Here is a 72,089-nt window from a genome sequence, read left to right on the forward strand (position 1 = left end):
AGATTGTTAAGAAGGAAAATCATTTTGCAACAAAAGGTGATATTAAAAGAGCACCCCTTCTTAAACAATCTTTCTACCTTTTCCTATCAAGGGAAACATCCCTTAGCACTGCCACAATTCCTACATTTGAGACCTTACCCCCAAAGGTCCAAGAACTCTTACATGAATTTGGTGATATATTTCCTAAAGAGATACCCCCTGGGCTACCTCCTTTAAGGGGAATAGAACACCAAATAGATTTAGTCCCAGGAGCAAGCCTTCCTAATAGGCCAGCCTATAGGACTAATCCTCAGGAGACTAAGGAGATAGAGTCTCAGGTAAAAGAATTGTTGAAGAAGGGCTGGGTCCAAGAGAGCCTAAGCCCATGTGCTGTGCCAGTGTTGTTGGTGCCCAAAAAGGATGGTACGTGGAGAATGTGTACAGATTGCAGGGCCATCAACAACATCACTATAAAGTATAGGCACCCCATTTCTAGACTTGATGATTTGCTTGATGAGTTGCATGGTGCCAATATCTTTTCAAAAATTGATCTTAAAAATGGGTATCACCAAATCAGGATGAAAAAGGGTGATGAGTGGAAAACCGCTTTCAAGACCAAGTTTGGTTTGTATGAATGGCTAGTGATGCCTTTTGGGCTCACTAATGCACCAAGCACCTTTATGAGGCTTATGCATCATGTCTTAAGGGATTTCATAGGTAGATTTGTTGTTGTTTATTTTGATGATATTTTAGTGTACAGTAGGAGCCTAGATGATCACTTAGGACATCTCAGGCAAGTTCTTTCAGTCCTTAGGAAAAACACCCTCTATGCAAATATAGAGAAGTGTACTTTTTGTGTAGATAATATAGTTTTCTTAGGGTTTGTAGTTGGTAGAAATGGGGTCCAAGTGGACCCTGAGAAAATCAAGGCCTTCCAAGAATGGCCCACCCCAAAAAGTGTGGGAGATATTAGGAGCTTCCATGGGTTGGCAAGCTTCTATAGAAGGTTCGTTCCTAATATCTCTACAATTTCATCACCTCTCAATGAGCTAGTGAAGAAGAATGTGGCATTTACCTGGGGTGAAAAACAAGAGCAAGCCTTTGCTTTGCTCAAAGAAAAGCTTACTAAGGCACCTGTTCTAGCTCTTCCTGACTTTTCTAAAACTTTTGAGCTAGAATGTGATGCTTCTGGAGTGGGAGTTGGAGCTGTTTTGTTGCAAGGTGGGCACCCTATTGCTTATTTTAGTGAAAAACTTCATGGTGCGACCCTTAACTACCCCACCTATGATAAAGAGCTTTATGCCTTAATAAGAGCACTCAGAACTTGGGAACATTACCTTGTTTCCAAGGAATTTGTCATTCATAGTGATCATCAATCACTTAAGTTCATTAGAGTGCAAAGCAAGTTAAACAAAAGGCATGCAAAATGGGTAGAGTACCTAGAGCAATTTCCATATGTTATCAAATACAAAAAGGGAAAAACAAATGTGGTAGCTGATGCCCTCTCTAGGAGACACACATTGTTTTGCTCACTAGGAGCTCAAATTTTAGGATTTGATAACATTAGGGATTTGTATGCTTTAGATGAACATTTCTCTCCCATTTACAAGAGTTGTGGGAAAAAGGCCCAAGATGGATACTATTTGGCTGAGGGGTATTTGTTCAAAGAGGGAAAGCTTTGCATACCCCAAGGAACCATCAGGAAATTACTTGTGAAGGAGAGCCATGAGGGTGGGCTCATGGGCCACTTTGGGATAGACAAGACCCTTGTCTTACTCAAAGAAAAGTTCTATTGGCCCCATATGAAGAAAGATGTCCATAAGCATTGCACTAGGTGTGTGGCTTGTTTACAAGCCAAGTCTAGGGTGATGCCTCATGGGCTATACACACCTTTACCCATTCCATCTGCACCTTGGGTAGACATTAGTATGGACTTTGTCCTTGGGCTCCCTAGAACCCAAAGAGGTGTAGACTCTATCTTTGTAGTGGTGGATAGGTTTAGCAAGATGGCACACTTTATACCATGCCACAAGGTGGATGATGCTTCCCATATCTCAAAACTCTTTTTTAGGGAAGTTGTGAGACTCCATGGTTTGCCTAGGACCATTGTGTCAGATAGAGATGCTAAGTTCCTTAGCCACTTCTGGAAAACATTATGGGCTAAGCTAGGAACTAAGCTTCTTTTCTCTACCACTTGTCATCCACAAACTGATGGGCAAACAGAGGTAGTGAATAGGTCTTTATCCACTCTTTTAAGGGCTCTTCTAAAAGGCAACCATAAGTCTTGGGATGAGTATCTTCCTCATGTAGAATTTGCCTACAATAGGGGGGTTCATAGAACCACCAAGCAATCCCCTTTTGAGGTTGTGTATGGGTTCAATCCCTTAACACCCTTAGACCTCATTCCCCTCCCACTTGACACTTCTTTTATACATAAAGAAGGGGAATCTAGGTCAGAGTTTGTAAAGAAGTTGCATGAGAGGGTTAAGACCCAAATAGAGAACCAAACAAAGGTGTATTCAACTAAGGGCAATAGAGGAAGAAAGGAGCTAGTTCTTAATGAGGGGGATTGGGTTTGGCTCCATCTTAGGAAGGAAAGATTCCCTACTAAAAGGAAATCCAAGCTTAGCCCAAGAGGGGATGGACCTTTTCAGGTCTTGGAGAGGATCAATAATAATGCCTATAGGTTGGACCTCCCAAGAGAGTATGGAGTCAGCACCACTTTTAATATTTCTGATTTAATTCCTTTTGCAGGTGGAGCTGATATAGAGGAGGAGGAACCAACAGATTTGAGGTCAAATCCTCTTCAAGGGGAAGGGGATGATGCAATCCTCCCTAGGAAAGGACTAGTTACTAGAGCCATGAGCAAGAGGCTTCAAGAGGATTGGGCTAGAGTTGATAAAGAAGGCCTTAGGGTTCTCATGAACCTTAGGGTAGATTTTTGAGCCCATGGGCCAAGGTTGGGTCCACTCTTCTTTGTAAATAGTAGAATAGGTTGTTTTCTTCTTTTGGGCCTTGTATTTTGGCCATTCTAGTAGTATAGGGTTTTAGCCTTGTATTTCAGGGCATTTTGAGTAGTCTTTGTAGTAGGATTTTTTTTGTATTTTCATGTTTTTTTGTCATGGGGGTGAGCTTAGCTATTATAGGGGTGTGTAGCTAAGCTCTAGCTTCTCAAGAAAGCTTCTCAAGGAGGTGAGCTTAGTTTTTAGATGGGTGTGTGTAGCTAAGCTCTAGCTTCTCAAGGAAGCTTCTCAAGGAGGTGAGCTTAGTTTTTAGATGGGTGTGTGTAGCTAAACTCTAGCTTCTCAAGGAAGTTTTCTCAAAGAAACTTCTCAAGGAAGTTTTCTTAAGAAAGCTTCTCAAGGAAGTTTTCTTAAGAAAGCTTCTCAAGGAAGCTACCTAGTCTATAAATAGAAGCATGTGTAACACTTGTTGTAACTTTGAAGTTCCACTTCTTTCCTTCTTTTATTCCTTCAATTTCGTGCTCCCCCCTTCTCCCTTTCTTTTCCTCCATTAAAGCATCCTCTTCAAGCTTCTTATCCAAGGCAATTCTTGGTGGTGAAGCTCCTTCTTCCTTGGCTTATTCCCTAGTGGATGATGCCTCCCCTATCCTCTTCTCCTTTGCCTTCCGCTGCATCTCCATGGTGAAAAATCACCATTGAAGGACCTCATTGAAGCTCAAAGATCCAGCCTCCATAGAAGCTCCACAAGCAAGCTTCCATCATTAACACTACCATGTACATGGGATTGCCATTTATAATGTAAGTGACAATTACCTGGACACCCCACATGCGTCTTGTTTTCTTCTTTTTTACATCTTGTTTCGTTCTTGTTTGTGTCTTTGTTTCTTCTTGTTTTGGTTCTTGTCACGTTTTTGTTCATGTTCTTGTTTCTTGTTTCTTTCAGACTTTGTGTCAAAAAAAATCTGTTTGAATTCTGTTTCAAGTTTTAAAAAAAAAGTTGCAGAAATTTTGGAAAAAAAAGAAAAGAAGAAAGAAAGTTGGTGTTTGATCTTCGAACACGAAATTAAGACAGTTAGAGGCTTTTTTTAGGAAAATTGTGGGTCCAGATCCCCTTCGGGAATTTGCCCAGGGATTCTCCTTTGAATTCTGAGCATTTGAAGTTTACTGGTCATATCTGTTATCTTATCTGTCATCTTATTTGTTATCATATCTGTTATCCAAATTAAATCTAATTTGTTATCCAAATCCAATCTAATCTGTTATCCAAATCAAATCTAATATATTATCCAAATCAAATCTAATCTTTTATCCAAATCAAATCCAATCTGCTATCGAAATCAATTCCAAGTTGTTATCCCAAATCAAATCTGTTACTCAGTCTGTGATAATTATATTGTCTTTCCTTTTATTTTATATTACCTTGTGTGTCTAATTTGGTCCATCCAAGAACTTAAGAGGAAACACGAGTGGTAAAAGGCAAGAGGGAATACATTACACAAAATCCTATTGAGAGAATCAAACACGAGTGAACTACCATCAAAGAGAGAAACACATGAGTAGAGTGTGGTGAGGTCCTCAATCTCTTTTTTTTAAATTACTGCAAAATTCTTTGTTCCTTAATCATGGCAGGAGCTGGTGACAATGGTGGTGTATATCATCAACTAGACAGATCTCAACGCTTATTACTGGACGCGATGACTACACAAATGCAACATTTGTTGAAACGTAACAATTAAGAGCTCTACAGGCGAATAGAAGGACTAGAGCACCAAATGAATCCAAATGCTGGGAGACCTTATGGTGGCAACAGAAAGGTCAATGATGGATCGAACCGAATAGAGGGGCAAGACAAAATTGAGGGAGTAAAACTCAATGTATCTTCTTTTAAAGGCAGGAGTGACCCAGACGCCTACCTTACCTGGGAGATGAAGATTCAACATGCATTCTCCTACAATGATTATCCGGAAGAGCAGAAGGTGAAGTTAGCAGCAACTACATTCTCAGACTATGCCCTTGTTTGGTGGAAGAAAAATCAAAGAGAGATGAAGAGAGAAGAAGGGCGGGAGATAGATACATGGACTGAGATGAGAAGGGTTATGCGAAAGAGGTATGTTCCAACTAGCTACAGTAGAACCATGCGACAGAAACTCCAGAGGTTATCCCAGGGAAGTTTGATTGTTGAGGACAAGGAGATGGAGATGGCACTAGTGAGGGCCAACATTGAAAAGGACACCAAAGCAGTGCATGATGGCTTCACCAACAAGATTTCTTTCCAGCACCATGACCATAAAATTATTCTTAAACCTCTATCCCTTAGAGAAGTGTGTGATGACCAAATCAGAAGGAGAGAAAAGAGAGAACAAGAGAGAGACAATAGTGAGACACCACAAAGGAATAGAAAAAGGAAGAGTGATACACTTGAGAGATGTAGTGATACACAAGAGAGAGAGTGTGATAATTCTAATCAGTTAACTATTTATGTTTCTCCTAGTGTTCAACCCTTATTGCAGGAATTTAAAAATGTCTTTCCTAAGGAGATTCCTGATGGTCTGCCACCTTCAAGAGGCATAGAACATCAAGTTGATCTCCTTCCTAGAGCTTCATTGCCTAACAGGCCAACTTACAACAACAAGCCCCAAGAGACTCGGCATAAGGATGCACAGGCCAAAGTTGAGTATATGAAAAAATTGTATGACCAAGTGAAGGTGCAAATTGCAAAGAAGAATGAAAGCTATGCCAAGCAAGCCCACAAGAAAAGGAAGGAAGTGTTACTTGAACCCGATGATGATCCTGGACATTTGAGGAAAAATGTTTTCCAAGAAGGAGGGAATGATGAGAAACATGAAACTGGCCAAATACAGGCTAAAGGCCCAAGTGGAGAAGGACGAAGGCCCAAGTGGAGAAGGACAAAGCCCCCAAGTGGAGAAGGATGAAGGCCCAGAGGCAGAGACACTATCAAGACTATTAATTGTTGCTGAAGGCCCAAACTAATTTGAAGGCCCAAGTTAAATACGTCTTTTAGTTATAATTTTTATTTATTGTAATTTTGGCCCAAACTGTTTAGAAGGCTCATGTCTATTTTTATCTTTTTGTTCAGATACACTATAAGTATTGGTTTTTGTTTTCAATAAGAAACTTTTGGCATTTGATAAAATTTGGTGAGAGTTTCTCTCTGAGTTCCTTGTTGAACCAATCTCAGACTTATCAAGGTAATCCTTGTGGCGTCTACCCTGACTTATCTTCCTTCACTGGAAGTGGCGTCATCCAAATCTCCGTAGCCTGTATCAAGTGATCCGCTCCTAGTCAGGTTCACATCAGACTTGATGCCAAGAAACCATGTGGAGGTATAGGAGAATATGCCTACAAAATAAGGGAGTTGGGTAAACCAAAATCCAATCTTGACAATAACGAAAATGATAAGCCATTAATGCCAACAAAGACTGTTTCAATAAAAACCTAAAAGCCAGGCCACTCAAGATTAATTGTTCCAGTGCTGGTGGTCAAAGACTACTCCTGGGAAAGAAAAAACAAATGCTTTTGGCATCACACAAAAACTACCGACCATTAACCATCAATACAGATAGAAGTAAAGAAAAACAGTTAGACCTGTGACGAAGGTGGCGGCGGCAACGTCTTTGACTCCTTCTCTTTTGGAGTTTTATCCATCTCACTATTGCCCATACTTTTATATCAGCATCTTAAAAATATAAATTAAACCATCCTGCACCAAACATAACAAATCTACTTTAGCCAAAACAATAGGAGGATCATGACTACTCAAGATAGAAGCAGGTTTCTCATACTGCAGAAATAAATATTCCAAAAAACCATCAATTTGCATAATCTTACCATATAAATCAAAGGGAATCCCCAAAAATTAAAGGTTAACAAAAATATCAATTTGCATAATCTTACCATATAAATCAAAGGGAAACCCAAAAATTAAAGGTTAACAAAATTACCTCGTGTTCTTCTCCTCACTGGCATCTACTTTAGCCAAAACAATAAGAAGATCATGACTACTCAAGATAGAAGCAACTCTCTCATATTGCAGAAACAAATATTCCAAAAAACCATCAATTTGCATAATCTTACCATATAAATCAAAAGGAAACCCCAAAAATTAAAGGTGAACAAAATTACCTCTGGAGCAAGGTTCTTATAGACATAGTGGCTAGTCGTTCTTCCACACCTCATAGATCTGTGAACATGGAGTTCCATTAATGGAACAAAATAAAAACAAAGGGAAAATGAAATGAAATTCAGAACATGCAAATATCAACTCATTAAAACACATGATTACATTTTTTTATCAGTTCATTATAGTGCCAGAGTCAGCAACAAAGCAAGCACAAACATGCATAAAACAAAGCACAAAGAAAGAAACTTGCCTATTGGATTTTTTTCGTGGACCACATTGCAAGCGGGAAAATCAGAAAGAAAACAAAAACAAAGCGGGGAAAATCAGTTAGGAAGGAAAAACACTGAGAAATGAAAAACAAACATTCATGGGAACATAAAAAACACCAAACAAATAACCATGACATACCACGAAAACATCAATAACAGGAAGCAAAAGTCAAAACTTCTCCACTCAACAAAAAATGGACAACAGGGACCAAAAACACAGAAAAATGAAAAGTTAACATGCATGAGAACGAAAAGAAAACATGCATGAGATGAAAAGAAAAGCAAAACCTCGTTTGTCGTTGAAAAAATGCACAACAACAAAACCAAAGTGGAGCACGACGGGAACTTGGCTGAAGAACGAACGAAAGTGAAGATGGAAGAGATGAACGATGATACAACCTAGAATGGTGGAGTCAAGGGAAGGAAAAAGAAAACGAAGGATTAAGGTAAATAAAATCCAGAAAGGGAAACAAAACACAAATTTGAGAGCGGAAGAGAAGATTGAGGAAGAGAAAGAGAAGATTGAAGAAGAGAGAGTAATGTGGAAAAAATTGAGGAAGAGAAAGAGGAATGGAGAGAGAAGACAAGCGATTATGAAGCGAAATTAAATGGGAAATTAAAATCCACCAATTAGGGAGCAACACGTGGTAATGACAACAAAAAAAATGGTGCAAAAAAGGGGAGGGGCAAAATGACCAAAAAAATCAAAGAAAGTGGCACGTGTCAAAATTCTAGATAGGGGCACAACAGACATTTTCAAGTACTTCTCTTTTATTAGATACTATATAGATAGATATACTAATGGTTTATTTTTGTTTCTTTATACTAAATAGAGAGATAAATATATCACATACTTTCATCATAAAAATAGGAAAATATGTTATTGTAAACTACAATTATAAATGATAATAATTATTTTAAAAATTACATTAATAATAATTTTTTTATTGAATTAATAGCGTAAATTTTTTTATGGGTGATATATAACTATTAAACTCATTTTAAATTATTGTGTGGATTTAGCATGATTTTAAAATCAGTAATTAACATAAAAATAAATCATAGTGTGTGATTGATAGGTGAGTTTGGGTTGAACTCAAAACTTAGGTGAAAGTTGCATACTTTTTTGTGACAATACTTCTAATTAGCAACGAGGATTAGGATGCATAAGTTAAACATTTTAGCAGTGTGCGAAAGTTTCAATTTTTTTTTTTTAGTTTTTCTCTCATTTTTTCTTATTTTATCTTTTTTTATGGATAAATAGTTATTTTATCTTCGAATGTGTAGAACGTTAATAAATTTATCCCTAAAAGACGAAAATTCAAATTTTAGTCGTCGAAAGAAAAAAAAAGTACGATAAATTTATTCTTCCGTCCGTTACCGTTGATGAAAGAGCCTACGTAATATATCTAGAGATAAATTTGTCAATGTTCTACACATTCAAGAACGAAAATGATTATTTAGCCGAAATATAATTTAATCTTTATTTTTTTTCATTTTTTAATTGTTACTAGCATAATATTACAATCAAACATAAGCTAAAAAAACATAATAATAAGTATAACATTGATTAATAAGTCTAATTTGTCTGTTTTTCTTAAATTTCTATTGTAACAACAATAGGTAGTCATAAAATCAAGCAGAATCTCAATTTTTTTTTTGTAAGGATTAACTTAATGATTATGTATTTTTGTTTGAATATCCTATTTTGGACAAAATTATCTAACAAATTTTAGAGTAATAGATAAATTATATTTATTAATCAATATTATGTTTATCATTATGTTTGTTCTAACTTATATTTGTTTTTCTATTTTTTTGAAGTGTTTATGATCATGCTACACTAGTAAGAGTTAAGACAGAAAGAAAAATATGAAGATTAAATTATATTTTAGATAAATGGTCATTTTCGTCTTTAGATGTCAATCATGATAAATTCATCCATTAATGATCACATAGACTCTAATTAAACGGACGAAAGTTAACGGATCTTTAGATTTTTCATCACATTTTTTTATTTTCAAGAATTAAAATTTGAAATTTTATTTTTCGGATATAAATTTATCAACGTTTTACATATTTAGATATGAAAATAATTATTTTTGCTCCTTTTTTTTCTCCTCTTTGGCCACATCTCCTTTCCCTCTTGCCTCTTCTTTTTTGCTGGAAGACACATAAATAAATTTGCAAGAAGAAGAAGCAATATCTATTTTTTTTTTTATATAAGTTAATGAATAAATCCGATTGGCGAGCATGACCACGAGCGGCGGCGACACCAGTATGAAGAACCCGAACACGTGGAACAGCGACACCAGGTGCGGCTCCTCTTCGACGTCATCCACCACACGCCTCAGGTGGTAAACCCCCCAATCAGTGCGATGAAGTTCCGGTGTGTGTGAATCCGCGTTGTGGAGCATGGAAAGGAAGGCCATGGCGGTTGAGTTTCGCAGATCTGCCCTTTTGGTAGAGAACAGGAGAAAGAGGGAAAGGAATAGTAAAAGGTGAAAGGGGTATAATGGGGAAGAAAGAAGAAAAGGTAAAAGGAAAAAAAAAATTATCATCTGTAAGTTTTATCTTTATTAATAAATCCGACTGTTCACTCATGATCCGTTTTATTTTCGCACGCTACTAAAACTGTTTTCCTTTGGCACCTAAGACTCGGTTCATAACACGAGTTATTTTTTAGTGTTAGTGGTTTAGTTCATTCCTTTTCATACAGTACTCAGAATTTATCTACTGGTAGAGTTATAAAGAATGCAAGGTTTATATTCCCATTATATAATAATGAATTACTACCAATTTTTAAAATAATCATTTTAAACATGTGCATTTAATATAATTTTCAGTTAGTTAATAATGTAAAAATATTTATACTGATTATATAGAGCATGTATGTATATGTTTGTACATATAACACATTATTAGTAGTCCATAAATTTTAATAGCATTTGTTATTATCCAAATATTTAGTGGGATTATATGCTTCTACGTCTTTGATTCCAACCAGAAATAAAATAAATTTAAAAAAATGAAATGAAATCAATTTTTTACATGAGTTAAAATTAATTTCTTAATTTTCATAAACTATCTCAACTTTATTATAAGAATTCATAAATTAATAAATTTCTACATTTTGATTTTAAAATATTAATAAAAATTATAATATTGAAATATTTTTATGAATTAAAAATTAATTTAAATTAAATCTAAATATATATCGTAACTTTTATTATATTAGAGCTTTCCTGATCATTAAATCACTAATATAACAAAAATAAAAAATACAATATGATACAATTCAGAATCTGAACCTGGTTCTCATCAACCAGATAAAGATATTTTCAACGTAGTACGAGTCTTATTATTAGTACTGATAATGATATTAGCCTTGGCATGCCCACTTTTGTATTTTGTTGCAGGACCAGCTATCTATGCATTAAATGGGAAAAGTGGAAAAGCCTTAACGTGTCCAAGATTCATAAGACCTTAGTTGATCTTGTCAAAGGCAAATTTTTATCGATACATTTGTGTTACTCCTGCAACATCTAGTGAAATTTTATATGGTGCCTTGACATGCCATTTGTCACATTTTCTTCACCTCATTAACTGTTTAATTTGCATCGGGATTTCTGAAAGAAACAAATAATATATCAATTGCTAGATGGAAAAAACTGCACTAGACATATTAACCATTACAAATGTCCCTCTTCTACACGATTTATTAACTACTGAGCACAAATAGCAAAACATTTGTGAACGATTACTTTTTGTTACATCATAGTGCCATATTAAAAAATATAACCATTATCCTTCCACTACAATAAGACCTTAATATCATTGCGGGCATGTGGTCTGCACCTGAACATATTTTACGCATTTATTGAAACCACCAGTTTCGTGTGTTACACATTTGAAGGAATGATAACTCTGAACGTACATAATACGATACTACGTGGATGGGATTAATTATTCTTCATGATAAATTAAGATTTGTTATATGAATATATATATTTGAAGCCATTATTTTACCGGATTGTACTTGAGTTGATTATCTTGTTAAAAAAATAGCACAAATATTGTTCTGAACTTATAGCAATGATAAAAACATAAGAAAAGACAGAAAAATATGTAATAACAAAAAGAAAAGATGGAAGAAAACTAAAAATGGTAGAAGATGCCACACTCAATAGAGATTGATTAGTCTAATGAGGATTCACTGCAAAGGTATGAGAATCTTTTGTCAAGATCAATTTTAGTTTGGGAGAATGAGAGTCCAACTAGTAACTTTAAACCTCAAAGGGATTTACAACAAGTTGACCCACTTATTCCGTTCTTTTTAACTATTGTAGCCAAAAGGTTGGAAGGTTTGATGAAGAAAGCTTAAAAAAGAGACTCTTTTTCGATTATTTGGTAGGAACACAAAAAGTGGAGGCTAATTTGTTACAATTTGCGGATGCTATATTTTTTTTGGAGAGCCCACAATGAACAATGGTTGTTGTCATCAAGGCAATCATGGGATGCTTTGACTTGGCTTCAGAACTTGAAGTAAATTTTAGTAAAAGTAGTTTTTGGAGGTATGGGGATGGAGGGAGGTGAGATTGAGATGTTGGCCAATGAAAATTGTCATATTTTCCTATATTTTGGTGTCATTTTGGAGCTATTATTTGATATCTCTTATGCTTTTGAACTTTGTTTAATTTATATTCATTTGAGTAAAGTTTTAAGAAAAAAAAAAGTTTAGTTTAACTAGGATTTTCTAGTTTATACCTTTTATGTTTGACTTTGGTTTGTTTCCTGTGTTTTGTAGGAGCTTTGTGGAAGAAGAACCAAACAGTGGAGATATCCCAAGAATGATTTTGATGCATCAAGGATCACTTTGGTTGAAGTCTAGAGCTTTGGAGGCTTTGTAGGGGCAAAAGAAATATTTTTTTGAAGTTTTGGAACTTCACGCACCTGTGTAAGAATTTGTGAAAGAAGTCGCACACCTGTGCAATGCTGAATTTGAAGGTGAGAAAATTGCACAGCCGTGCAATGGAGTCGCACACCTGTGCAACGACCTTTGCGTGAATTTTACCTTATTTTTCATTCTATTTTTTTTTGGACTTGGATTCTATTTAGCCTATAGCTTTAAATAAGGATATGTTGCCCTAGTCAAGGGAGTGTCACTTTTATGTTAGAGAGAGAGCAAGAGACATCGAGATGTTCTTGATGATTTTGGATGTGGAGGGATTTGTTCTCCATTGTTTCTTCATCAAGTGCTTCTTCCTCCAAGGCTACTAGCAAAATCTTCTCTTTCATTAGGGTTTAATGTAATTGGTTTTTCTTCCATGTAATCACTACCTTTTTATTCAATAAAGTATTGTTATTGTTTATCTTCTATGCCTAATGTGTGCTTTTGGGTTGATCACCCATTTGTATGATCCTATTTATTCAATTGTAACAGAAAAATTCCTTTGAGTAGTGAATTAGAGAGAACACTTAATATTTTTTATGCTTAGGGATAGAGTAAAAAGGATTGGAAATCTATAAACCTTTTATCTTAATGCAAATCATTTGGCTATGCTAATTCAAGGGATTAATAGTGTAATCAAGGAATTTAAATCTCTCCTCTTAAGGAATTAAGGTTGAGATGTGGGTTCATGATAATATAAGTTTAATTGAATATGAATGTGTAGTAATTGCATGATAGAAAATCCAATGAAGTTAAACCCTGATGATTTCTTTCATTGATTTAATCTCAATTTCATTTGCATACCAAGTGTTTGTTGAAATTCTCAAACCAATATTTCTTTCCTTAATTTAATTTATATATATAAATTATCATTTAGATTTAGTTACTTTAATTCTCCAAAAATCTCATAGTCCTTTTAATTTACTAAAACTTACACATTTATCGCACAAGTCCATGTCAAGATGATAACTTACTTACCATTGTGTTACTTGAGCAATTTGGTACCCTTGCCAAAATTCCAACAAGTTTCTGGTGCAATTGTCGAGGACTTGTGTCTCAGCAATTGGACAAATTTTTAGTATCTTTTTAGTGCTAAATGTATTTCTAGTTGCTATAGTTTGTTATGAGTTTGGGCATGCCAAGTACCATAGGTACAAGGGGCAAAACCAAGCCCGAATATCTTTGTTTCATTTCAAAAATTGAGACAGTTGCTCAACGACTCAGTGGTCTAACCAAGAGAGCAAAACAAACACAAGAGTTGACACTGGAGGAAAATTCTTCAACTCACCCAAGGAGATACCTTCCAAATTATCTTACGAATACGTTCTATTTCAAAAGACGAAGACATGACAAAAGAAGTACCACCTGCAAGGATAGCTCTTGCGGACCATGTCACTAATAATTGTTCGCAAGTATACTCCAACATTGCAACACCAAGGAGAAACAATCACAAATCAAAGGCTAAGTCAGGCCTAATTACTGTCTTTGCCCAACATTCAGTTGCTAGCTTAGCCAATGAAGATCCATACAACCATCTGACCATATTTTATTATCTATGCAGTATAATAGGGGTGACTCAAAATGAAGAGGAAAATCTCTACATGAGGGTTTTTAGTTTTTTTTTTCTCATACGAGATGTCTTGATGTGGCTCGATACTCGTCCATCTTAGATTCGTACCAGTTGGAGTGACATTGAAAGCAAGTTCTTAGACCGTTTCTTCCTAGAAGCAAAAAAGAAGCCAAAATAAGATAGATATATTGAGCTTCATTGTGTGAAACATGGGAAAGGTACAAGCCTCTCTTGATTAATTACCTTGATCATGGTATTGATACGACTAATCAATTATAAATCTTCCTTAGGGGTTTGAGAGGGCAAAAAAAGGTAATGCTTGATGTTGCAGTTGGTGAAGGAATAATAAAAATAAGACATTGGAAGAGGCAATAGATTTTATTGAGAACGTGACAACTAGTGACTTTGGGGCTCAACATCATAGAGTTCCACCTACTCATAGAGGAGTAATGGAGTTGAATTCTCAAGATGATATTTTGGCTTAGGTGAAGGCACTTAAGGTGCAAATGGCTAAACTTCTTCAATAGGTGATCAAAGTTTCCTCTCAATTAAACCACCATGTTATATGTGGGGGTGAACACATTATGTGAAATATCACAAATCACACTAGAAGGGGGAGGGTTGAATAACGTGTTAATCAAAGATATGCATTTTTAAAAAAACAGAATAGCTTTATCACAAGTTTAGAAAGATATATGTACTAAAGTCATCTACTAATAAGAAAATACAAGTTTGATGAAAACAGAGGTTGATGGTCCAATAAGTGGAAAACAATATTTTCAAAAAAGGTTTTTTATAAACACTTGGTGAGAAAATATTGACAGTGTAAGCTAAGAAAATACTTAATAAAACCGCTTAAGAGAAACGTAGAAACACTTGGTTTATATTAGTTCACTCAAACAAAGCTACGTCTAGTTCACCTTTACACAACTGTAAAGGGTTCCACTAATCAAAACTTTAATTTTAAAAATAAGTATTATGTTTTACAACTCCTGGCTATACAAGTATTCTTCTAGCTACTTCTGGCACACCCTTAGACTCCCCCTGAATTTAAGAACACCAAAGTATTGTTTAACACTAAGTCACTTCTGGCTTTCACATACAAAATTTTGAATGAATATAATGATTCAATAACACTCAAAGAGTGAATAAACACTATATAAGCTTGAATACAAATAAATTTTCTTAGCAAAGAATAGACAATATGATCTTAAGTGTATCATCCAATGATTTAGTAGAGTTTCGCTTCAAAGATTTTGCTAATCTCTTCTATATTTTTCCCTGTTATGCTTTTGAGTAGAGACTGTCTTTTATAGACTTAAGAGAAGGATCCATTATAGGATTAGCACTGAATCTTGATATGGTTGTTGTCTCACATGTGGGGGTGAGACAACGTGACACGCTTTGATTTGAGAGGAAAGGAACAAAAGTACAGACAACAACATATGCTCCTCTTTCGCGTCAAAAACGACTTCTAGCGGAATTTTTTGTGAATACCCTCTATTCTCTTCTATAATGTCATTTCCTTAAATTCAAATGTTAGAAATTCAAAATAAAGATAGGTAAAATTGAATTTCGTAAAGAGAGATCATGCACTTCTCTTTGTAGATAACATTGCTTTTCGACTCGATTGGACATCACTTTTAAAAGTATAAAATGAGTATGTAAGTGACTTATAACAAATGGATGTGAGTAATTTTACAGTGCATTGGAAGCTAGATATATCTTAACAAAATGCTTTCCACTTTTAAGCATGGACGTGACTTACTAGAGCTGTAGATATTGATATAATAACGGTTATGCCCTTTTACGAAGTTTGTCATGTGCACACTTAACATCAACTCATTAGATTATCAACAATTTATACTTTTGTAAGCATCAAAATCTAAGGTGTGGTAGGTTGTTAAGTTTAGTGGATCGTCTAGACCTAACACTATGGAGCATTCTTTGCTTAACTCTAGTTCATAGGAGGAAAAGGTGAAGTACATAGGGAATCAAAATAGTTATGGGCAAGGAAGGCAAAATTAGTATGGACAGACTCATAGGCCTTAACAAAATCCCAACCTCTTTGATCACAAGACAAAGTTAGAAGAAACTCTTAAGAAGTTTATGCAAGTCTCTATTTGTAAGTAGAGGATGATTTATGTGTAAAATATGTTAGGCTTGCACAAGGATAAGTGTACCCTACGCAATAGTAATAGTGAACTCAAAATTCTAGATATCGAATCCAAAGGACCAGTTGTATTCCCAATTAGTTTAGCTTATTAAACGAACAATAGAATTGATTAAAAAGAGAGTTTAAATATTTTTTGTGGTTTGGGTTTTTATATTAAAGCAATTAAATGAAAATAAAGAGAGGTTTTGAGTTAAGATAAAAGTGACCAGGGGTTATAATTCGCTAGCACCAATTTTCCCCCAATCCTAGTCCTAATGAAATTCCTTCCTCAGTTAATTATCAATTCTCAAAATTAACTAAAGCCTATGATCCAACTTAGAAGATGCTTTTTGCCTTAAATCAATACCCCAATGATCATGGATCAATCAATTTAAGTCAAATGATAAGATTAATTCTAGGAATGATTAATTAATAATTAACTAATCTATCGGAGATTACCCAAATAATTTGATCATGCAATTTAGTGCAAAACATTCTCTACCTAGATCTATCGATTATATGCAGATTATCACTACTATGCAATTGATTGAGTATTAGAATGACCGGTTCCAAATAAACATTAAAGTAAGGAAGATAATTGATTAACATAAAACAATATGAGAAATTCCATTAACAACAATGATAATAAATTTGATAGAAAATTTCAAAATGAGTAATTTCGACAAATAATTCATGTTTACCTTTACACATAATCACGATATTTGGTTAGTTTCTCTAAGCAAGTCATGATAGAAATAGGTCTCTGCGAATAATATTTGGTTCACCATGAATGAAAATCTTGTGTGCTTAGGAAAAAAATTCTCGGAAGGGGATGAGTAGAATTGTAACTTCACTTAGCATTAATATGAAGAGAAGGATAACAAATTCTTGTAAACTCAATTATTTATCAAATCTAAAATAGCAATAATAAATTATAGAAAGGAAATTACTATCGAAAAAGAAAAATAAATGATATTTGAATATTTTGGGTAAAAATAGAATTTTTTTTAATAATGTCTACAAGAAAGAATATTTATATAAGCGGATGAAATAATATCATTTTCTTTACGATAAAAACTATTAAAAGAGAATAAAATATGTTATAAAAAATAACACTTAGAAATTATTTTTTTCCTGAGTCTTAAATATTATTATCTAACTCGATCTAAATAGATATAATTAATTTGATATTAAGATATAAGACTGATTCTTTTTTCAGAAATAAGTTTAAATGAACTCATCCATAATATAATTTAAAATCATAAAAATATATATTACAAATTTTAAAATAAAAACAAAAAATTTAAGGTGGGAAAAGGTAGCTCAATAATAAAAGTTATCTTCGGCAAAAACTAACTCAAAATATAAAAAAAAAAGAAATGAAATATGAAAAGTTAGAAGATAGATATTTGAAAAAAAATATTACTTCAACTAATATTTCAAAAAAAATTAAAAATTACTAACAAAATTCATTACCAAACAGTAAAATAACAGTTCCAACTTATAAAAGAATTAAATATTAATTCAAATAACTTATCAAATATAAGTATATAACCCAATTATGTTTGAGCCAGGTTAATTATTATAGGCGACAACGTTGATATCAATACAAATATTATTTATGTGTCTTCAATCATACGTTTATATTAATAAGTTTTTTTTATTCATGTTTATATTAATAAGTATTAAGCCTACCCTCAAAATTTTGTAAAATAATTGATTAAATATTGTGTTTTAATAATAATAATTTGATAAAGCTTTAATTATAAGTAACAAAACAAAAATGTGATTGCTGATTGCATTTTTTTTATGAATTGATGGTTTCATTTTTAATTGCCTTGAATATGTTTTTGTGACTAAAAATTTAGTATTTTTTTTTATTTTTGATCCATATAAATTTATTTTTCTAATTTTAATTCTTATAAATTTTCGTTGTTTTTTCAATTTTTATCCTTGTAAGATATTTTGTATATTTTTTTAGTCATGTAAATATGTGTTTTTTAACTTTGAAAAACTATAAATAAAAAATATAATTTTTAAGGAACTAAAATTAAAAAATATAAACTCAAAGAAGGACTAAAAATGAATAAAGAAAACTTACTGGAACCAAAGTTAAAAAAATGAAGAGAAAAATTAAAAAAAATAAACTTAGAGAGAACATAATGAAAAAAAAAATACTTAATGAAACTAAAAACATATTTAAATATTTTTTATCTACTAAATTATATTATATACGTATTAATCTTTTACAAAAAGTATATTAAAAGCGACAAATGTGTATATAATGATTTTTAACTGGTCAATTTCATTCCTTAAAAGAAAAAAAAAACTGTTAATTTCATAACTAGGTATGTAATGAATGTTTAAATATGTTTTTTATTCATGTAAATAGCATTTTTTTATTTTCATCATCGTAAGTTTTTATTTATTTATTTATAGTAAATTTTTTTGTTTATTTTTAATTTCTATAAGTTCACACTTTTTTTAATTTTTTCCTCCAAATTCATGCTATTTCAATTTTGATCCCAATAAATACAAACTTACCAAAATGAGAAATAAAAAAAAAATTAAATCTTAAATGAACTAAAAATGAAAAAAAAAAACACTTACAAAAACCAAAATTAAAAAACATTTACTTAAAAGAACTAAAAATAAAAAAAGAAAAAGCTTACAAAACCAAAATTGAGAAAATGTGAATATACATAAAGTAAAAGCACATTTAAGCCAACAATGAATGGAAAAAATCACTTGTAAGAATGCTTAAATGATGCTTTATATATAAATTTAATTTATTAATCTTTAATCAACAATTATTATTATGTTTTATTCCAAAGCTTTGTACGTTAATAAGCCGTGATAACTTCACGTTATCATTTTCCATGAGCAAATAGAATTCTCCACATGATCCTTATCATTAAATGGAAGAAGAATCTCGAACTTTGATAGGTTTATTATCGTAAGAATCTGGATTTTGTATCCGATACCTCAAAGAGAACACGGATTATAAAATACGTAGCTTCAATACAAAAATTGTGAGCTTTTTTTGGTTCCTTCTACTTTGATTCCTTTGAACTTTTCTCTTTTTCTACAACTACCCACAATAACTTCTTTTCCAATTTTCTTCCTCATATTAATTTCTTTTATTGGGTATTTATTATTCTCTATACTCAAAACTATCACCGTCAACGGGACCAGTATTTTTCATTTTATCTTTACTTTTTGCTCTCAACCGTCCCTCGTTATTTCGTTTTCTTCATCCATCCATTATCTTTTCCCCAAATTTCATGCTTCTTGTATCTCTTTCCCCCTTTTCACTTTAGATGTCCCCTTTGAATAAGGAAAGAAACAAGGCTTTTCCTCTTCTTTATGGTTCTAGTCATTATCAATTGTGATATATCCCATTCATTTCCCGAGTTCATGATCAATAATGTCAAACGTGGGTACTCTTTTGATATGAAACATATACTCAAATTCAATGTTATTTTATGATTCGAAAATTTATTTATTTTTAGTCTTTTGTTTCCGACGATGAGAAACATGAGAAAAGGGAAAGTTAAATACCCAATTAAAAATTAAAAAGTCATGAGTATGATATGTTACTACAAGCACACACTAGACACTTAATTATGATGATGTAGTGGTTTATTTTCTTTCCTTCATTTATTTAATTTTTTTTCCGCGTCCTTGGTTCTCTGGTGGCGTAGGTTTTACCTATTTATTAATTAGTTTTACTTTTCTAACTTTTGAACGTAAAGGTCGATTTTTTTCCCAATAACTGTGTGTCGGAGAAGGAATGACAGAAAGAGCGGAAAGTGCCCATCATAAGAATGAAGTACACGTGTTACAAATATATTTGAGGTAAATGAGCCTGCAAGAAGAAATGGCTTGAAAGAGAGAAAGGTCGGGTTGGGGTTACCTAAGAATTAAATACAAGTTTTTTCATTAAATATATGCATCTCATAGATTTGAACGTAAGAAAATTTTATACTACTATCTCAATCCTATGTATTATATGGTTGGATTTAATTGGTTGACTTTAATGAATAATTGATTTAATAAAAAAAAATGAAGAATTGATTTTTCCATTTTCTATTAACACTTTCCATTTGTTATTGTTACAACTTACATTTTTAGGGTGATATATAAATACTTTTGTGTATTTTTCTAATCAAAATATTATTTTATTTGGAAGTTAAGGATTAAATTTTTGAATAAATGGGATTCATTAAATAGTTTACTTCTGTCAACAAATCCATTTAATATTCATATATTATCAAGCATTTTATCATTACTTACTCTTTCCGATCCTATATATTGGTCACTTTCAAGCGAATCATCAAGATCAAGGAAGAAAAGTTAAGCCATTAAATATGTGCAAAAATAAAATAAGTTTCCAATTATATCCTAACATAATTACACATCTAATTAATTCCACTAATAACTAATTAAATGCTTAGTCTAAATTATCATCTCACATTCTCTCTCTTCCATGCCATTATTAATATTCACCAATTACTCTACTATCCCCATCAATGGATATGGACGAATAGCAACCTTTAATCTCAATATTTTTCTTCCACCGCCTCAACAAACAACACACATCAGTGATCACTCCACTATCTCCATCAATGAATATGGATCAATAGAAACTTTGAATCTTTCTTATAATGAAATCTTACCCAATGACCATCAAGAATTAACAAGTCAAGGATCCCTATTCTCTGCTATCAATCGCATATTTGAGTTCACCTCCTCCTCTTGTAATTGGTTCAAGTAGAAGGGGAGGACATGTTTAGACTCTAGTAAGTTTTCCACAACCATTCCAAGCAAATCTTCACAACATTGAGACTCTTGTTCAGTGTCCGGGTCCTCAACAACCAATGCCAACAAATCCTCATGGCTTACAATGGGTTCCTTGCCTTTCTCCATGGAGAGAAAAACGTTCCAGTTTCAATTGAGAAAGAAAACAAAAGGCATAGGTAATATGAGAGAGAAGGTAATACAAGAGACGAAAAGAGAATGAAATATTTGAAGAGGTACTCATATTTTTATTAATTGCATGGAGTGAGAAGAGTGGATGGACAGTGAATGAAAAATAGGTTTCCCTAATAATGAAGTGTTGAGAATAGTATAAATGACAAAATTGGAAAATAATTATTAATAGGTTAGTTGGTGACTTATAAATAAGACCAAGTATTCCTTCTAGAATGTGACCAATATATAGGATCGGAGGGAGTATTATTTGTTGGATCGAGTGGCCCCAGAATAATTAAGAAGGGGGAGTTGAATTAATTATGAACGTGTCTTGACTAATTAAAAATTTATCCTTCTTAATATTACTAGATTCAATTAGGCTTTACTACTAAGTTACGAGAAAGTAAAGAATAAAAACAATAACTTAGACAAAAGTAAAGTGAAAATAAAAGTACATAGCGGAAAAGTAAAGAGTGTAGGGAAGAAGAAGACAAACACAAGATTTATACTGGTTTGGCCACAACCCGTGCCTACGTCCAGTCCCCAAGCAACCACCGGTTCTTGAGATTTCCAATAACCTTGAACAACCAAGTGGATGTACCCTCCACTTGAACTGATCCACAAGAGATGTACCTTCTCTTGTTCTCCGTATTACATACCAAGTAGATGTACCCTCTACTTGTACCATAAAGGATGTACCCTCCAATGTGTTAAGACAAAGAATTCTTAGGCGGTTAGTCCCTTGAATCTTTGTAAGGGAAAACAAAAGATATCTCAGACAGTTAGTCCTTTGAAATCTTTTGTAAGAAAAAGAAGATATCTCAGGCGGTTAGTCCTTTGAAATATTTTGTCAAGAGGAAGAAGGAAAGAATCAAAAGAATTCTCAGACGGTTAGTTCTTTGAATTCTATTGGCAAGAGGAAGAAGGGAATGAAGAAGAAGAATAGCACAAGTTTTTGGTCAATGAACTTTTGTTGAAAGAGAAAGTATTGAACAAAAACTTTTTGAAAGATGAAGAGAAATGAATGAAAGAAATCTGAAAGTTTAGAAAGCTTTTTGACAAAGAGAAAAGCAATGGGCAATGGTTAGAGAAAGATTGTGAAAAAATGATTGTTTTGAAGAATATCACACATATAAATTGAACGTGTGTCAAAGTCATGCTTTTAAAGACTATTCATGTCTGGTCAAAGAAACCATTGGAAGAGTTATGACTTTTTGAGAAAACCATGTTAAGAGTTATAACTCTTAACTTTTTCTTCAAAACTGTTCACTGGTAATCGATTACCACAAAGGTGTAATCCATTACACAATGCATTTGATGAGAAGTTGTGACTCTTCACAATTGGATTTGAATTCCAACGTTTAGATTCACTTGTAATCGACTACTAATATAGTGTAATCGATTACACTATTTGAAAATCATTTTGAAATGTTGCAAATCATTTGAAAACATTTTGAAAACCAAACTGGTCACTGGTAATCGATTACTGATAACTTGTAATCAATTACCAGAGAGTAATCACTCTGGTAACTTAAAAAATTTGAGAAAATTCTTTTGTAAAACAAAACTAATGATGCAATCATACCCCACAAGGGCATTGGATAGAAAACTCCAAGTAGATTGGGCCAGAGATGCAAGAGAAGGCCCTAGGGTTCTTATGAGCCTTAGGGTAGATTTCGGGCCCATGGGCTAAGTACGAGCCCACTTATCTTTGTAAATATTAGATTAAGGTTTCATTATTTTTGGGCCTTGTATTTAGGGCTCCATAATGTAGGTAGGGTACCCTAGAAATATAGGATTTTTCAGCCCTTGTATTTTAGGGCACCTAGACTAGTTTTTGTATTAGGGGTAGTTTTGTAATTTCACATGCACAAAGTGGATATTTGATGTGTGTGGTTGGAAATAAATTTAATTGAATTGATAGAAGCCCAATCCAATTAAATTTTAGAGGGGGAGGTGAGCATTTGCTTACTACACCCCATTGCCACATCATATAGTCACACTTTGTGCATGTCCTTCATGCTTTTCATGCCTCATGACACCTAAGCACACTTAGTGGAGAATCTTGGAATTGATCTTGGATTAGTGGGCTGAACCATAACTAAAATTCACTAATCATAATTAGTGAAATTTTGGCTCCACAAATTCAATTTCAAATTCAAGTGAAATTTGAATTTCCCTCCAATTTTGTGTGACACTTAGGCTATAAATAGAGGTCATGCGTGTGCATTTTTTTGAACTTTGATCATTTGAATATTAAACTTCAGATCTCAAAGCTCATTTAGAGCACAAAATTTCGTGCTCTTCTCTCCCTCTCCCTTCATTCATCTCCTTCTTCCTCCAAGCTCTTATCCATGGCCTCCTATGGTGGTGAGCTTCTTTTAGACTCATCTTCTCCTTGAAGTGGCGTCTCCTCTCTCTCTTCCTTCTCCATTCCGCTGCCATTCATCTTCCAAGGAGCAAAGGAATCCATTGATGAAGAAGATCCTAGGCCTACAAGCTCCAATGGAGCTTGCATCATGTGGTATCAGAGCATCTTCATCTAGGTGATGTTCTTTTGCTTCCTCTATCTTTTTGTTCGGTGAATTCTCTTTAATTCCTTGTTCTTCATCTTATTCTCCATGTATATCCTCCATTGTCTTGTGGTTTGGTGCTGTTTAGAGTAGTTTCAAAAAAAAAAAAAACCGATTAAATCTTAGATCTACACTTGTTCTTGCATTTCTATGGTTCAAATTTTGTAGATCTACTCTTGAATCTTGTTTTTGTGTTGATTTTAGGTTCTATAAATTTTCATTCATAATATTCTTGTGCTGAACCTTTAGATCTAAATTTTGTTCCAAAATATTGAGTAGAAAAAAAAAACACAAAAATCTAAGTGTAAATCACTTAATCCATGTTGTCTTAGAGTCATGTTTAGTCATAGTAATTGTCACATTATGTTCTAAGTTTGTGTTGAATTTTTATTTTGTTGATTGAATTCTAGATACATTTGTTCATGTATTCTTGTCATTCTTAGCCTATCTTTTGAATTTTGAGTCTAATTCATGCATGTTATTTAGTTCATAACATGTTCTAAATCAATTCCTAGAAGTAGTCTTGTTCTTGAACTTTTTTTTTGTTTTCTAAGTTTCCTACATGATGCCTATGATGAAGTTGAGTTGTGGTGCTGAGTTGTGGCTGGATTTGTGAATCAAAATACATCTTAAGCTCTCTTGAATTGTTTTATTCAAGATAATTGAGCATAAGCAAACACAATTTGTAACTATCCAAGCCTTAAGCAACATAAACACTACTCTTGATTTCTAGGTTGAAATCGCTGGTGTTGGCAGCCTGAACATACGAACTTGTATAAATTACTGGGAATTGGTCACTACGTTTTTTGAGCTGAAACCTTTACTGAATTTTCTAGACATCTGGACCAAAATTATAAAAAAAGAACCAAGCGATTTGGATTAAAGGCAAAAATAAGAAAAATCGCACACTTTGGCAGAAAAATCAGTGTCCAGGAAAAAAAAAGTGAAAGGAAAGTGTGCTTGTTGTTTTGGCTCAAAATTTGTTCTATAATTGGTGCCTATTTTATACCAATCCTAGTTCTGAAATTTAAATTGAAAATTATTGTGAAAACAAGTGCCAAAACTAGAGGTTTCTTGAGTTTTTTTTTTTTTAGTTCTTCTACTTTACTCTAGAGCCATTCTAGGTTTATCTTTGAGTCCTAGCTTGTTTTTTTTGTGCTTTTCATTGCTTTAATTGTTGAATAATCCTTAAAAATTTGTCTTGTTAAAACTCTATTGGTTTAGCTTTCATTTCATTTTTTTTTTGGTCTTTGGTTATTGCTTGTCTCTTTGTTTCCTTGGTTGTGAGTTGCCATATAGGGAATTGGAAAGGAGGATTGGTGCCATATCTTGAAGAATTTGAGTCAAGAAGCAAAGGGCCAACCACCTTAAGAGCTATTGGACTAAGAAGCACTCCAAATTGAGTGAAACACTAAAGAGAGAATAGAGCATTTGCTTACTACACCCCATTGCCACATCATATAGTTACACTTTGTGCATGTCCTTCATGCTTTTCATGCCTCATGACACCTAAGCACACTTAGTGGAGAATCTTGGAATTGATCTTGGATTAGTGGGCTGAACCATAACTAAAATTCACTAATCATAATTAGTGAAATTTTGGCTCCACAAATTCAATTTCAAATTTAAGTGAAATTTGAATTTCCCTCCAATTTTGTGTGACACTTAGGCTATAAATAGAGGTCATGTTTGTGCATTTTTTTGAACTTTGATCATTTAAATATTAAACTTCAGATCTCAAAGCTCATTTCGAGCACAAAATTTCGTGCTCTTCTCTTCCTCTCCCTTCATTCATCTCCTTCTTCCTCCAAGCTCTTATCCATGACCTCCTATGGTGGTGAGCTTCTTCTGACTCATCTTCTCCTTGAAGTGGCGTCTCCTCTCTCTCTTCCTTCTCCATTCCGCTGCCATTCATCTTCCAAGGAGCAAAGGAATCCATTGATGAAGAAGATCCTAGGCCTACAAGCTCCAAAGGAGCTTGCATCATGTGGTATCAGAGCATCTTCATCTAGGTGATGTTCTTTTGCTTCCTCTATCTTTTTGTTCGGTGAATTCTCTTTAATTCCTTGTTCTTCATCTTATTCTCCATGTATATCCTCCATTGTCTTGTGGTTTGGTGCTGTTTAGAGTAGATTCAAAAAAAAAAAAACCGATTAAATCTTAGATCTACACTTGTTCTTGCATTTCTATGGTTCAAATTTTGTAGATCTACTCTTGAATCTTGTTTTTGTGTTGATTTTAGGTTCTATAAATTTTCATTCATAATATTCTTGTGTTGAACCTTTAGATCTAAATTTTGTTCCAAAATATTGATTAGAAAAAAAAACACAAAAATCTAAGTGTAAATCACTTAATCCATGTTGTCTTAGAGTCATGTTTAGTCATAGTAATTGTCACATTATGTTCTAAGTTTGTGTTGAATTTTTATTTTGTTGATTGAATTCTAGATACATTTGTTCATGTATTCTTGTCATTCTTAGCCTATCTTTTGAATTTTTAGTCTAATTCATGCATGTTATTTAGTTCATAACATGTTCTAAATCAATTCCTAGAAGTAGTCTTGTTCTTGAACTTTTTTTTTGTTTTCTAAGTTTCCTACATGATGCCTATGATGAAGTTGAGTTGTGGTGCTGAGTTGTGGCTGGATTTGTGAATCAAAATACATCTTAAGCTCTCTTGAATTGTTTTATTCAAGATAATTGAGCATAAGCAAACACAAATTGTAACTATCCAAGCCTTAAGCAACATAAACACTACTCTTGATTTCTAGGTTGAAATCGCTGGTGTTGGCAGCCTGAACATACGAACTTGTATAAATTACTGGGAATTGGTCACTACGTTTTTTGAGCTGAAACCTTTACTGAATTTTCTAGAAATCTGGACCAAAATTATAAAAAAGAACCAAGCGATTTGGATTAAAGGAAAAAATAAGAAAAATCGCACACTTTGGCAGAAAAATCAGTGTCCAGGAAAAAAAAAAGTGAAAGGAAAGTGTGCTTGTTGTTTTGGCTCAAAATTTGTTCTATAATTGGTGCCTATTTTATACCAATCCTAGTTCTGAAATTTAAATTGAAAATTATTGTGAAAACAAGTGCCAAAACTAGAGGTTTCTTGAGTTTTTTTTTTTTTTAGTTCTTCTACTTTACTCTAGAGCCATTCTAGGTTTTTTTTTGAGTCCTAGCTTGTTTTTTTTTTGTGCTTTTCATTGCTTTAATTGTTGAATAATCCTTGAAAATTTGTCTTGTTAAAACTCTATTGGTTTAGCTTTCATTTCATTTTTTTTTTGGTCTTTGGTTATTGCTTGTCTCTTTGTTTCCTTGGTTGTGAGTTGCCATATAGGGAATTGGAAAGGAGGATTGGTGCCATATCTTGAAGAATGTAAGTCAAGAAGCAAAGGGCCAACCACCTTAAGAGCTATTGGACTAAGAAGCACTCCAAATTGAGTGAAACACTAAAGAGAGAATAGAGCATTTGATTACTACACCCCATTGCCACATCATATAGTCACACTTTGTGCATGTCCTTCATGCTTTTCATGCCTCATGACACCCAAGCACACTTAGTGGAGAATCTTGGAATTGATCTTGGATAAGTGGGCTGAACCATAACTAAAATTCACTAATCATAATTAGTGAAATTTTGGCTCCAAAGTTTGGCTCCACAAATTCAATTTCAAATTCAAGTGAAATTTGAATTTCCCTCCAATTTTGTGTGACACTTAGGCCATAAATAGAGGTCATGTGTGTGCATTTTTTTGAACTTTGATCATTTGAATATTAAACTTCAGCACTCAAAGCTCATTTAGAGCACAAAATTTCGTGCTCTTCTCTCCCTCTCCCTTCATTCATCTCCTTCTTCCTCCAAGCTCTTATCCATGGCCTCCTATGGTGGTGAGCTTCTTCTAGACTCATCTTCTCCTTGAAGTGGCGTCTCCTCTCTCTCTTCCTTCTCCATTCCGCTGCCATTCAGCTTCCAAGGAGCAAAGGAATCCATTGATGAAGAAGATCCTAGGCCTACAAGCTCCAATGGAGCTTGCATCAACTGTGTTATTTGGTTTTTTGAAAAATTCTTTTAATACTTATCCTCTATGAAGTCTTGACTTGTTGCTTCTTGATTTCTTCTCTTGAAACTTGAATCTTGGATTGGATTCTTGATGCTTGATCTTGAAGTCTTAAATCAATCACTTGGGCTTTTGACATCATCAAAATTGCTTGGTTCATCATCATGAAGCTTGCTTCTACAATCTCCCCCTTTTTTATGATGACAAACCTGAAATCAAGAAACGGATACAAGCTCTATCTTCTAATCGATCACTCACTTAATTCTCCCCCTTTGTTTTTGAGTTTAAGCTTCACTTGAAATTAAGTTATTTAATTATATGAGTTCTTGATTTAATCCCAACTTTCTCTCCCCCTTTGGCATCAACAAAAAGCCAAAGTGCGTATAGAGACATAAAATCATACATTCACTCATAATCATCCAAACAATGAACACAATAATGCATACATAAACTAAGCAAGTATGATAATAATTCATTCATAAACTATAATATAATGTCAGATAATTTAGAGAGTCATCCAAGATAACCAAATTAAAAACAACTAATTTAGAAAGTAACATACTAATAAGTGTTTCAAAACATAGCCAAATACACGGCTAGAAATCAAAATAATAATAATAATAGTAATGTCTAAACTGATGGTGGTGGTGGAGGTAAATCAAAGTAGTCGCGAATAATGGTGACATCTTCTTCAACCTTTGCAATCCTTGAGTTCATCTCCTCGAATCGTGTGTCACTTGATGTTCCAAGAAGTCAAATCTCTCACCAACATAGGTTTGAAGTCCATCAAACCTGTCCAAAATACTCTGAAGGAGAGAAGAATCCCCTTCAACCGGTAAGTGTCCTTCATCATCATTTGGTTGAGCACCCTTTTTTACCCAAGAGCCATCACACTCTTTGCGGTAACCAAAGGAGGCAACCATAGCAGAACCGATCAAGAAAGATCTCTTGATTGGAACATATGGTTCAGAATCAAGAGGGATGTTAAAATATTGAAGGAACAACGTAACTAAGTGAGGATAAGGCAAAGGAGCATTTAATCGCAATGCCTTATGCATGCGATACCGGACTAGATGTGCCCAATCAATTTGTCGGCTGGTATGAAAGGTCCACATGACTATTAGATCTTCTTCAGAAACCTATGCAAGGTTTGAAGATCTAGGGAGTAAGATACAAACAATTGGATAATGGAGGATGCGACTTTCAAGAGCCAATGAACCGGCAAGCAGCCTTCCGGTCATATCCCCTTGGTTGGTGCAAACCAATCGGCGGGCATCATGCACAGAAAAATCAAACTTCTAATCATCATCCAGTGCACCTTCAAATGGTACACCGTCACTAGACAATTGGGTCAAATCATAGAAGAGGAATTGCTCAATGACCATCTTTATCCCATAGACCTCAGAAATCAAGGTACTTTCTTGAATTTCAAGGTTAGAATAAAAGGCTTTTACCAATTCAAAATACACAGGCATTTTTAAGGACATAAAGGGAATGAGATTTGAGTTATGAAATGCTTGAATGCATTTGAAAATCTCATCAGAAAAGAAATCCATATCTATGAACTTAGGGTCAATGATAGAACGAGAGGAGAAGAGGTTTGTGTACCGTGTACGGTGTTCTTCCAATGAGAACAATGAGGGGGATGAAATGGAGAAAGGAATTGGAGTATCCTGAGCCTCGGAGTGTCGTTGGCTTCTACTCGAAGAACCCTTGCACTTCTTCGATGGTTCTGCCATTTGAGAGTCTCATTCGAAATTTCAATCAGTTGAAATGAAAGAGGATGAAAAAAGATGAATTTTGGGCTTTGTGGGACGTGATTTAGATAAGAGATGAGTAAGTTATGGTAGAAAGAAAATTTGGGAATAAGGGTTTCGCGAGAGAGACGAAGTTGCAGTTTCATGAATTCTGAAATTTGAATTTATAAGCAGCAGAGACGTGTTGTAATCAATTACATCTTTTGGTAATCGATTACACTTAGCCTGCCTCGTTGTAATCGATTACACATTGTGGTAATCGATTACCGGGGAGCATTTTAGCAGAACTAAGTGCTAAATGAATTCTTAGGGTGAAAGAATTTGAAAGGGGGTCAAAATACTTTATATCTAAAAACTCTTATATGAAAATAAATATATATAACATAATAGATTTTTGAAAAACTTTATGAATGACTTTTTAAGCAAGTAATTCACATATCATACAAAAAATCATGCAAGAATCATAGACATCATCAAATATTTGTTTTAAAAAAAAATAAACTTCATGCTTTGAGAAAAAAATAACTCAATCAAACATATAAACAAATATTCACAATAACAAACAATCAAGACAAACAAATAAAATTTTGTTAGTCGTCATATATCAAGTTAATTTAGAAGAAAATTTCAACCCACTTAATTTAAACTAGTGGAGAGCCCGTGCGATGCACGCGTCGGTATTTTACTATAAGTGACATAAATACTATTTGTTAAAGTACTGTTTGTATCATTAGACTATAAGTGAATAAATAATATTTGTCAGGGTGCTGTTTGTATAATTTTACTGTAAGTGACATGAATATTATTTGTTAACATGTTGTTTGCATATAACATAAAGATAATTTGTATGAAGAGTTGATTGTGTTGAAAATATTTTAAAATTGATTTAAATTATATAAAATAAACATAGGAAATAAAATAAAAAATATTTTGTTTTTGAGGAAAAAATATTATTTTAGATGTATTTAATTGTGAAGAGGGACTAAATTTTTAAAATAATTTTGTAGTGGGCCTGATAGGTGGTGGTATCACACCCTTCTCAAAGGAACTGTACGTGAGACTCTTGCGTCAACATAAATACTATTAGTCATGGTGCTGTTTGTATATAAGATAAATAGTCAGTGTGCTGTTTGTATATAACATAAAGATAATTTACAAAAAGAGTTGATTGTGTTGGAAATATTTTGAAATTGATTTAAATTATATAAAAGAAATATAGGAAATTAATTTAAAAATATTATGGTTTTGCAGGGAAAATTTTAAAATTAGATGTATTTTATTGTGAAGAGGGACTGAATTTGCATAATTAGTGGGCATAAATACTATTAGTCAGGATCCTGTTTGTATATAACATAAAGATTGTTTGTAAAAAGAGTTGATTGTGTCGGAAACATTTTGAAATTATTTTAAATTATATAAAACAAACATAGGAAATAAATTATAAAATATTGCGGGTTTGTAGGGTATTTTACTGTAAGTGGTACAAATATTAATAGTCAGGGTTCTGTGTTGGTATTAGTCAAGGTGCTGTTTGTATATAATATAAAGATAATTTGTAAAAAGAGTTGATTGTGTTGGAAACATTTTGAAATTGATTTAAATTATATAAAAGAAACATAGGAAATAAATTCAAAAATATTGTATGCAAACGAACACAAAGACCAAAACGAACCACATACAAACGTGTGTAAAAAAGAGCAAAACTGAAACAGTAGTAGGCATCAAAACGAACAGAAAGACATAAACAGTAGCAATGTAAATTAGAATCAGACAAAGCTCATGCATGTTTTCACCACTTTCAGTCCAAAAGAAACCGAAAAAGGTTAACAGACAATGAACACATAACCGCAAAAAAAGAAGCAAATGCAAGACAAACTAAAAGTTCACTTTCGCATGACAATTTTTTTTTCCACATAAATTATATATATTAATGTGGTCTAAGAACACATCATGGTGTGATAGGATTTTTTTTTTCTGATCAAGTAAATCTGAAAACAGATCATGAATATTACATGGTCTATAAAACATAAACACTGGAAGAGGCAGCAAATAAATATGTTGATTTTGTTTCATTAGAGCTTGACAACTTTCCAATGCTTGATTTTGAAAACTTCTTGGACCTCCAACATGAACTTGCACTACTAAAAAAAAGGTCTTCTACATCGGTTCTAATGGCCTTTCTACATCGGTTACGACGCGTGGTGGTAACAAAGTGTCGTTGAATATCGACATTGGTTGGAGAACCGTCTTTGAAAGGCGACCTTTCTACATCGGTTGTGTAGCTTAACCGATGTAGAATGTGAGCTTTCTACATCGGTTCTAAGGTTGAAACCGATGTTGAATGATAGGGTTTCTACATCGGTTATCAGTCAACCGATGTAGAATGGGTAATAATGACAAGGTTTCTACATCGGTTATAAGTTAACCGATGCAGAATTTGAAGGATTTCTACATCGTTTATCACTCAACCGATGTAGAATAATGAACTTTTTATTATTATTTTTGCGAAATTTATAATTTCCCCTTCTATACTATAACTCTTATTCCTCCATAATAATAGTAACAATATTAATTTTAGTTCATACTTTAAATTCTAAGTGCTTCTAGAAAATTATTATAAAAAAACTGCGGATAGTGCACCATACTTGCGGCTTCCACCAGTCAGAAGACCACTTGGCTAAAATATATCTCCTTCAAGAGTGACACTTGTTGTGTGAATCTCCCGATTAAATGCCACCTATTAGACATCCAACAAAAATGCAAGACAATTTGAGCAAGATGATCATGTGCTAGAATAGACAAGTATGATTGTAAGAACCAAAAAATAGATGAAGTATCACATAGTGAAAACAAACAGGACTCAACTACTTAAATAGAGACATTGTGCACCAGAGTTTAAAAGCATTTCTATTTAACATTACGTAAATGTACAGTAAGAAAATTATAGTATGTTAAAAAAAACATTAAGAGCTGAGCATACAGTAGCCAAATACTTATAGAAAAGACCATCAAGCTCCTAAGTTATGAATTATTAGTAAAGAAATGCATATGAAAATCACAATGCAGATCTAAAATACAAAATGTGGATGACATAATATCAGTTGAGGATTTATCCCACATTATAAAATTAATGTTTCATGTAAATAAATAGAAAAAAAAGGGGCATCACTCATTACCTCCTTTGCAGCATCAATAGCTTTGCAGACAAAGGTTGAACCAAATACATATTCCATTGCACTCTAGGAACAAATATAAAATTTAGTTAGAAGAGAGTGTAGTCTAAAGTAAAATGAAACCTAAAATCTGAGAACCAAAATTTCCAGAGAGCTGGTCAAGACAGATAGACAGCAAGATAAAATGCAAATCAAAACTGGAGAAGAATATTAGAATTTTCAATTGGTTTGGAAAATGCTTTCAGTACCCATGCATAAGATACCATTGCATTATTATAAAAATTGAAATTCAAAAAGGCACACCTGCAATTCTTCTTCATAACCAACCAAAGAAAGAGCTATTTCAGCATTCCCCTTGCCCACCTGAAATGAAAGTAACAAAAATCTTAGCTGCTAGTGATAGCAAAAAAATAAGTAGATAAGTATGTAATTTTGCATATTTTAATAAAAAAAATTACTTTTAATTTTTAATAATTTAATTAGTGTCATTAGGACATTTATTAATATTTTTCTGTAAAGAATAATTAAAGTGTTAATTTTAGTCAACAATATGATAAATTTAAATTTATTTCAAATATACTTACAGAACTAAATAACTTAAGTATTTTTTTAGAGAATTTTATATTTAATAACATTCTTTGCAACTTAAGAGATATTCTTTCAACTAATAAGTGTGCTTTATATTGATAACAATCCAATGAATATATCTACTTTAATGATCCACTGTACCTCAACTAAACAGTGACCACCTTCAATCCCAAATCTGAAGAATAATTAATAATAACAATTAAAATTATAATCGTTGAAGTTGTGAATTTACACTTACCTCACACAGGCATATTAGTCATGATTATCTGCTATTAGAATAAGGAGCCTAAATTGACTAAGCACTTCAATGGTAAAATAGAATAGAAAATGAAAAGTTGCAACTGCAAGGAAGAATGCTTAACAGCTTAAGTATCAAAATTTTTTTAAAGAGGTTTTGACTAAGGTATAACGATTGGAGATGCATCACCACTTAAGCAAAGCAAATTTAATTAAAAGCAACTTCTAATATATTGTTGGATATAAAAAAGAAAAAACTTCACCTTTGGAACTCTCTGTGATTTCTTCTAAGACCTTCTCCTCATCAAGCAACAACTTTTGCAATTTTGGGATATTGTCCTTAAGTTTTGGTATCAGAACAGTTGATTCCTCACCCTCTTTTATAAGGGCTTCAATTTTTGATGAATCCTGATATAGAAAGTATAAACAAAAGGATAAGATGTCTCATTAACACATACTTTTACTTTCAGTTGCCATAAACTATGACTTCCCTCTTCCTTTTCTACTTTATCCTCAAGCTTTTTGATCTTCTGATTCACGTGCTTAAAATCCTCTCGATACTTCACATCCTGCCTCTCAAACTCTTTGAACTCTTCCTTGCACTTCCGCATATCATTATCTAACTCCTATTTTATGAAAATGAAAGAAAAAAATAATGACTAGATTACTTCCTCAAAAGCTTATCATTAAGAATAATATGACCAGCAATATAATCATGCAAACTGATTCATTTTGAAAACCCGTGTCATCCAAACCTCTTGTCTTTTCATATAGTTGTTGTGCGTAGTTTCAAGCTCTTTGAGAGTTTGTTTACTATCTTGGATTTTATCCCTGGAATAAGATACCACCATGTTCTTCGTGTGGCAAGAATTCAAATTCACCAAATAAAGAAAAAAAATTACCCATTGAAATCCAAAAAGCAAAATTAATAGTTGGGCGAGTGTCAATTATAGAAAATTAATAGTTGACATCAATGCGTTCATGATGTAAGCTCCATTGGAGCTTGTAGGCTTAAGATCTTCTTCATCAATGGATTCCTTTGCTCCCTGGAAGATGAATGGCAGAAAAATGGAGAAGGAAGAGAGAGAGGAGACGCCACTTCAAGGAGAAGATGAGTCTAGAAGAAGCTCACCACCATAGGAGGTCATGGATAAGAGCTTGGAAGAAGAAGGATATGAATGAAGGGAGAGGGAGAGAAGAGCACGAAATTTTGTACTCTAAAAGAGCTCTGAAATCTGAAGTTAATATTCAAATGATCAAAGTTCAAAAAAATCCACACACATGACTTCTATTTATAGCCTAAGTGTCACACAAAATTGGAGGGAAATTCAAATTTCACTTGAATTTGAAATTGAATTTGTGGAGCCAAAATTTCACTAATTATGATTAGTGAATTTTAGTTATGGTTCAGCCCACTAATCAAAGATCAATTCCAAGATTCTCCACTAAGTGTGCCTAGGTGTCATGAGGCATGCAAAGCATGAAGGACATGCACAAAGTGTGACTATATGATGTGGCAATGGGGTGTAGTAAGCAAATGCTCACCTCCCCCTCTAAAATTTAATTGGATTGGGCTTCTACCAATTCAATTAAATTTATTTCCAACCACACACATCAAATATCCACTTTGTGCATGTGAAATTACAAAACTACCCCTAATACAAAAACTAGTCTAGGTGCCCTAAAATACAAGGGCTGAAAAATCCTATATTTCTAGGGTACCCTACCTACATTATGGAGCCCAAAATACAAGACCCAAAATTAATGAAACCTTATTCTAATATGTACAAAGATAAGTGGGCTCGTACTTAGCCCATGGGCCCGAAATCTACCCTAAGGCTCATGGGAACCCTAGGGCCTTCTCTTGCATTTTTGGCCCAATCTTCTTGGAGTCTTCTATCCAATGCCCTTGGGGGGTAGGATTGCATCATTACCTCACACAGGTTTTACCCATAGTGTCCAGATAAAGTACATTTCCAGCTAAGTCATGCATTAAGAATAAAAAAAACATTACAATTGAAACTAACAATTAGAGAAATCACGAAACGCCCAGAATCAGTCATGGTGCATACAATCTCTTCAAAACCTTAATTTTCTTACAATCTCTTCACATAAAGCTTCCTTTTAATAAAGAAAGCCCTGTGCAAGCCATGATTCATACCTTGCCAAAATTAACAAAAACCTCTATACAAAAATAGAATACCTTCCCACTGAACCACATAAAACCAAAAGTAAAAATGGGAAACAAACTTTATTTCCTTCCCCTAAAAAGAAAGGAACCCAAAAGCAATATTAACAGACAAGAAAAGGATCTTCACCTGTGAAAAGCTTGAAAGCCGTTGGCCTACTCCTCCTCTGCGTAATCCAAAATACATCTTGCTTCTTATTCATATACAAACCCGGATCAACGATGATCGGCCTCGCACACTGATGACTAACTGATGTGCCATCATTTTCTTCTATTTTCTAAACCCTTTTTGCACCATTTTAATTACTGATTGGTCTTAATTGTCAATTAATTAGGTAGTTTTATTATTTGGGCTCATTTAGCTAATTTGATGTTTTAAATCTAATTTCAGGAATTAATGAAACATTGGGCTTAATCCGGATTTTGGTCGTGGACTTGAAGAGGGCAAATAAAGCAGCGCTTACCTTAGTTAATTTCTAATTAGGAAATTTCGCAATTTTATTTTATGTGGTTCAGTGTTTATTTCGTTTTGGGCCAGAGTATTGTAATAGGGCCCAATGACTTTGAGTGACTTTTTTTAAATAGCAGCCTTGGGATTTGTGCAAGGCTCTTATGTTATGCCATTCATTATTCAAAGCTTTGTTTAGGGTTTTACGTTTTTCTGCTTAAATGCTACTGTTCACGTAATGCAATTTTCCATTTCCTGCTTCTAATTACAATTTCGTTCTTGTTTCTTCTTCTACTTTCATTTACGTTTCTGTTTTCATTTTCGTTTCTGTCTCATTTACGTTTCTGTTTATTTACGCTTCTGCTTCATGTTTCATTTACGTTTTTTGTTTGAATCTATGGAAGGCTAAATATTCTGGTGTTGTTTCCTTTTGAGGACGAAGCCCAACTCTCTTTGAGGTTTCGTTTATAATATGGTTCCCTAGCAGTTTTCCCTTCACCAGTTGATGGAAGCTTGCTTGTGGGGCTTCTATGGAGGCTGGATCTTTGAGCTTCAATGGGATCCTTTAATGGTGATTTTCCACCATGGAGATGCAGCAGAAGACAAAGGAAAAGAGGTGAGAGGAGGCGCCATCCATTAAGGAATAAGCCATGGAAGAAGGAGCTTCACCACCAAGATGAGCCTTGGATAAGAAGCTTGGTAGGATGCTTCAATGGAGGAAAAGAAAGAGGGAGAGAAAAAGAGAGGGGGCAGCACGAAATTGAAGGAATAAAAGAGGGAGAGAAGTGGAACTTTGAAGTATGTCTCACAAGACTCTCATTCATCAAAGTTACAACAAGTGTTACACATGCTTCTATTTGTAGACTAGGTAGCTTCCTTGAGAAGCTTTCTTGAGAAAACTTCCTTGAGAAGCTTCTTTGAGAAAACTTCCTTGAGAAGCTAGAGCTTAGCTACACACACCCGTCTCATAACTAAGCTCACCTCCTTGAGAAACTTCCTTAAGAAGATTCCTAAAGAAGCTAGAGCTTAGCTACACATACCTCTCTAATAGCTAAGCTCACCTCCTTGAGATGAGAAGCTAGAGTTTAGCTATACACACCCTATAATAGCTAAGCTCACCCCCATGACAAAAAACATGAAAATACAAGAAAAAAGTCCTTACTACAAAGACTACTCAAAATGCCCCGAAATACAAGGTTAAAACCCTATACTACTAGAATGGCCAAAATACAAGGCCCAGATGAAGGAAAAATCTATTCTAATATTTACAAAGATAAGCAGGCTCATACTTAGCCCATGGGCTCGAAATCTACCCTAAGGCTCATGAGAACCCTAGGGCCTTCCCTTGGATCTCTAGCCCAATCTACTTGGAGTCTTTTACCCAATGCCCTTACGGAGTAGGATTGCATCACCAGTTAACCTAAATTCGTGAACATTAATCAATGCACGCTTCGTGTTCGATTAATTTCCTCTGAGCCTAACTTGCGTTCATGCTTAATGGACGAAGGGCTAACTGGTGTATGTGGTGCCTAATCACGTATTGACAACCCTAAGTTGTTTTTTGCTTAGTAAATTGAAATAGGGTTGGATTAAGTGGTTAACTGTTAGGGACGAATTCTCCATAACCCAGGATAAGAGAATGGCTTCTGAATCAGAGGAAACAACCCATTTTTAATATTACTAGATTCGTATTCCAGTTTACTTGTTCTGTTCCTTAAATCGCAAAACAAACCCCCCAATCGTTACTGTTACTGCAAGTATATTATGAACATTTGGTTTATCATTGCTCGTTGGGAAACGACCTAGGATCACTTCCTAATTACTGCATTTTCATGTTTATTTGATTCGGGTACGGCCTCGATCACTAACCATCACAAAAACCCAATCACATAAATCACCAAAACAAAACCCACACACAAAATCAAAATCAAAATCAAAACAACACCATCATAAAAAAAAAGACTCACTCTTTCCATCCAATGTCACTCGTATGATCAATGAAATTTAGATCCTGCAGCAGGTATGAAAACGTATGCTGTAGATCTTCGTGAGCCCCAAAAGCAATGTCATTCTGCAAACAGATCACTATCAAAACCAGAAAAATAAAAGAGTGAACGACAATGAGAATCTCACAGTTTTTTTATTGATCTAGGGTTGTCCAAGCTTTCGCCCAATTAAAACGTGCCACGTCAGCAACAAAAAGTGGAAACACAATGTTTTCAAAGGCGGTTTTGAAAAAACGATGTACTAAAGCATATTTAAAGTCGTTTTTGAGGAAACCGCTTTTAAAAAGTTACAACTATTTACAAAATGGCCACCACTTTCCTTATTACATCGGTCTTTATATAACCGACGTAAAACCACTGTCGTAAAATGCTTTTTTTCTAGTAGTGTTGAAATTTGCCACTCTTTTTCCAATTTGTAAAACCTATTGTTATAAATGCGTCACCACTACCCTTATGCTCTCCAACATGTGATCTCATAAGATAACATAAGCAATATGCCACATCCTCCTTTTGACTATATTCCAACCAATTTCCATATTTGAATACCAATCCAAATTCAACTTACGAAAAGTATCCCTAAATTTTTTTTGTGGAAAGTTAATCTCTTTTGGTTGACAAGGACCTTTTGCAAATAATATCTCCTAATTTCATGTCTATCACTTGGATGATAATCTGAAATTTTTGGCCTTAAACCAGGATCATTAGGAAGTTTTTCCAAATCAAATTCCAAAATTCTTTTTCCCATAGAAGGATCCAATTCACTACTTTTACATTCATCTAATGCTTGAGAAGAATAAGATTTCTCTAAAGAAGATATGGTTTGGTAATATCACAATAAAAAGCAAAAACAAATAACTTTGAAATAATCTAACTAATACAAAAATACAAACAACACAAATAAATTTTTATATTCCCAAAATAACAAAATATTATGTTAACAAAATCTAAATGTCATGAGAAAATAACCAGTAAGTTCAAATAACTAACCTTCAAAAGATCAAAACAAACTTTTTTTCCTCTAAATTTCTTCTCTTTCACAGATTCAACTTGATTTCAGACTTTAGATTTTTTGAAAAGAAAAAGAAAGTATGAAGCTCAATATATTTGACAATAATAAATGTAATATTCACAAGAAAAAAATCACTTACAACTCCAATGCAACAACTTTTTCTCTCTTCCCGTCTTCCATAAAGTGACTCACACAAAGGTAATATGTATTGGAGAAAGAAAGAAACGAAACTGCCAACTGCGGAAGGTCGAAAGACGAAAGCCGAACGGAAACCTAAGAAAGCGTATACAAGAAGTTTCCCTTATTAAAGTTTTGATTTTTAATATTTTCTTTTACAATAATGTATATTGTGAGAGCTAGAAAGCTGGACCTTGGGCACCGGGCATGTGGCTTATCTTTAAGTATAATATAATATTATATTTGATAGACAATCAATTGGAATTAATATAATATGTAGGGGGCTATGGGCACTTTAATATTTTGTATGTATACTATATAACAAAACTTGGAAAGTTAGTGGGGCATCTGCCTGTACACTCATATGTATACATCCGTCCCTGATGACAAGTGCGTATGCTAGTGTTATGAATATAATTGATCAACAACCTTTGGAGTTGTTTAGATGTATTTGGCGTTGGAAGGGTCCTCAACAGTTGAGGCTATTTCTTTGAAAAATTGCTTGGAATGCCTTGCTAACAAATGCTTTCAGGTACTCTAGACACTTATTTTCATATGCCTCGTGTCAGATACCAAAGTGATGTGGAAAGTATTGATCACATGTTGCGAAAGTACTACTTTGCAAGAGCAGTTGGCAAATCATGATGCCTATGAATGCTCAAGCAAATTTTTTCAATCTTGATATTAATGATTGGCTGCTCCATAATTTGAGTGTAGATGGTATAGTGGATGAATGACCTTGGTCTATTCTCTGTGGTAATCCTGGATAGTTTATGGTATTCTAGGAATATTTTGATTTTCGAAAATGTGAATAACCACTCTGCTGATATTGTTCAATGAATTCTGAGGCAAACTGATGCGATTCGAATGAGTCTTCAATAAACGAATTTTCTTACTTTTAAGTTTACTTCTCGTAGTTCATAGGCAATTTCGTGGATTCACCCCCCAATGATCATTTCAAGTTGCACTATTACAAAATGATGATTCAACATCATCAAATTTACATCGGCTATCAAAAAACTGATGTAATAAAACATGTGGTTGCATTTTTGAAATTTAAATAAACTTTTTGAAGGCATTAACGGTGATTTTTATAAAATCGCAGTAGATGTTAATGTTACAAAGACAGTTTTATAAAAACAGTCTTTGTTCCTAACCTGACTACTACGGTTTTAGCTAGAACCGTCTTTGAAGTCATCATATTTTAATTCAATTTTTCACTTTCTAAGATGACTACTACGACTTCTCTTGAACGTATAGGCATCTTCTGGTGACCTCCGAAGGTTGCCACAAGCTCCGTTGTCACCTCCTTCACTTTGTCGTGACCTCCGAATTATGCCGCAAGCTCCGTTGCCATTCGTCATTGTCATTGTCTATCTTACTCAGTCTCAACAGCCAACTGCCTCTGGCCGTTGTGCAGTAAGAACCAATATTGTCTTCATGCTCCTAAATTTAATTTGTGTTTGTTATTCGTGCTCCCTCATTTTTTATAGCTTTCATTCATACACGCCTGGTGTTTATCATATTATCAATTTGTTGACATTGTGAATTTGTGTTTGTTTAAACCCTAAATTTACTTAGTTTAAGTAGAAATCCCTTTTTTGAATATACTATTGGCATCTTAGCTTTGTACAATGCATGTGATTGAATAAAAACAACATCGAAACCTATTGGAGGAATGAATGTCGTGGATGTCGGCCATGGAATAGAATATTGTAAATTTTATTTATGTGGGGGTGACCTATAAGGGGGAGGTTTAAAACAAGTTTATGCACCTTCTGCTAGGATTGTTCATAGAAAATCCTTGAGGTGCCGAGGCTTAGTGATTTTCCTTTTAGGTCTCTGATTCATATCTAGCACTTGTCTACTTTTTTGCCTTACATTACTTGTGCCCTACTGTGTGCATTGTTGTTGGTTTATTTCTGTCATAACAGTCTCTCAACACCATATCGCTTAGTAACTACTCCAACAAAGTCTGCTGAGGATCATTGTCATTCCTATCTATCAACATCCTCTTCAAGTCTTCCTTATTAGTCACCACAAGCCTAATCCTCACAGTCCCACTTCTAGAATCACCATGATGAAAGCCTAATCCTCACAGTCCCACTTATATGTGATCTTTGATGATTATCTTGCAATCCAACCATGGGTGCCAAATTTCGTCTCCTCATAAGTTAATAGTGACAACACAATGGTATAGATTCTTTTTCCTATTTTGGGAACTTCTGTATGAACAAAATGTCCTATTGGCACTCAAAACAAAGGTGGGCAGACCAATTGAAGTGAGGAGTGAAATGTAAGAGATCAAACTTGTAGACATATAATTCATGTTTTACAAATTAATCAATTCAGTTAACCTAAGTAGACCCTTTTAATTTTTGTTTGCGTATATCAACCTTTTACTGTTCTATATATAGCAAGTAAATATTTTTACTCGTTGCATTAATTAATTGGAGAATCTATGATTGTGCTGATCCAGCTAGCAATTATTTCTTCTAAGAATCTGATGTAATTAAAACTCTAAAAGAAATTAACTCCATATCATGTTAGTAAATGCCACTCTCCAATAAAACTCTAACAGGTTATACATGCCAAATAATAGAAGAAAAATGATTTGACAAAAAAGGATTTTATTTTTCATGAACCAAAGCAGTAGTAGACGACTGCAGTGGTTGGATGACAATTGACAGCTACCTTCGAAACCTTCACCTTCTACTATTATGTTCTATCCATAAAGACACAAGTATACATACACAATAGCTAATACCAGTTTTTTTTGGATAAATTAAATTTTTTGGATGAAAACAATAAGTCTAAACCATATTTCAATAAGTAAATGTAATCATCCAAATATGAAACTTCACGCATATGAGTTTGTCCTGTTAAGATTGTTCAGAGCCAAAGCTATTTTTTATTGAAATGTAATCAAATACATGATCTGGATATAAATTGTAAAAACAGTGAAAAGCATTTTACCCTTGAAATAAAAGATTCCCAAAGATTAAAGCCTCGTGGATTTGCATTGAATAACGGTGGTCTAGTGCCAAAGTCTGAGGATATAAGAGGAAATAGCTATTTAAATAGAAGAAATGATACAAATAAAACAAAAAGAAATATAGCAAGCACGTTAGTTAAAATTTAGAAATTATTTAGTTGCAAGTATAACAACCCTAAGAAAAAAGAAAATCAAGGGTCCATGATTGATATACATAGGTTGAAGATAAAGGGAAGTATTGTCTTTCTCATGCAAAGACCCTACATTTTGTCATTGTAGGCTTCGTAGCTTTGTTTGTAGTAAATAAATTTTGTATACCTCAATGCTCAAACTTAACTGGAACTTAGCCTAAGTGAAAGATTCTTAAACAAAACTTTTAAAATGGTTTGTCAACTTTTAACAAGGTCACAAAAGGGATTATATCAACATGTAATTCAGTATACTTGTTATCCAAAGTGGCCACAAAAGGGATCATTATATGTGATTCAGAGCCAAACCCTAAGTTGTTGTTTAGGAAAATTAGGTTGGTTAATAAAGCTAGTTTGTTAGGGGCAATGCTTACCTATAATTCTCCTTTATTAAATGAAATAGGAAGTGTGGGCTCTCCAACTATTGTCTAACTCAGTACAAAGGATACACCATCTGTGATCAAGTATGCAAAAAGCAATAAGAAGCCAATAGCCACCATCAAATTTCAACAAAAATTTGTTGGAGTTAAGCTGGCACCAGCTGTTAACTTTAACTCATCAAGAGGTCCTTCAACAAGTTATCATTGGGTCTTGAAGCCTCACATAATGGCACCTGGCTCTAATGTTCTTGTTGCTTATGTTCCTACAGAACCGACAACTAGAATTGGCACCAATGTGATGTTATCTAGTGGCTACAAGTTGCTGTCTGGAACCCCAACAAAGCACTTGATCCAAGTTTGATATATGATGCCACCCCACAGGACTATGTTAATCTCTTTGTGCTTTGAACTACAGAAGAAAGCAAATCCTAACCATTACTAGATCAACATCTTACAATTGTGCAAAACAATCATTTGATCTTAATTACCCTTCATTTATAGCTTTAGTAATATGTTGAATTTGAGTTATAGATTAAAAAAAAGTAATTAAGAAGAAATATCTTACTCAAAGGTCATCAAGTCATAAAACTATAAAAAAATTGAATAACTACATGTGTTAGTGTACGTGACTACATACATAGTTAGTATATACATTGTCTTTTTTCTTTCCTCAGTAGTTAGCAACAACACTATTTCTATGAGAACTCTATGATAAAAGAAAATCCTAAATTAATTTGTCTACTTTTGGTCAAAATCAAAGCCATGAAATTTGGTTTCATAGAGATCAAAGTTGTAATGTAGAACACAAGGATCAACCATTATCTAATATTGTTAAGTGTTAACCATATACAAGGTATCATAAAAATTCTGGAATTTCTATTTTATACTGACCATATATAATCTAACGTACAACACAAAATTTGGTTTCATAGAGAATAAAGTTCTAATTTGTATTTTCAAAATCTGTTTGAGCCTGAGGTTATCAAGTTAATATACACTACCAACTCTTCATGGATTTCAATAGTTTGTACTTGGTACTTGCAAGTCATGTGTATTTATAAGTTATATCTTGTGGTACAATTGTACCTTAGATTCTGCAATTATTTTGATAGTAGAGTGAACATTGTTAATTAAATTTTGTTTGTTTGCATTTCAAACTAGTTTGGTTTCTCTTACCTATATACACATGCAATTTGATGTTTGAACCAAGGGGGAATAACAAATTATTAAGATTGGCTTCAAGTTTCAATATTGATAATCCCTGTGCATGTATGCATGACAACCAATATTATTATATCCCTCAGTAACAAATAATAAGCAGGACCATATCTGGCTTGACAACTCAGAACTCTCTCGAAAGTCACTCTCACGAGTTTATTTATATACATGAAATGAAACTGTGAAGTTTAATACAATTAATATATTAACTTGCATTGATAATTGTTGCATCAAGAGGGAAGCAAGGTGAATATTCTCTATCTCACTCTTGCGCGTCCCACCGTGACACCTAGTGCATTCCGTCTATTGCTTCCAACTGCCTCCAACCGTCGTACAGTAAGTACCCATCTCCTCATTTGTTATAGCTTTCATTCTGTCTATAGTTTGCAACATGGTTATGAATTTGTTGGCTGTTTGAAGTTTACCCTTGTTTGTTTCACTTTTTTTTATATGATTACAATTGTTTGCATGGATTTTACAAAAAATTAGGGTGTATACAAAATAGCAATGTAAATTGGTAATGTGTTTGGGTGTCATTCTATTTTGTGTTGTTTCAACTGTTGATTATCATGGTCTATAATAAATTATAAACTAATCAATCATTCATGAATCACGATTTATAAATATATATGATTATGTACAAATTGTCTGAGATGTCAAAATTCAGACTTAAATGGGGCAACTCATGCAAAAATCCATTTATCTCCTTGTAGAAAATGCTTAATAGAAAACTTACAGCCTTGTTTACTAGTAATGGTTCTCATAATGATATATGAGGCATCAAATCAAAAACAAGTTACATATATAATGTCAAGTTCACCCTTGAATAAAACAATTAGATTCTCATATTGGACTTTGTTGGACCATCAATCCACAATCACTTTTATATTTATAGGTTGTTAGTACTGCTCTCTAAATTGTAATTTGATGATATGTTTAAGATCATAGACATGGCTAAATGAGAAGTAAAAATAATGGTTGAATAGCTGAAATAAAATAAAACATTTAGAAACATGCATGGCTTTTCTAGGTTGCTTGAACACGAATAAACAAAACAAAAAGAGAAAGAAAGAGTGGGATTTCTTAACATTAAAATATACACAACAAGCTAACAAGCAAGGTATGTTTTCAACAGGCCTCTAATTTGTTCTTTGAAATCATGATAGCTATGTACTTCCGAGCACGTTTCATGAAACTTACAATTACCAGAAAATAAAAAACCTTAAACTCATCAAATTTCCCACTTGGCAAATTTTTTTACATTATGTCTGTTAACTTCAAATCTCACCATGACAGGTGACTTCTGACATTCCTAGAATAAGTTTCCAAAGTTAGATGGGAGAAGCATAAGTTTCCAAAGTCAAATCTCACCATGACTGGTGACTTCTGAAATTCCTAGAATAAATAAACCACTACGATTTAATATAATCTAAAGGCTTGCAATACTTTCATTAACACTAGAATCTTTCATTCAAAGGCTATTTTACTATTGGATCTGGAGTCCCATGACCTGAGCTATGACTATGCAACATTCTTTTGACCCTAGGTGCGACCCTTGTGGCTGCAAGCACTAAATGGGTCTTTAACTGTCAGGGTGTCTTTTCTTTTCTATTTCTTTTGTGCAAGCAAGAATTCATTTGCAAAAGATTCGAACGCTCTAACTATCAATGGTCTATTTCTTGTGCTCTTCCTCCTTGGAATTGTATCATCTAGCTTTAGGCCCTACTCATCCTTCTCTGCCATTGCCATCATTTCACCATCTTCAAACTTCAGTGGAACCTAAGGTGCATTGAAGTTGATGGAATGTTATGATTCATATTTATCAACTTTTTTACAAGAAATACCCTTATCAAGAGAAACTTTATTGAAATTTTTCCCTTCTTTTTTCAATTCATGTTATGAGCACAAATTAAAAACATGAAAGGTTCAGGAAAATAGCCCTTAGCATTCGAGGTCTAGGTCCCTCCAAAGAAAGGTGAGAAAGGAAAATGAGTTTTATTTTTTGCTGCTTTCCTCACAATATATCATTTCTTTTATAAGCACTACAACTATTGATAGTGATAAGGATTCTAATAAAATTCTAACAAGAATGGCACCACTGGCCTTAGAGGAATAACAAGGAGCAGATTATAACAGAAAGATATAAATGGAAGACATGCACTAATTCTATAGCCACTAAGATATTGCCAACTCAGCACCCTTCTGCTAGGATAGTTCATTCAAAATCCTTGAGATGCTGAGGCTTGGTAATTTTCCTTTTAGGCCTCTAATTCGTATCTAGCTCCTTGTCTGCTTGTTGCCTTATGTCACTAGTGCTCTATTGTGTGTATTGTTGCTGGTTTATTTCAGTCATAAGAATTCCACACTTACTTCAGCCAAAGAGGAAATTAGAGTCACATCCTGCTGATGACTAAGTGGATTACCAGCTTTCTTGTTGGCATTTTATGGAACTCAAGATGACTAAACAGTGAGTCTTTGTCGTTTGATGGGAGGAATTGTGACAACTGAATGACCTGATGTTTCTCTTTGACTGAATTGATTCTCTTTGGTTGATTGCCATGAGGCACATAGGTCTTCTGATTTTCATGGTATTCCATCGTCTTGTTTGCATCATCAGGGTTAGCATTCACTTCTTTTTGTCCAGTAGCATTTCTATTGTGTTTAGCTTTTTGGAAGTCAGCATTACTACTATTCTTTTTGCTATATATCTTAGCAGTTTTTGTCCTACTTGGTGAAATGTCATCAAGCTTACCTTTCCTGTGCTTTGTTTTACTAATATGCCTATTCCCTTTATTACATGCTATATCAACAGCATGTACATCAACTTTACCTACCGAATTGCCAGGTAAAGATTTCAATTCCCTTAAATTACATGACTTCCCTTTGTGCACCAAACTAGTATAAAAAACTACACACTTCATATGGTCTCCATTGTTAGTAGAAGCTCGGTGTTTGAGGTAATGATGGTGATGGTTATCAAGTTGAACATCCTTGTTGGATCCTGTTTCTGCATCTTCCTAATTATTGCCACCAACTTTAATTTATACGACTTCAAGCTTAAGAAAATTTGGTTCAGCTATCACTTTGCTCAAGACATCACTGACAAAATCAAAGTAATGATCACCTTTCACAAATTTTCTTCTTCAAAACTTTTTAACACCAAGGAAAAGAAAGGACACAAAAATTTTGGAGCTCAAAGAGCCTTGATTCTTTAGTTTCTCCGAGTGCCAACCTTTTGCCAGTAAGCGGGGTCAAATAGCTTCCTAGAACATATCATTAGATACTTTTGGCTTTGCACAAATTGTTATCCCCGGGTCAAATGTTTGATTATATCACTAGGTCCAATAGAAGACCAAGATTTGCTAGTTTGTATTGAAAACACTTGGGTTTTCTTCACATGTTCCACAATTGGGCAGGTAACATCTTCTTTCCCCTTACCAATACCTATAGCTTCCACAAGAAAACCAAGTCCTACAGTAGACTTCAAAGAAGTGATATATTCTTGTAAAGAAATTCTCCCCTCTGACTATGACTTGGAAACCTGATTATAAATATGACCAAAGTGAGAACTGAAAGGAATAAGAATCCACTGATAATAAAGCTCTAAATAATACCATCATTTTGATCAACTTTAGCTTAACCTATCCAGTGATGATATGGGGACTTGAGTATTTCTCCTTTGTATGTTTACACAAGCATATTTGTTGAAGATATTGACCATTCAGAGACCAATGAAGAGATTAATGTTAACCATGTTTTTTTTTCAAATAATATCTCATCAATTTGTTGACTAGCACATCCATTTGTGTAGTTTTCTCGGCAATAACTGGTCTTGAGGTATCTATATCCAAGAAACACCAGCAGTGTAAGTTTCACTTATGGCATTTTCTATCTTTCAATTCCAATTAAATGGAAAAATAGTTTGTTTGATAGCTTATCATATTAGTTGAAATGCTTAGTTTGCACGATTTCTTAGCTTCATTGTTTCTATTTTTGAACCAATTGATCTGCATTTGCAGATGTTGTCATTCCCATCAATTGCTTATTTTTATATTGTGTTTGTTTGCACTGCAACACTATGGTACACATAGGGTGGGATTCCTTTTTGCTCCAATTGTGTTGGCATGGCTGTTGTGCATCAGCACACTTGGTTTATATAATATATTCAAATGGAATCCGCATGTATATAAAGTTGTTTTGCTATACTATATGTTCAAGTTCTTGAAGAAGACAAGGATAAGTGGATGCATGTCTTTGGGTGGAATATTGTTGTGCATAACAAGTAAACATAGAAAAATTATACATATGGTTAAATCTTATCTCTTGCATTAAACTCCTGCATAAGGTAACTTGTTAAATCCATACCCGTGCTTTTCTAAAAAAATACATATGATTGTAGTTGCATAAAGTGCAACAATATGGAATGCTTGAATAACTGATTCCAACCATCCAATTACAAAATCTAGTGTATCCATGCTTAAATTATTGATTATTGAACCATATGATGTGGATTTACATCTTGTGTTTGCAGTATTGTTGTTTCTATTGTGTTTTTTAATGTACTTATTATATTTATTAGGCTTATTGTGACTGTTTATGGTTCCAGGAGCATTAGAAGGACCTAAAACAAAAGTCATTTTTCCCTAAGCTGATTGACTATATTACTTCAGGTCCTGTTGTGTCTGGTATAACTTGCTCCTATAGAATTCCAATTTCACCTGCATTTTTGCAATGTACCTGCTGAAATTGTTTTCTAGGTTTCATATGATGTTATATTTGCAAGGCTTGGGAGGGTGTTGGACTAGTGGCATCGACACACAAGCTTATAGGGGCTACAGATCCTCTTTAAGCTGAACCAGGCATAATAAGAGGAGACCTTGCTGTTCAAATAGGAAGGTAAGGCCTTTTTTAATCTTTTGCATTCGACTTTCACTTTTGAGTGCCTTCATTCGGTCAATAATCAAGATAGGCTTCAAAGCATCTGTATCAAGATTTAGGATTGACAAGATTTTATGTTGAACTTGCCAGGAATGTTGTTCATGGCAGTGATAGCCCTAAGAATGGCAAGCGTGAAATAGGTAAGGCCTATTAAGCCATCTAGTTTAACCCAAATACTTGTAATAAAAACATATGTGAATTGTGAAAGAGAATAGAAAAGTTAGCCATTGATTTAAACATTAGAATGGTGCATAAATGCAAAAGTATTATGGATAAACAATAAAGCTTGAATTTTAAATTTTATTCACCAGCTATAATTTCTGCCATGCATTGCTTTGGTGACAAGTTTGAATTTCCAAGAAAAATTTATGGAATAGACCCATCTTAGGGCCTGAACTTTGCAAATATAAAATAATGTTTTATTGCAGTGCTTAATGCTGGTGATTATGGAATGTTTTATGACAATAAGCAATACCTTTTAGAGTAGTGATTGTAGGAGTGATTTTGTGGTATTATGGTAAACTTGAGATTTTTGGTTAAGTCATAAAACTCTAGTAAACTCAAATCATAAGCTTCACTTGCAAACTCTTCAAAATTAATCGTTTAGAAAACATATCTTAGTACCCAAACATAAGTTTACCATATCTTTTTTATTCTTGTTTTTCTTTAATGTATAGGATGTGGCAATTACTTATGGATTCAATGCTATTAGGGATCAACTAGTAGTAGATAATAAAGGCTTAATGAGGTTGGCTGCTTCCTTGACTCTACTTCCTCTGAATGGGCTCAATGATCTTATCAGAAAAGAGTTATAGATCAAAATAACAAAACATATTACTGCTGTTATTGAAGCAACCAAAATTCACATTTATTCATGAAGGAAAAAATAAAGTAGAGTCAAGGAAAACATTTTGAGTTATAGATCAAAGGAAATTTTGAGTTATTTGGTTTAAGAGAATTAAGCAAAATGTCTGGTTCCAACATGTTATTAAACTACTATGAGCTCTAAATTTCCTTTCATTTAATGTTTTATTATCTTTCTTTTTGAAAACTTTCATCAGCAAAATGTTGAAGATTCACTAATATTTCCCTTATTTCTCTTGGGCTTGTTGTATATGCATGATTTCTTTCATGTTAGTATAAGGCGAATAAGCATAATTTTGGTGAGAGAGTTCTAGTTGGATTTTCTTTCTAAAGCAAAGAAAGTTCTAAATTGTAATTTAGTATAGCTACCACAATTTTTTTTAGGTGAAGGGGACTTAGGCAATCATTGATACACTTTCAGCACAACATTGACAACAATAATGCATTGCTCTGTTCAGCTAAAAATTATTTGAAATTTCCTGCTAGGTGTTAGCTAGTATCTTATAAGGACTTTTTGTAGTAGTTAACTAAATCTTCTTTCCTCAAGTAGTCTAAAGTCAATTCATGAGCAAGTACGAAGTTATCACTTATCATTTACTGGATTACAATCATTTCCTTGAATAAGTCATGAGCACTTGTTCCTAATTTTGTTTTCCCCGACTTTTGTCCCTAAATCACACATATTCTGTGCAGGCTTACTTTCTAATTAGTCTGTATTAATGAAATCTATGTATGCATCCAACTTTTGTGTGACTTTGTCTCCTGGCTGCTTTTCATTTTTAGGTCTTGCCTTTGAAATAGGTAATTTTTTAGATACAAACTTTCTATGTTAATTCCTATAATAAAAATAACTAGATTTTGATTGTAATACTATTACCCTTCTATTTGACCAACTAATTCCAACCTGTGTGAAGTCCTATATAGATTGTATTACTCGATCTGAATCTCAATTACCCTATGACACTGTAATGGTCAAAAAGTTGTTATGGAAAATATTTTTATCAAAAAGCTCTTAACTGCAGGCTCATAAGAAAAATAGTCCCTCATAGACTAAATTTGGTGGACTGAAATATAATTATAAAATTTAATCCTAATGTTCAGCAAGGGCCTCATGTATAAACTAGCACAACCCCATTATGTTTACTCTTGTTCTCCTACAACTTTATTTGAAGCATCGCCTTAGTAAAAAAACAGAGAAATGACTCAAACAAGAAAAGTTAATTACTAATTAGGATCCTCCTCTAGTGACTTACATTACAACTTGTTATTGTAGGTTGACAAAAAGCAGTTTGAAAAATTGTTTCCGACATTAAGCCAACAATTTTCTCTAATGTTAAGGTGAATTCTAACTCCTGTGAATTTTTCTACAAATCTGCATGAAATTCATGCAGAAAAATTTCGCACAATTCAAGAATTTATTGTATTGTACAAAAATACAAGGTAGGGTTTCATTAAGAAGATTAAATAACTGAGTAACTAAGCATCATATTGTACTTTTACTTTTTACTTTTTAACATGTATAGGAGGACATGCTTATAGAACATGATGAAATATTCGGTCTTATGATAACACTGATGAAGTTTAAGTAAGTGAATACTTTTTTATTTTTTGTAGTTCGAGTATAAAAAATATGTTTGAAATAAAAAAATTCATATATGTCTAGTAATTTTGTTTTATAAGACTTATAGTTAGGTTCTTTTATCTGTTTCCATCTAGTTTAAAATTATTACATTTTGTATTATCTTTATCATATTTTTGAAGTATTTTTTCACTAGCTATGAATCTTGCAATTTCAAGTGAATTATGACTCACAGTTCAAAAATAAGCCTGGTGGTGACCATGTGAATTTCAAATTGTTATAATAGCCATTTACCATAACTAGGAAATACAAGGTTTTATTCTCACACATGCAACACAGCGTGAAAGAAAAAATAATTTGTGCCTGAAAAATAAGTTATTTGTTTTATCTGCATGTATTGCTTCAAATGGTTATTCTATGCTCTATCTGTGAATAAACTTTGGAAATAATGGATCTGCTGATTGAAATAAGTTTTATACCTCTAATCAAATATAGGTGATAGGGTCAGACTTTGAGAAATAAACCACTATTATCCAATCATAGCTAGTAGGAGTAGCTCTGACTCAGATCGATCCAATTTCCCAATTTAACTCTATCCTAGTGGTACCTCATTATCCTCTGTTGGTAAGTAGCCTTTCTAAACTAAGATTACTTTCCTAACTCTTAAATTAGGTCGAAGTTGGTCCTCAACTCTTAATTGTTGGAACCCATATTTTGAAAAGTTCTGTTAGGTTCTCAGTAGCAGTCAACAACCTTTTCTTCTTTTCACCTTTCTTTTAAATAAAAGTACAAAGAAGCTAATTAGCAAACGAGTAAAGTCAAAAATAATTTTTTGGGTTATATTTTATTATTTAATGTTGTTCTTTGTCATTCTTATAACTGATGAACCATCAACCTTGAAAATGTTTGGGTTATATTTTATTATTTAATGTTGTTCTTTTTCTCTGACTTTCTTATATCCCATGTATTTATTTATGTTTAATTACTAATGTATTTATTTAAGTTTAAAAGTCAAAGATACCTATACCTCACGCTTCTCATACAATCTCCTTTGTAGTTCAATTTGCATCTGTAATGCATCAATTATTTCTGAATTTCTGGATTAAGAGTTAATTCTTGTTAGTGTTGCCTCCCATTACAGAGAGTTCTTTTCAACTATGAGAACTTGATGAAAAAATAAAATGAACGCAACTAGAAAGTGTTCTTAATTGTTTGTGTGGAGGCATATGCTTCTCAAATTCTGGCTGCTACTTCCATGGTTGATGCTGGTAAGATAAATTAATTTTCAAATTACATGTTGGGTAAAAGATAGGCTCTTTGTAGTTCATAATCTAGTTATGAAATTCATGTAAAGCACCACAGAAAGATGTTCCCTCACCATGTAAAGCAAAAAAAATTTAAAAATAAATAAAATTGAAAAATAAATTCTAAAAGAACCATCTTAGGATAGGCACATTCTAATATAGTTCTTAGCTAAGAACCATCTTAGAATGTGCCTATGCTAAGCCTTCTAAGACGATTCTTAGGTAAGAACCGTCTTAGAAGAGACACATTCTAAGACGGTTTTTAACTAATATCTGTCTTAGAAGAGACACATTCTAAGATAGTTTTTAACTAATAACCGTCTTAGAAGAAGCACAATCTAAGACAATTTTTAACTAAGAACCGTCTTAGAAGATATACATTTTTAAGACGATTTTTTCTATAACCGTCATCGTCCTTCAATTACTTTTAATGTCGTTGGCTTCAAAGACGGTTCCACAACTGTCTTTGAATGTACATTAGAACTGTCTTTGAATGTCGCCTTTCTAGTAGTGTTGAATGCTGCTTATGGATTTGTTCAACATGGTAGGAGTGTTATTGTAAGTGGAGTCCTTAGGATCACAAGGGAAGAGCTCTCTTTATTTTTTCTTCCAAGCTTGGCACATATTCTGTTGTTCATGCAGAATTATGGGTTATGTTGGGAAGATTTGAGAAATTTTATTTAGATCAGAAAGCATAAATGATAGAAGGAAAATACATATATCGTGTAAAATTATTAAGTTTATTGGAAATAATAGAATTTTCAATAAAAGGGTTCAAAGCACTCTCAAGATCTCTGAACCCAGAATACAAAGCTCCTTATAAAGGAGACAATAACTAACTATCTAACAAAAAATGGTTATAATAGAAAAACAAAAAATAGTTACAATTACAACACATCCTATGTTAATGAACCATCAGACTGAACGCTTCCTTCTATGTGATTGGACACTCCCTTCTATGTGACTGGATGCTCCATTAGATTATAGAAGATTGGACAACCAATACAGAAGACAAAAGTACTAGACCGGATGACCACGATTGTCTACCTTATGTCTATCATCCATCATCCAACAATCAACTATCTCCACCTTGGTTCAATAATATTTTTGAATTTCAAGTAACCAATTCATTTCCAACAATCTATGTTAAGTTGATCTAGATAGTTCATGAACTTCTTCTTGGAACAAGCTTAGTGAACATATTAGTTGGATTCTTCCTTATATCAACTTTCTAGACTTTGATCCTCTTCTCAGAATGAAAGAAGTAGTATCAAATGTCAATGTGCTTAGTCCTCTCATAATGAACTTGACCATTGGTTAAACAAATTGCTCTCAGATTATCCTAGAGATTGCTAATCAAACCCTTCATCAAATTCCTTCCTTTACTGCTTTTTCCATAGCCATGTACTCTACCTCTATAGTGGATAGAGCTACTATGGGTGTGTTTCCTTGTAATTGACAAGAGAGTTTCCAATCTTAAATTTGTACCTAGACACAAATCTCCTTATATCCAAATCTACAACATAGTCAAAATTTGAGTAACTAGCGAGAGCATAGCGGCTCCATGGTAAACGAGTCCAATGTCAATTGTACCCTTAAGGTACCAGAATATACATTTGATAGGTTGCCAATGTTCCTTCCTAGGATTACCTATATACCTAATCACAACACTAACTACTTGTATTAGGTTCAATCTGGTGCATACAAAGTACACATGAGACTACCTACAATACTTGCATAAGGAACATAAGACATGTATTCTTTCTCTGATTGTGACTGATGTGACTGAGTAGTATAGATTTTGGATAAATGAATGAATGTTGTTAAAAGAGTACATATTGGTTTTACGATTGCCACCTGAAAACAATTTAGAACTTTCTAAATGTATTCCTTCTGACACAGAAAAAGCTTCTTCTGGACTTGATCCCTCTTGATGTCCATGCCTAGATTTTTTTTAGCAACTCTTATGCCCTTCATTTCAAACTCACTACTGGTAGTGACTTCAGTGTCTGAATTGCTAACAAATTTTGAGATGCTATGAGCATGTCGTCCACATAGAGTAATAGATATGTGTGGGAACCATCGTCCACCTTGATATGATAAACACATGAGTCATAAGGACTTCTGATGTACCCATGAGAGACAATGAACTCATCGAATCTTTTGTACCACAACCTTGTTGATTGCTTCAGCCCATAAAGACATCTCTTCAATCTATAGACAAAATTTTCTTTTCCTTCCACCTCTAAACCTTAAGGTTGTTTCATCAAAATGTATTCCTCTAGTCTTCCATGGAGAAAGACAATTTTGACATTGAGTTTCTCGTACTCCATATCCAAAGTTGCCACTAGGGCCAACAAAACATGTATGGAGATGTGTTGAACTACTGGAAAGAATATCTCATTGTAGATCACTCCTTCCTTCTGATTGTAGCCCTTAGCTACTAGATGTGCTTTATAACATATGACTTATTCATTGGACAATCCAAATTTGTTCTTGAAGATTCACTTGCACTGCACTACTTGACTTGTCTACCTTTCGGTAACTCAACTAAATCCTAAGTTTGATTCTATTGAAGAGATTACATCTCTTCATTCATAGCCATTGTCCACTCCTTAGCTTTAGAATAGGAAATTGCTTCCTGATAAGTGGTTGGTTTGAATGAATCAATTTCTCTTGCTACCTATAGCACATAAGTCACTATATCAAAGCCATATCTTTTAGTAGCTTTGATTTGCCTTTGTGACTTTTTGGGTGTTGTGGTTTTGGGCTGCTTCAAATGCTTTTGACTCATCTAGTCAGTCCCCTCAATTGATGTTGAATTCATATGTTGAGGGTACATTTGAAGATCTTGATCAATCTCATCAGGTGCTTCAAACTGCTTTTGATCACTAATGTTTTTTATTGTGGAGCTCTCAAACTCCACCTGCTTGGTGACATCCTCGGCCTTGCCAAAATCTTCATCATATTTAGAATGAAGCATAGAGATTTCATCAAAGACAACATCTCTACTCATAATGACCTTTCTTTCATATGGATACTAGACTTGGAATCCTTTGACTCTGTCTCCATAACCCATTGAGAATCCCTTCTTTGACTTTGGGCTCTATCTTACCTTTACTTACGTGATAGTATGTCAGACATCCAAACACCTTAGCATTGAGTATTTAGTTGGACAGTGAGCAATTCACGAGATACCATGTTGGGTTGATTGCCTCAACCTAGAAACTCCTAGTCAATCCATAATTGGATAGCATGCAACTGGCCCTTTCCAACAAGGTATTGTTCATTCTTTCAACTACTCCATTCTTGTTGTGGAGTATAGCATACAATTCTTGTCTTTCTATGCCTTCATCTCTACAAAATTCATTGAATTCAGTAAAATAGAATTCGAAGCCATTGTGAATCCTAAGACACTTTACTATCTTTTCTATCTGGTTATTCATATGAGTTGTCTAATGCTTGAAAATTTTGAAAGCTTTAGATTTCTACTTCATCATGAATACCCATGTTATCCTAGAGTAATCATTGATGATGGAGAGGAAATACCTTGCCCCTCCCAGTGATGGAACTCCCGAAGGCCCTTAGCAGTTAGAATGGGCATAGTCCAACATTGCCTTTGTGTGCACAATGTTTGGAAACTTCATTTGATGATGTTTCTCATAGACGTAGTGTTCACAAAACTGAAAAGGTTTCACCTTGCGATTTCCATGTAAGCCTCGTTTGCTCAGAATATATAGATGTTCACTCATGTAGCCCAAACACAAATGCCAAAGAGAATTATCAGACAAGCCATTGGGCGCTTGGCTTCTAGATTGTGTAATAGTAGAGATAGAGTCTTTAATAGTGGACCCCTGAAGGATGTATAATTTTCCTTGCTTGGTTCCATGCATTACCATAGACTTCCCTTTCCCTCTGATCTACATAACTCTATCTTCAACCCAGCAAGAGAAACCTTTTGAATCCATGACACCCACAAATACAAGATTTTTCTTAAGCTCTGGAATGTGACAAACTTTAGTCAAGGTTCTAACAACACCATCATGCATTGTGATTTGTACTGAACCTATACCAACAGACTTATAAGGAGTATCGTTATCCATGAGGATGTTACCACCAGACTTCTTCTCATATGCCACAAACCAATATCTGTGTGGAAACATATGATAAGAACAACCTAAGTCCAATACCTATTGCTTAGAATGTTGTTTTTCTTGTTCACCAATATCCAAAACCAAATCGCTTTCCAATGAGGAGTAATTCTAAACAAGAGCAACAACAAAATCTTTCTTTGCTTTCTTTGGATAGTATCACTTCCAATGACGCAGTTCTTTACACTAATTGCATATGTTCTTAAGATCAACTTTGCTTTTCTTCAAATCTCTGCCTTTCTTCTTCTTCAACCAATTAGTAGAACCAATCACCGATATTCTTGTTGTTGAGGCTTCATCACTATTCCTAAAAGTCATTAGTTGAAGCTCTCTAGAATATAGACTAGACTTGACTTCCTCAAGTGTAATGGAGTCCTTGCTAACACTAAGAGAACTCGCAAAATTCTCATAGGAGAGAGGAAGAGAGGCTAACAAAATTATTACTAGATCTTCATCTTCCATCTTGACATCACTGTCACATAACTCCATCATAATAGATTTTAGCTAATCAAGATGTTCCTTCGGTGGAGTACCTTCCCTCATTCGGAGGCCAAACAAATGTTGTTTTAGAAGAAACTTGAAGCAGATTGATTTTTTCATGAAAAGTTTCTCCAATTTGAGCCAAAGCTCAACAAAAGTCAGTTCTTCATAAACTTCATAAAGAATCTCTTCAAATATGTTTTTTCCTCTTGTAACTCAAGCATTTACTTATCAATCTTTGAGAATTGACCGGAGAGAGGAGCCTAATTACCAGTTCTTTCAACAAGGCTCGTATCTTGATGTGCTAAAGGTTGAAGCTGTTTGTCCTTGTGAACTTCTCAATCTTGATTGTGTTGATCATCTTCTTGATAGAATCTTAAAGACGCAACATAAATAGATAACAAACAAAATGATAGATCACTATTGATTTGACCTACCATGAAATAGATGCATAATTGATCTTGAACTAAATCTCTAGATACCAATTTGTTGGGAAGATTCAAGAAATTCTATTTAGATACGAAAGCACATATGATAGAAGGTGGAGAGAGATATTATGCTAAATTGTTAAGTTTATTGCGAATAAAAGAATTTACAATGAAATGGTTCAAAGCACCCTCAAGCTCTCTGAACCTAGAATACAAAGCTCCTTATAAAGGAGACAACAACTAACTGTCTAACAAAAAATGGTTACAATAGAAAAAAATAGTTACAGTTACAACACAACCTATGTTAATAAATTACTAAACTGGACACTCTTTTGTACGTTACTGAATGCTGCACCAGATAATAGAAAATGGGAAGACCAATACAGAAGACAAGAGTACTGGACTAGATGAGCAGTGTCATTCACCCTATCTCTATCATTCATCATCTAACTATCAACATATCCATTTGGGTATATGTATTGCTTGGATCAGGGATACAAAGATTTCATTGTTTAATCTAATTCTTAGAATATCATCAAGTTTCTTTGTGATGATTGTGATAGAAGGCACCCATGCTCGATGTACTGGACTAGACGACCACTATCGTCCACCCTATCTCTATTGTTCATCGTCCAACAATCAACATATTCTTTTGGGTATCCATATTGCTTGGATTTAAGGATACAAAGATTTCATTGTTGAATCTAATTCAAAGAATATCATTAAGTTGCTTCATGATGGTTGTGAAAGAAGGCACCCATGCTCAAGTCTGGTCTAGAATATCTTATGGTTCTTGACTATTGGAGGGAGATTTCTCTGGTTTCATACTTATAAGGAAGCTAACCAGGTTGTGGATGCGTTAGCTAACTATGCTCCGATTGTTGAGGATAGAGTTTATATTATTGAAGTTGTTCCTTCTTTGGTTGATGTAAAATTTATCGTGTCTCCTAAGGCTTTTAGTGGTTTAGGGGCTAACCTTATTTTTTCACCAAAAAAAGAAGCGGAGAGGAAGAGAAAATATTTGAAACCTCAAGTCAAAGCTTACCTTTATGATTTTTACAAAGTGAGTGCCTTCCTCACCCTTCCCAAGCCTTACCTTTGTGGTTTATGTTACTTTACGTTTGTCTTTCCATCCTACCTATTTTGCCAAGGTTAGGGCTTAGAGAGGGTTAGAATGGATGTTTGGTTGTGGGTAATGGAGTAGATCCTAGACCCTAAATTGTGTGTTGTATGATGATTTACATTAGGGAAAATAATTTTCACAACCTTCATTTTGCTTCTTATGTTCAATATTTTTGTTTAGCTGATTTGTTGGATTATTTGAATAAATGCCCCAATTGAGTTTTTGGATTGGATTTTATGAATTGGTGTTTGAATGTATTAGAATTCATGTTCTCTATGAATCTTGTGGTTTGTAATGATTGGAATAGGTTATACATTAATTATATAAGCTTAGAGTGGATCTTGGATTTTTTAGTAACCCTTAAGGGAAAGGATTTGTGCTGAAACTGCAAAAATTGTGATGACATGCACACAAACATTATTTGGCTCACTTTAGCAAAATTTGGAATGTAAGTTGGGTGCAGTTTCGAAAAGGAATTCACTTAAGTGAATTTGGCTCACTTATGGGAAATTTAGAGACAAAGTTATACTTAGGTGTCTTCATAAAAACTATAGTCCTTGTCTCTTGGATTTAGCTAAACAATGGGTTCAGTCTCACCAAAAATAAGGTCTAAAACTCAATATATGGTCATTTTAGTGATTAGAGATCTAGCTATCAAGATTATGCAATTACTTAATGTTCTTTCTATTTTTAGGTATTGTAAATGATCAAACTAGATCTTGAGGTCAACATGGAAGTTGCATATAATTTTATCTTTAAAACAAGAAAAATATCAACTTGATAAGGTTTGTATAACTCTAGAAATCATGTTTACATTTTACAAAGGTCATAGACACATAATAGGAAATGATAGAGATAACACCCAAAAAGATTAATAAATGTTACATCAACCACAATACTAAGTAGATAATTGTTATAATGGGTTAGTGGTATATAATTATGAGGGATTCTTTTGTAGACAACTTAGTTAAATGTGTGTATAAGATGTTTGTAATGAATTATGCTTGAGAATGCTGTTCCCTTGGCTATGAACATGACTACTACTCTGAGATGTATGGTGTGCTTAACATGTGATATTTTCAGATCATATGTGTCATGTGACTTGATACCATTGAGATGGGTGACTTATCCTATGAGAGGCCAAAATGGGCTTAGGTGATATCTCGTCAATGAGGGACCTAGCCTATAAGAAGCGAGAATGGGACTCATGTGTTTGTGAAGAGGAGTCCAAAAGAACATGTGTGTGCATTATGTAAGGCATGGATCATAACATTTGAAAAAGTTGCCATAGTGGAAGCTAGACATGAATCTGGATATTAGAGGTTCGTGATGAGTTCAGTCCAAACATTGGGTTGAACAAAGTCTCATGTGGAAACCCATTAACTCATGTTGATCCCTTGCACCGAAGCGTACTTTAAAAGCTAGAAGAACCTTAACTAGACACTAAAGCACATAGTTCTAGGAAGTGGAGCTTAGATTGAAGGCATTATACATTGATGGCACTTCTTATGACTAAGCATGTGCTCCTTGACTACTTTCTGAGTTTTGATTGGTACAACATGTGCATGGAGTAGAGGTTTAGAAACATGGCAAAACATGTTCATTTTGTTTTGAGATGTTGAATTGCATTGCGTTATAGTTGTGGGAAGCTTGTGTTCCTATTGTTGATTATCATTATGTATGTGAAGATGGTAATTTTGACCTATAATGTGAATTGATGAGATGTCAATGTTGGGTGTGAATTGATATTGTAATCGCCCCTATACATTTTAAAGGAGTTAGTTATGTACTATTAGGAAAATGAGTTTTATGCCAAAACTCCAATCCACTATATGACCTGGGGATCTCTCTTAGTTGGATATCTTCCTGAGTACCTACCCTTATGTTTTACCTTCGAATGATGTGTTTGAGTGATGAAAATTGCTTTCCAAAAGACTTAGTTGACGTTTTTTTTTATCTTCAACATGGTCATGAGTTCTGCTACTCTTCTAAAGTGAGTCTTCTAAGTGTTAGTGTAACTATGCCTTGTCATGGTTACAACCATTTTGAGACTTATTTTCTTTTTTTTGGTTGTCTTGTTATGATAGGACTTGCAATTTGCTACTAGCTCTTTTCTTCAAATTTGATCATGAACTTCGAAAGAGCTAGTCATGACAATATTCTTCACAACTTGTGGTGTGGATGCTTCTTGATTGTGCAGGCACTTTTGTCTTTACTTGTTGTCTTCAACATATCATCCACTATTGATCTTTATGTTATGTGTAGCTTTTGATATCTATTCCTTGACTTAAACTACCTCCAAAATCATGCTTCTAGTCATATTCAATTTCCAATATTTATGCAGTTTGATATAGAACTCACTATTGCCCTTCTGCTTATGGTTTCTTACTTCTAAAGATCGGCAAACTTCAGATTTAAAAAACTTTCACTGTAGGCCCATGCTTTACACTTTCTCCATGCTTCTTGATTAAGCCCTATTTCTTTAAAAGCACTTAAGGCAAACCATTAGTAGTACAAGTCCAAAGGACTTAGAAATTTCTTCTTAAAAGTTTATTGTCATTAAGACATTTAGCTCAGAAAGGGTTCTACTTCAACAATTATCAGTGAGAAAATTATGGTTTTTTGTTGAACCATGTCAATTTTCTACTTAGGACCTTATAAAAGAAAGTGATCTTATCTTCTAGATTTCAAGTGAGCTACAGTTTTAATAGTGACAATTAATTTTTTAAATATTTGCATTGTAGCTTAAGGACCACCATATAAAGAACATTCGATGTATGGAAGAATAAATTTGTTATTATTAATCACATGCCAAAATTTAAATATTCCACTCAAGTTCAAATAATTATCACAACAATGACAATGCATAACTTTATTCAATATCACATGTGGTTGAGTTTAACATGGTTCATAATAGAATATAAAATCACTTAATGGAGCTATGAGTGATGACAATGACCTACTTAAGCACATGGATAATATTTCTTTTGAGTACATGGATTGAATTCGAGATTCAATAAGAGATTAATTTGTTAAAGCTTTAGCATAAAACTTTGTTCTTTAATATGTGGATTGTCTAATTTTGAGTTGGTTAGGGAACAAGATTTAGTTATATTTAGCTTTCAACTTCTCTTTATTTTTTTTATCTTTCACACTTTTAATTTATATTTAATTAATCTATATCAATAAAAAAGTTGATGACAAATATGAAAGAAATAAATATTTAAAAAATATTATTAATATAAATAAATAACTATATATCCTTTTTTTCATAATTTACTATTTAAAGTTGTTTTTCTATCCAAATGAAGTTAATTATGTTAAATTTTTTTAACAAAATTATCCAACCAAAAACTAATTCTATTTATAATCAATTATAACACTAATAAATTATTCAAATAATTAAATTTTGACATTTGCAACTCAATTGTGCCCTAACAAATCTTAAGATCTTGACATTTCTCTCATCGATGTCGTATCAAACTAATCCACACATAGCCTTAAACTACTCACCATTAGAGGAGTCCAAACAATCATTACACACAACACAAACAATTCAAACAAATCCTTACCTAAAATCTCTAGTAAGACATACTCCATTATCCCATACTCTTGAGATTTCAGGTAAGGACGAGGAGCATAAGATTTAGTGTACTTAAGCATGGACAAGTCCATACCCCAGTCTTGATAGGATGAATTACTCTGGTATCACTAATGTAACACCTCAATTTCTAGTCCAAAGATATTGCTTCAAAAATTCTTTTTATTTAATTCATTTTCGAAATACGTAACAATAATTTTAATTTCTACTTCTAATTGGCAAAACATATGTATACTTTGTTTTATAAACGTGTCATTCGGAAAGCTATAGTTCTTTACATCAAATTAAATAAATGTTGATATAAAATAACATAGTCTCTGTACATAAATAATTGTAACATAAGCAGTGTCTCAGGATAATAAATATGGATACAACCCATAAGTGTCTAAAAGTAAGTGAAATAAGTTATAAATAACTCCTACAACAAAATATTTCCACTTAGGAAAGCCATCCCTCAAAATACATCAAAATAAGCAAAAGAAACCTAAGATGAAAGTAGACCGCTACCATACTAGAAATTCTGAACTATATCTAAGACATGTCCTCGGGAAGGTCATCTCACTCCTCCTTGAATGAAGGCTCCAACTACCATAATAGCTCTTTGTACTCTTCAATCTCCACAAACATGAGATCATCATGGTCTTCTTTAACCTGAAAGTTGTTGGTTATAAGGGTGACTCATCTGCTCCTCAAATGCCACAAACAACACATAAAGCATACAACTTACATAACCATGGCGTGTGTTTTTTCTAGGCAAACGACACTCTCAACGCCTTAGAGCGCATAATTATCTTAATATCACTAACTATCACTCTTGACGCAGTCAACTACTACACTTGGCACCATTGATAATCACACTAGACACAATTGTCTATCACACCCGACACATAACAAGGCCCAACAATGCCACCAAGCCTCTCATGTGTTGATGGTCTTACACAACCACATGGATGAAAGTTGAGAGTAATCACCACATACAAGTACAACCTATACCAATCCCCAAGCTCCCAACTCCAAAAAGTATAATCTCAGAGCCCATCAGGAGTAGCAAAGTGAGGCATGTGAGTTCTGAAAAAAGATGATGGTACTCAATAAACCAAGAAGGGGGTGAATTGGTTTTCAAAACAAAAATGAACTTTTTAAATCAAAGTTACAAAAACTTCTTTTGTACGGATTGTATCACAAAACTTTGCATGAGCCGAACTCAATCAATACTTAATCAATCCACCCTTTGTACAAGATCCTTCATTAAAGTTCTTTCTTTCGCAAAAATATATCTTGAACCTTTTTGAAAACTGATTAATACTTGAATGAGAGATAAAGATAAGATCAAGAGAAGAGATACACAACCTTTTTATATCGGTTCACTCACCGAAGAAGCTAATCCAAAACCAGAATTAGATTTTCACTATGCATAAAGAATCCTTACAAGCAATCACAACCAATCTATAATTCCCACCCTGGAAAAAGAGACTTAGGCACCCAACACTAGGGTCCTTTATGAATAAGAGCCTAAGAGAACCCTACTCTTAGCCCAAACTATAAATACCTATTCTAGCATGCCTTAAGCAATTCATGCACAAACAAAAAGATGTGTAAAACCATACACAAAAACCAAGAGTAAAGATAAATACAACCGAAAAAAGAGACTTAGGCACCCAACACTAGGATCCTTTATGAATAAGAGCCTAAGAGAACCCTACTCTTAGCCCAAACTAGAAACACTAATTCTAGGATGCCTTAAGCGATTCATGCACAAACAAAAGGATGTGTAAAAAAATACACAAAAACCAATAGTAAAGATAGATACAACCTGATCAATCCTTTCCACAAAGCCTTGCTAGATTGAAGAGGTGTTCTTCTTGAACTCAAGAAAGTGACATGACTAACTTATCATAAAAGATCTTCACAATCAAAAGATTTTAAGGTGTGAGTTACTTCTTCTAAGCACTTTTCTTCTATTCTTTCTTTAACTAATAACATCACATGATCTTCGCTTATTTAGAGGCTTATTGTGTTATTTTCGAGATTGTTTAAGAGAACACATGCTGGTTATTTATAGAGAAAACAATTATAATCGCCTGTAATCAATTAAATCAACAAAGTAATCGATTAATTCAATGAAATAATCGATTAGATTATCTCTTTAATCGATTAAAGTGATCTTCAAAACACCTGGAAACAACTCAAGAATGATGTAATCGATTATATACTCATCATAATCGATTAAAATGTTCTTGTTCACTTCTGAACTACTTACAGAAAGAGTGGTAATCGATTATATCACAAGATATTCGATTAAAGCAAAGACTCCTAAATAAATCAGTCGTTGTCTAAAAAACAATTGTGTAATCGATTAGGAGAAGGTTGTAATCGATTAAATCGTTATGAGACATAACTTTACAAGCTTCAAACAACTTGTGTAATCGATTACGATACGGTTGTAATCGATTAAAATGGAGAGTTTTGCCTTCTAAAGAAAATTTTCTAACTTGGAAACTTTTCTTCTTACTTATTCATCATAATTCATGATGCACAAAAGATATGGTATGGACTAAGATGCAACATTCAATATAACAACCAATACAAATGCCACTCAAGAGAGTTGGGCATGTAAAAGACAAAACATCTTTAAGCTTTTCTCCAAGCTTCAAGCTTTAGTCTTCATGTTGTTCATGTTGCTCTCTCTATAAGTTCCCTACACTAAGTGAGTGCACCCAATGTCAGGTAGTCACCACTCGCTAATTTCCCTAGGTTCCTCAAACCTTTCTGCCTACTATACCCTTGTGTTCCTTGTAAATCGTCTATTTCTCAACATAAACCTCACCATCTCATGGATGGAACATAACTACATACCTCACCCTCTCATAGATTGATCATAATCACATTCCTCACCATCTCATAGATGAAACATAACCACATACCTCACCATCTCACAGGTGGACCATAATCATATACCTCACCATCTCATAGATGGAATCTAACCATAATTACACCATTTCACAGATGAAACCTAACAACAAAACATGTCATCTCATAGATGGGACAAAACTAACGATTCATTAATCTTTTTTTAATCTTCTTGCATCTTTTTGCTGCATTGTGTGCATAGCCCTTATGCTGCATTCATCACACAAAACGAACATTCATACACACACAGAGAGATGGGGCTCAAGCCTACGTACTACTCTCAGGAAGCCATTCTAGGCCCTTAAGTGATAGGAATCACTTTTCACACAAATCTACCGAAAATTTGACAACATAATGACTATATTTACAACATCCCAAAATTTATAATAAGAAATTTGTCGAGGGTGGGAAATCCCTTGACTTAGACCAAAGCGTGTGTAGGTAAATATCAATATATTGCATAAATATAAATCACACGCCATAGATACAAGTGCAGTAGTTCATACTCTCTAGGCATTCATAAGCAACAATAAAATTTCATCATTCATTCATATCTTAGCAGTCACACTAGCAAGCAATCTAATGGCTGGTATCAAGTTGCTACCCTGTTTCACTCTTGTTTTCAAATTTCTAAGTCTTTCGGAAATCTTTTTTCATAAATTTTATATCCTACCCTATATTTTTAAACCTAACAAACTCATTTTTGAAGTCAAAACTCGAAGAAAAATAGTATATACAGCCATAAAAAACCTTTTTATTTTTGTGACATATTTAATCCCAAAAACTTCCTTTAAACTAGTTTTGTTCATAACTTTTTCTAGAAAATTCTGATTTGGGTGAAATTTAGGCTAACGCTAAGTTTTGACACCTAAGGATCTCATTTTTAACCTTAAGATTTCAAGAAAAACTACATATCACCCAGATCCAGCCCAGGAAGTAGCTATGAGTGTGTAACATCAAAATGATATGCAATGAAGTCTAGCTTTCAAAGATAACAAGATTAGGGTTCAAGAAGTGGAAAGACCCCCGTTACCTTGATGAAGCTTGCACAAAAATGCTTAGATGAACAATGAACTTAGATCTAGATGTCTCAAGCTTCAAAGGATGAAAAAAAAGAAATTTGGAACCAAGAATGAGAGCTTGCATCAAAATGGTGAGGAAACAAGAAGAGAAGGAAGATGAAGAGCCTCTTACCAAAGCTTTGAGGGAAGAAGCTTCAAGAATACTTGTAAGAAGTTTGGAAAAAGAAGAAAAATGGATTCCTCTTCTATTGAAGAACTCGTGCACAACCATGGAGAATGAAGGTTTCAAGTTTGATTTTTGGAGAAATAAGGAGATAAGTGATGCAATCCTACTCCCCAAGGGCATTGGATAGAAGACTCCAAGAAGATTGAGTCAAAGCTGCTGAAGAAGGCCCTAGGGTTCTCATAAGCCTTAGGGTAGATTTTTGGCCCATGGGCTAAGTATGAGCCCAGTTATCTTTGTACATATTAGATTAGGGTTTGATTATTTTTGGGCCTTGTATTTAGGGATCCATAGTGTAAGGAGGGTACCCTAGTAATGTAGGATTTTTCAGCCCTTATATTTTAGGGCATCTAGACTAGTTTTTGTATTGGGGGTAGTTATGTAATTTCACATGCATTAAGTGCACTATTTGATGTGTGTTGGGATAGAAATTTAATTGAATTGGGAGAAGCCCAATCCAATTACATTTTGGACCTTCCTAAGAGGGAGGTGAGCATTTGCTTGCTATACCCCATTGCCACATCATATAGTCACACTTTATGCATGTCCTTCATGCTTTACATGCCTCATGACACCTAAGCACACTTAGTGGAGAATCTTGGACTTGATCTTGGATTGGTGGGCTGAACCATAGCTAAAATTCACTAATCATAATTAGTGAAATTTTGGCTCCACAAATTCAAATTCAAATTCAAGTGAAATTTGAATAGAAATTCAAATTTCCCTCCAATTTTGTGTGAAACTTAGGCTATAAATAGAGGCCTTGTGTGTGCATTTTTTTCAACTTTGATCATTTGAGAATTACACTTCAAAGTTCAGACCTCATTTGAGGCATACAATTTCATGCTCCTTCTCTCCTTCTCCCTCCACTCATCTTTTCCTACCTTCAAGCTCTTATCCATGGCTTCCTATGGTGGTGAGCTTGTTCTTGACTCATCTTCTCCCTGAAGTGGCGTCTCCAATCATCTTTCTTCCTTCTCCATTCCACTGCCATTGATCTTCAAGAGTTAAAGGACTCCATTGATGAAGAAGATCCAAGGCCTACAAGCTCCACATGGAGCTACATCAATAAGGCTTAAGGCTAGTTGACAAGATCAAATTGACAACATGAATGACCATTTGATAGCCATGATGGACGTGCCAAATGCTGCCATATATGGTTATTTTTCCTTTTGAATTTTTAATCAAAAATGGCTAAAGTAGACTTAAGCAAAAATGATAAAAATTGTTTTTGCTAAAACTGGTAAATCCTATCCTAATCTTCTAGATTATTGTGCTAACATTGTGCTACCATTTTAATAGTCTAAAAATAGTACTGGATCTCTCAACAAAGCAATAACACTGTTGACCACACACACATGTAAAATTAGGGTGTTACACCAAACAAATACAAATTTAAATGTTTAAGGCATACTTATAAGATATATCAATATAAGTCAATCAGCCTTATCATATGCATAGTAAGACTTCGAGATAAAGTTTATTCATAAATCATTTTCACATCAAAAAGATGTGTTTTGCATATAGTATAAAATGTATTAGGGAAAAAATAATAAAAACATTTAAACATAAAGTTCCCCATCAGATGATGCATCCAGCTTTTACTTTTCCTCTCCCATTTGCTTGGCATCATTAGACTCTTCATCTAGCATCCTTAGGAACTTATAAACAGAATTGTCAGAGTCTGAAGACAAATTGATGGGACATCTAGGGGGATGGAAATCAAGAAGATTCATAACCAAGGGCTTTCTTGTAGAAGAATTCAATAATCAAACACCACTTCACAACTTCTTTCTTAGCATAAGCACGATCCTAAAGAGCTTGTGCAAAATCTTCCCTCGTCTTTAGTAGCTCAACCTTTACTAATTTGACATACTCCTTTGAGGGTGGAAGATCATAGACTTTAACAACCATATGCATTAGGATCAGTTGTAGTTTCAAAATCAAAATCCACTTCTTCAATGATAAGTTGCATATGATGAGTGAAAATGAATCTGGAGTTAGGCAAAAACACCACAAAAAAGAAGGTGCAATCAGATACAACATAAAACTCCTTGGTCTAGGAGCAGACCATGTTGAAAAGAGTTTCTTTATTGAAGCATGGATGATTCAGAGTTTGATAACAATGCCCTATCTCATGATGAACGCCTTTTGCTGGGGGCTTTTCTTCTGGTTCCAGACCAGAACAATGAGCTTTTAGTCTATAGAACCTCTTTATGGCTTACCAATCAAGACTTTTGTGCTCAATTTTCTGCTTAATAGCCTTAAGCTCATGTTTGAACAACTTTTCAGGATGAGCTTTCACATATCTAGTTGGAGGAGCATCTTCATCATCTTTAATAAGAATCTCCTTTCCCTTGTAGCATTTAGCCTTCTAATACAACATAAAGTTGTCCATTACTATCTGGAATTGGATTTCTGGAGTAGGTAGGCAAGAGAATTGAGACCCAATCATGAAAGGAATATGAGTGTTAAGACTTTCAATCCTTCTCAATAAAGCTTTCCTTGATCTGATTTCTCCTCTATAAGAAGACAACTTCATTTTGAGCTCAAGGCCATAGTCCAATTGTTCCAAGTCTTAGAAACTTGAGTTGGCTTCAAGTTCCTCCAAGTTGATATCCTCAATCTGAAAAGTCTCACCTAAGGTAGTGTGATCCCATGAAAGAATTATATTCATTGTCCACATAATACCCAAGAGTTGTTGAAGATCTAGTGGAGCAAAGAAGGGCATCACAAAAGGTTTTGCTTCTCCAGACTATAACACTAGGAAGGTAGATCTTCCTTTCAGCTAGTTTATGCTACGAAATTAGACTGTTGGGATCAGGAGCAATAGTGTATCTGATAGAGAAGTCTCTAAGCATTGGTTCCTTTTCCCCATATGCACTAAGTGCATCTTCTTCTTCTTCAAGCAAACTTTCCTAGGAAAGCTAGTTGAAGGGATCAATTCCTGGGAATCCTTCTTTCTAGAGCTTGGTGAGATTTAGCTTGGCAAGCTCTAATTGTTGCATATATGGTTGAAGAATATGAGAACCAACTTGACTTTGTTGCAAGTCTGTCATTCCAAAACTTTGTATCCTCTAAACCCATGATACAGTCTTGTGTTGAAACTAGGATGAACAATTATATTGGGTTGTTTCTAAACATGTGGCCTTAAAGGTAAGATCCACTCAATTGGTTGTTATTCATCTAGCCTCATTAGTTTTCTGTTAAGCCTAGTGAAGAGTTCTATCAATATGATAGGCTCTACCATCAACATCATGATTTTCCTTTGTTCTAATCTTTTAGACATAGACTCTGCAACTCCATGTGCTTCCTCCATGTGCCTAGTCTGTCTTCATCCATTGCAACGGATTGTGCAACAATAATGATCTGCTCATTAACTTCAAACACTGGTCTTGGATACACATGATCTACTCTAGGGTATGTTTCCATAATGTCTTCATCTACTTCCTTCAAGGATGCTTCAATGAAAGATTGGAGCATGGTCTCCTCAAGAGCCCTTTTTGCAGGATCCATATCTTCAGGAACAATAACAACTTACGTGTTTACCTGCCTTTGAGCAACATCCATAGATAAGAATTCAGCTACATATTTTGCTGCAAATTGAACCCTTTTTAGTTCATCCATCTCAACCTTCTTGAGTTCTTGTTCAGTATGGGCTTGAATTGATTCAACAATTACAACTTTAGGCACTAGCTCACCATCTATGTACATCATGGTGGCCTTTTTAACACTTTACCTTTGAACTTATTCAATAGATAGTGTCTTTAGAGATTCCATAACAACTTCTTATGGAATTTTTTCAGATATCTTGCCTACCAAGGTAGCAAGTCTGGCATATTTAGCCAATTTCTTCTTATTCTCTTCAGTTGACAGAGCTTTCATAGATGAAAGAAAACTTTCTTCCAACTCTTGAGCTTCCTTTCTTTCCAAAGTTTCATCCAACTTGGCCTTCTTGTATGCTTCAACCAGAGACTTCTTTTTATCCTTAGCAAAGGTTGCAACTTTCTTTTTATTGATGGGAGAGAGAGTAGGTTTAGGTTGGGTATGAGGGGGTGACTAAGGTGGAAGTGCTAAAGAGGGTGATGGTTGAGGTGTAAGGGTTTCAAGAATCCAACCATCAAATTCTTGGTTCTTTGAGGGTGAGGATGGTTGAGGTTTGAGCTCAAGAATGTCATGCAAATTCTTGTTGTTTGGATGGTGAGGATTATGTAGGGTGGGGGTAAGGGTATTTGATCTTGATGGTTGGCCTTTTGGTTGATGGTCGAGATTTAGGTTCAAACTTAGAGTACGAAGCCTTCTTCTTTTGGGTTATTCTAAGGGTCTAAAGGTTTAGGGTCTTAGGAAAGTTGTTTCTTAGGTTTCTTTACTTGGTTAGAAGGCATAGGTATTAATGGTGATGGAGGTGGGTCTTTTCTTATGGTGGGAAGTTTGGGTCTGGGTTAGCTAAGCTTAGTTTTGGGTTAGGTAGAGCCTGCTCCCTATGTGTCTATTGAGGTGCAGCTTTAGATTTAAGATCAACAAGTTGATCCTGAGTGCCCATCGTCTGACCAACCACAGACTGTGGTTTGTCCTTAAGCTCTTTCTTGACTTTCTATTTATATACTTTCGAGCATATTTTGGGAAATTATCAATAATCTCCATCTTCAAAAAGGTAATCCCTTTAATCTATGTTGCCCCTCTAGACGGTGCCATACCAGACACATCAACATCAACATCAACATCCCTCATGATTCAGGTAAAAAGCATACCATAAGGGACATGGTTCTTCTTCACTTTTGGGTTGAATCTGCCTTTGAAGGTTTGCATCCAGTAATAGAAGATGACTTCAAGCAGATCCACTTTCTTACCCACCATCATCTTATATGTGCAAAATCTATCCCTGTCACTAACATAGACTTTGCACCCTAGCCTGGGCATAACCACGTTGAACAAAAAAATTGTGAATGAGTTTACACATATAGGTTAGGTTTGCAGTCCTTAGGAAGCTGATCATCTCCTTCCTATCGTCTACTTTTGACTGTGGTTTACCATATAACATCATATCAATAGTTTCTTGAGAGATGTCATATTGTCAGTCTTTGTCAAAGGCAAAATCTTCTTCAACTAAACTAGACACAGTGGCAATGGTTACTAGAGAAATTACTACCTTTTCCTTTGACAGTGCCACTAATACTGACTTTGTTCTGACAAGAAGTCCCCCAGAATAAAGCGTAGGGACCATAGTACCAAACACTAAAATTTTGTAGAAAACTCATCCATCGAATGCAATCAAAGAAACCTTTGATAGTAAACCCCTCTTCTTCTAAACTTTGGAAGCTCACCCATCCTCCATGGATGAAGGAATCTTCTAGGAACACGTTTTTGGCATCCTTTTCGTTGTTGATTCCTAGAATCACAATTACTTCGTTCTTCCTTGGTTCCATTGTTCACAAAGATCAAAACATTTTTATGAGAAAGATGAGAC

The 72,089-nt window shown here is 34.0% G+C and overlaps 1 protein-coding gene and 1 long non-coding RNA gene across 5 annotated transcripts; one reads left to right on the top strand and one right to left on the bottom strand.

The window, feature by feature from the left end:
- The first annotated feature begins 9,260 nt into the window (after positions 1 to 9,260).
- Positions 9,261 to 10,924, top strand: LOC112999561 (uncharacterized). The gene is made up of 2 exons (XR_003264802.2): positions 9,261 to 9,888; positions 10,772 to 10,924. It is a non-coding gene; the product is annotated as an uncharacterized lncRNA (long non-coding RNA).
- A 20,387-nt stretch (positions 10,925 to 31,311) lies between these two features.
- Positions 31,312 to 39,338, bottom strand: LOC106796208 (structural maintenance of chromosomes protein 4). Of its 4 annotated transcripts, none has more exons than XR_005888880.1 (7): positions 39,181 to 39,338; positions 39,020 to 39,090; positions 37,994 to 38,097; positions 33,654 to 34,016; positions 32,869 to 32,928; positions 32,569 to 32,631; positions 31,313 to 32,129 (listed from the first exon to the last, which is right to left on the bottom strand). XR_005888880.1 is itself a non-coding variant. In XM_014767812.3 (6 exons), the coding sequence occupies exons 1-4, from the start codon at positions 34,239 to 34,241 to the stop codon at positions 32,909 to 32,911; spliced, it is 390 nt and encodes a 129-aa protein (XP_014623298.2). In that variant the 5' UTR covers positions 34,242 to 34,469; the 3' UTR covers positions 31,312 to 32,129; positions 32,569 to 32,631; positions 32,869 to 32,908. The 4 variants fall into 4 exon arrangements, 1 of the variants encoding a protein (XP_014623298.2); XR_005888879.1 differs by lacking the exon at positions 39,020 to 39,090 and adding an exon at positions 33,295 to 33,328 and having other exon boundaries at positions 31,314 to 32,129; XM_014767812.3 differs by lacking the exons at positions 37,994 to 38,097; positions 39,020 to 39,090; positions 39,181 to 39,338 and adding an exon at positions 34,146 to 34,469 and having other exon boundaries at positions 31,312 to 32,129; positions 33,654 to 33,798; positions 33,888 to 34,016.
- Positions 39,339 to 72,089: the final 32,751 nt, after the last annotated feature.

Source organism: Glycine max, chromosome 15, assembly GCF_000004515.6.
Source record: "Glycine max cultivar Williams 82 chromosome 15, Glycine_max_v4.0, whole genome shotgun sequence".
Lineage (NCBI taxonomy): Eukaryota > Viridiplantae > Streptophyta > Magnoliopsida > Fabales > Fabaceae > Glycine > Glycine max.

Excerpts from the sequence above, each read along its gene's own strand:
- LOC106796208 (XM_014767812.3), bottom strand. The coding sequence starts at position 34,241 with ATGGTGGTATCTTATTCCAGGGATAAAATCCAAGATAGTAAACAAACT. Across the intron at positions 33,799-33,887 it reads TTGAGGATAAAGTAGAAAAG|GATTCATCAAAAATTGAAGC; the intron begins GAAGAGGGAAGT and ends TTTCTATATCAG. Across the intron at positions 32,929-33,653 it reads AATCACAGAGAGTTCCAAAG|GTGGGCAAGGGGAATGCTGA; the intron begins GTGAAGTTTTTT and ends CTTTCATTTCAG.